Here is a 72,089-nt window from a genome sequence, read left to right as displayed (position 1 = left end):
ATTTTTAGATTACCAGACTTAATAAAAAGGGGCATATTCAATTTCAATAATTCAACCATAGAATGTAGTTTCACGTACTTGTGTCTATTTTGTAAATCATTTATAAAACCTGCATGTATTCTCATCCCAAAAATATTAGATTTTAAAAGTGGGACTATAACTCACTTTCACAGATTTTTACTTCGTCGGGAAGTAAGACTTGGCCACTGGTTGATTCACGAACCTATAACAATATATACATATATATCAAAGTATGTTCAAAATATATTTACAACACTTTTAATATATTTTGATGTTTTAAGTTTATTAAGTCAGCTGTCCTCGTTAGTAACCTACAACTAGTTGTCCACAGTTAGATGTACAGAAATAAATCGATAAATATTATCTTGAATCAATCCACGACCCAGTGTATACGTATCTCAGTATTGATCACAACTCAAACTATATATATTTTGGAATCAACCTCAACCCTGTATAGCTAACTCCAACATTCACATATAGAGTGTCTATGGTTGTTCCGAAATATATATAGATGTGTCGACATGATAGGTCGAAACATTGTATACGTGTCTATAGTATCTCAAGATTACATAATATACAATACAAGTTGATTAAGTTATGGTTGGAATAGATTTGTTACCAATTTTCACGTAGCTAAAATGAGAAAAATTATCCAATTTTGTTTTACCCATAACTTCTTCATTTTAAAACCATTTTGAGTGAATCAAATTGATATGGTTTCATATTGAACTCTATTTTATGAATCGAAACATAAAAAGTATAGGTTTATAGCCGGAAAAATAAGTTACAAGTCGTTTTTGTAAAGGTAGTCATTTCAGTCGAAAGAACGACGTCTAGATGACCATTTTAGAAGACATACTTTCACTTTGAGTTTAACCATAATTTTTGAATATAGTTTCATGTTCATAATAAAAATCATTTTCTCAGAATAACAACTTTTAAATCAAAGTTTATCATAGTTTTTAATTAACTAACCCAAAACAGCCCGCGGTGTTACTACGACGGCGTAAATCCGGTTTTACGGTGTTTTTCGTGTTTCCGGGTTTTAAATCATTAAGTTAGCATATCATATGGATATAGAACATGTGTTTAGTTGATTTTAAAAGTCAAGTTAGAAGGATTAACTTTTGTTTGCGAACAAGTTTAGAATTAACTAAATTATGTTCTAGTGATTACAAGTTTAAACCTTCGAATAAGATAGCTTTATATGTATGAATCAAATGATGTTATGAACATCATTACTACCTTAAGTTCCTTGGATAAACCTACTGGAAAAGAGAAAAATGGATCTAGCTTCAACGGATCCTTGGATGGCTCGAAGTTCTTGAAGCAGAATCATGACACGAAAACAAGTTCAAGTAAGATCATCACTTGAAATAAGATTGTTATAGTTATAGAAATTGAACCAAAGTTTGAATATGATTATTACCTTGTATTAGAATGATAACCTACTGTAAGAAAAAAAGATTTCTTGAGGTTGGATGATCACCTTACAAGATTGGAAATGAGCTAGCAAACTTGAAAGTATTCTTGATTTTATGTAACTAGAACTTGTAGAATATATGAAGAACACTTAGAACTTGAAGATATAAATTGAGAGAGATCAATTAGATGAAGAAAATTGAAGAATGAAAGTGTTTGTAGGTGTTTTTGGTCGTTGGTGTATGGATTAGATATAAAGGATATGTAATTTTGTTTTCATGTAAATAAGTCATGAATGATTACTCATATTTTTGTAATTTTATGAGATATTTCATGCTAGTTGTCAAATGATGGTTCCCACATGTGTTAGGTGACTCACATGGGCTGCTAAGAGCTGATCATTGGAGTGTATATACTAATAGTACATACATCTAAAAGCTGTGTATTGTACGAGTACGAATACGGGTGCATACGAGTAGAATTGTTGATGAAACTGAACGAGGATGTAATTGTAAGCATTTTTGTTAAGTAGAAGTATTTTGATAAGTGTATTGAAGTCTTTCAAAAGTGTATAAATACATATTAAAACACTACATGTATATACATTTTAACTGAGTCGTTAAGTCATCGTTAGTCGTTACATGTAAGTGTTGTTTTGAAACCTTTAGGTTAACGATCTTGTTAAATGTTGTTAACCCAATGTTTATAATATCAAATGAGATTTTAAATTATTATATTATCATGATATTATCATGTATGAATATCTCTTAATATGATATATATACATTAAATGTCTTTACAACGATAATCGTTACATATATGTCTCGTTTAAAAATCATTAAGTTAGTAGTCTTGTTTTTACATATGTAGTTCATTGTTAATATACTTAATAATATGTTTACTTATCATAGTATCATGTTAACTATATATATATATATATATATATATATATATATATATATATATATATATATATATATATATATATATATATATATATATATATATATATATATCCATATATATGTCATCATATAGTTTTTACAAGTTTTAACGTTCGTGAATCACCGGTCAACTTGGGTGGTCAATTGTCTATATGAAACATATTTCAATTAATCAAGTCTTAACAAGTTTGATTGCTTAACATGTTGGAAACATTTAATCATGTAAATATCAATCTCAATTAATATATATAAACATGGAAAAGTTCGGGTCACTACAGTACCTACCCGTTAAATAAATTTCGTCCCGAAATTTTAAGCTGTTGAAGGTGTTGACGAATCTTCTGGAAATAGATGCGGGTATTTCTTCTTCATCTGATCTTCACGCTCCCAGGTGAACTCGGGTCCTCTACGAGCATTCCATCGAACCTTAACAATTGGTATCTTGTTTTGCTTAAGTCTTTTAACCTCACGATCCATTATTTCGATGGGTTCTTCGATGAATTGAAGTTTTTCGTTGATTTGGATTTCATCTAACGGAATAGTGAGATCTTCTTTAGCAAAACATTTCTTCAAATTCGAGACGTGAAAAGTGTTATGTACAGCCGCGAGTTGTTGAGGTAACTCAAGTCGGTAAGGTACTGGTCCGACACGATCAATAATCTTGAATGGTCCAATATACCTTGGATTTAATTTCCCTCGTTTACCAAATCGAACAACGCCTTTCCAAGGTGCAACTTTAAGCATGACCATCTCTCCAATTTCAAATTCTATATCTTTTCTTTTAATGTCAGCGTAGCTCTTTTGTCGACTTTGGGCGGTTTTCAACCGTTGTTGAATTTGGATGATCTTCTCGGTAGTTTCTTGTATAATCTCCGCACCCGTAATCTGTCTATCCCCCACTTCACTCCAACAAATCAGAGACCTGCACTTTCTACCATAAAGTGCTTCAAACGGCGCCATCTCAATGCTTGAATGGTAGCTGTTGTTGTAGGAAAATTCTGCTAACGGTAGATGTCGATCCCAACTGTTTCCGAAATCAATAACACATGCTCGTAGCATGTCTTCAAGCGTTTGTATCGTCCTTTCGCTCTGCCCATCAGTTTGTGGATGATAGGCAGTACTCATGTCTAGACGAGTTCCTAATGCTTGCTGTAATGTCTGCCAGAATCTTGAAATAAATCTGCCATCCCTATCAGAGATAATAGAGATTGGTATTCCATGTCTGGAGACGACTTCCTTCAAATACAATCGTGCTAACTTCTCCATCTTGTCATCTTCTCTTATTGGCAGGAAGTGTGCTGATTTGGTGAGACGATCAACTATTACCCAAATAGTATCAAAACCACTTGCAGTCCTTGGCAATTTAGTGATGAAATCCATGGTAATGTTTTCCCATTTCCATTTCGGGATTTCGGGTTGTTGAAGTAGACCTGATCGTTTCTGATGCTCAGCTTTGACCTTAAAACACGTCAAACATTCTCCTACGTATTTAGCAACATCGGCTTTCATACCCGGCCACCAAAAATGTTTCTTGAGATCCTTGTACATCTTCCCCGTTCCAGGATGTATTGAGTATCTGGTTTTATGAGCTTCTCTAAGTACCATTTCTCTCATATCTCCAAATTTTGGTACCCAAATCCTTTCAGCCCTATACCGGGTTCCGTCTTCCCGAATATTAAGATGCTTCTCCGATCCTTTGGGTATTTCATCTTTTAAATTTCCCTTTTTTAAAACTCCTTGTTGCGCCTCCTTTATTTGAGTAGTAAGGTTATTATGAATCATTATATTCATAGATTTTACTCGAATGGGTTCTCTGTCCTTCCTGCTCAAGGCATCGGCTACCACATTTGCCTTCCCCGGGTGGTAACGAATCTCAAAGTCGTAATCATTCAATAATTCAATCCACCTACGCTGCCTCATATTCAGTTGTTTCTGATTAAATATGTGTTGAAGACTTTTGTGGTCAGTATATATAATACTTTTGACCCCATATAAGTAGTGCCTCCAAGTCTTTAATGCAAAAACAACCGCGCCTAATTCCAAATCATGCGTCGTATAATTTTGTTCGTGAATCTTCAATTGTCTAGACGCATAAGCAATCACCTTCGTTCGTTGCATTAATACACAACCGAGACCTTGTTTTGATGCGTCACAATAAATCACAAAATCATCATTCCCTTCAGGCAATGACAATATAGGTGCCGTAGTTAGCTTTTTCTTCAATAACTGAAACGCTTTCTCTTGTTCATCATTCCATTCAAATTTCTTCCCTTTATGCGTTAATGCAGTCAAGGGTTTTGCTATTCTGGAAAAGTCTTGGATGAACCTTCTGTAGTAACCAGCTAGTCCTAAAAACTGGCGTATGTGTTTCGGAGTTTTCGGGGTTTTCCACTTTTCAACAGTTTCTATCTTTGCCGGATCCACCTTAATACCTTCTTTGTTCACTATGTGACCGAGGAATTGAACTTCTTCCAACCAAAATGCACACTTTGAAAATTTAGCGTACAATTCTTCCTTTCTCAATACTTCTAACACCTTTCTCAAATGTTCACCGTGTTCTTGGTCATTCTTTGAGTAAATAAGTATGTCATCAATGAAAACAATGACAAACTTGTCAAGGTATGGTCCACACACTCGGTTCATAAGGTCCATGAACACAGCTGGTGCATTAGTTAAACTGTGATGACCCGGAGATTTCCAACCAAATTTAAACTTAAACTTTATATGATCTCGACATGATAAGCAAAGTCTATTAAATTGAGTCTCAAAACTTTGAACTGTTACATGTAACCTTTGACTATTCCCGACGATTCATGAACAATTGTGTGTAAGTAAATATATATATATATATATATATATATATATATATATATATATATATATATATATATATATATATATATATATATATATGACTTCTTTACATAATTAATGATCATATGTATATTGTAATGTATTAAAATATATAAATATTCAACATGCAATATATGATATTATGTATATATTATATAGTATTTAGATATTTCATAATTAAGATATCGTAATCTTAATATATGTAATTACAAGTTATAATATAATTATTATAATAAAAATGTTATTATTATTCTCATTATTAATATTTAATATTAATATAAGTGTTATTATTATTATTATATATTTTTTTATATAATACATAAATATAAAATTTGATATATTTAATTACTAATATTATTATTATTATCATTAACAAGGTCATAATTATTAGAGAAAATTATATTTCTAGATATTAACATGATATATACCAAAAACTATCCTTTTATTAAAATATATTAATATCATTAATCTCATTACATTTACTATAATTGATATTATTTTGATTTTTGTTATATATTATTACTAATTCAATTTTCATTATTATTAGTATTTTTATTATTATATAATTATCAGAATTAACCGTATTAGATAATAATAATACAGATTCAGTTAGTTATCAATATCTGAATCTTTTAATTGTCTGCTGGATTGATTTATGCCTATAGAAATTTGGTACGATTTATTTTGAAGTCATTATCTCCTTTCTATTATTTTATTTTATTCCTTTTATTTTCTACTGAATTGGATTCCTCATGTCGACATCTAAATTCTATAAAACAAATTGATTACACAATGTTACTATATGCTTTTGACCACCACATTCACATTATCTAATCAACAACAAAATCCAAAAATTTCTTGATGTAAAACCATCATCTATATTCTCTTTTCTTCTATCTTGCTCCTCCTTAATTTTTCTCTTCCTTCTGTGAACAACGGGGACACAAATCAGACTTGATTTCTACCTTCCTTTTTGAATTGTGACAGCAAAAATACTAGTGCCTTGTTATTCAAAATGTACCAAACTATCATCAAACCCACAATCACACATAATCATTCATGTTACTTCTTTTGTTCTGTATGACTCGAACCAATACCTCCATCTATTACTTGCTACTCAAACCGACTATCGTCTGCTACTTTACAGCCTTCAAACACAATTATCATCACCATACACCATACCCGACAACCTTCATCATAGAACCACCTTAAACCACCATCGATCACCTAAACCTCTGCTTTTGTTCGAGTGAAAGATCACATCACCACCGTTTTGTTTTAACTGCTAACTGCTCGATACCTGTCCACTATCTGTTCCTGTTTCAATCGAAAACCACCAACACAAACACCACCGTCAAACACCATCACCGTTTACTACTGCAATCTTACAGTTTTACTACCATAAGATCGTTATTGCTACTGCTACTCTGTTTGGTCTGCAACTATTCGACAACCACAGACAACCACCCATTCAAAACCCCTTATGTCATCATCGATTGTTGCATATACATTTATTCAAAAATCAACACAACAATACCAATACAAAACCTGAAACTATTATTATTATTAAGAGAAGATGATGTTGAACAATGATAATGAACCGATTACCTGTTAGTCATATTTTTCTGCTCTGATTAACAACAACAGCTACTAGATCAATTGATTGTGTTGATGCCGTAATCGATTTACTCCTGCTCCTATCCTGTCGACAAACATCATAAAAGATAGTTCCAAATTTTATTTTCTCTCAACTGCTACTATTCCGATCGATGATTTATTTGAGCGATTGATGAATCAGTGACCTGTTATTCGTGTATAATCGTGGCTTGACGGATCGATGAACCGATGAACTAATATATCGATGGGTTTTGTTGCTATACGTATTTCTGTTTTGAGAGAGAGAGAGCATCCAAAGCTAAGCCTAATCCCTACAAACCGTTGCTATTTCTATTTGTTTCTGATTACCAGTCGACGGATGAGATTTAAGGGATAGGGTTGTGATGGGCCTCAATATTGGATAATAGGATAGGTGTGAAGGAGAAGCCCATTTAATTTTTGGGTATGGACTTATGAATTTTTTTTTAAAAAAAGGGTGAAAGTATTGGATTTTGGTTGTCTCAAGGCCCATATTTAATCTAGTTTTGGTGCATACCAAAACGATTGAATACTGTACTCGACGAATGCTACTGCAGTTGGATTTCACTTTCGAACATTATTCTTCTCTCTCGTTCGATTTAATTCGAGGGTATAAAACTATAAACTTAAGTTTTAAATTTACATTTATACGATGATTATAAATGATGAATAATATGATATTAATACAATGTCAATTTTAGGTTTAAGTATGATTATTATCATAAAAAAAAAATTAAATTAACATTATTATTAAAATTATCATTAAAATTATCATGATCATTTTAATAATAAGACTGTTATTATTAATATTATAAGTATTATTATTGTTATTAATATCAACATTATAATCATTATTAGTAAAAGTATTATTATTATAGATATTATAATAATAATTATTATTATTTTTATTATTATTATTATTATTATTATTATTATTATTATTATTATTATTATTATTATTATTATTATTATTATTATTATTATTATTATTATTATTATTATTATCATTTTATAAATATTAGAACTCGTATGATTTACATAAGTATATTATTAGTATTAATATCATTTTAGAGTTATTGTTATTATTACCATTAGTAATTAGATTGTTATAATTACTATTATTAAGTATTAAGTATTAATATCAAAAATTATCATTTTCATTACGATTATTATTAAATTATTCATTTAATTAAAAACTATAGATATTATCATTATTATGTGATTTATTATTGAAAACTATCATTAATATTATTATTAATAGCATTATAATTAATAGCATCATTTTATTAATATTAGTATTATCACCATTATTATTACAAATATTATCTGAGTATTATTATTATACTGTTTTAACAAACAAATAATTTATACAAATATATTTATTACATATAACCAAAAAAAAAATTAATATCTTTAATTACTTAAAATATATAAAAAGAATACATATTAAAATATAAGTTATTGATATAAAAATTATACCATTAATAATAATATATATATTTATTCGATTACAAGAATATGTTTTAATATATATATGAATGATATAGGTTCATGAATCCGAGACCAACCTTACACTTGTTCAATGACGTCATATGTATTTTTACTGCAAAATACAGTATTGTGAGTTTTATTTGCCCTTTTTACTCTTTACGTTTTTGGGCTGAGAATACATGCAAATGTTTTATTAACTGTTTTACAATATTTATATGCGTGAGTTTCATTTGCCCTTTTTACTCTTTACATTTTTGGGCTGAGAATACATGCAAATGCTTTATTAACTGTTTTACAATATTTATATGCGTGAGTTTCATTTGCCCTTTTTACTCTTTACATTTTTGGGCTGAGAATACATGCAAATGCTTTATTAACTGTTTTACAATATTTATATGCGTGAGTTCCATTTGCCTTTTTACCCTTTATATTTTTGGGCTGAGAATACATGCGCAATTCTTATAAATGTTTTTACGAAATAGACACAAGTAATCAAAACTACATTATATGGTTGAATGATCGAAATCGAATATGCCCCTTTTTAATTAGTCTCGTAATCTAAGAATTAGGGAACAGACACCCTAATTGACGCGAACTCTAAAGATAGATCTATCGGGCCCAACAAGCCACATCCAAAGTACCGGATGCTTTAGTACTTCGAAATTTATATCATGTCCGAAGGAGGATCCCGGAATGATGGGGATATTCTTATATACATATTGTGAATGTCGGTTACCAGGTGTTCAATCCATATGAATGATATTTTTGTCTCTATGCATGGGACGTATGTTTATGAGAAATGGAAATATGAAATCTTGTGGTCTATTAGAATTACGAAATGATTATTTATGTTAAACTAATGAACTCACCAACCTTTTGGTTGACACTTGAAAGCATGTTTATTCTCAGGTATGAAAGAAACATTCCACTGTGCATTTGCTCATTTTAAAGACATGATTTAGAGTTGATCATCGCAATGGAACCAGATGTTGGTGACTTCATCCAGATGGATTAGGACGGGTCCTTTCAGTTGGTATCAGAGCGGTGGTCGTAGCGAACCAGGTCTTGCATTAGTGTGTCTAACTAGAAGTTGTTAGGATGCATTAGTGAGTCTGGACTTCGACTTAATAGTTGTTAAGTTACTTTAAGGAGTCTGGACTTCGACCGTGTCTGCATGTCAAAAGTTTTGCTTATCATTTGTGTCAAAAATTACCTACTTATCATTCTTAGAGAATCACTTGCTTAATATTCTTAGTCTAGACACATTTTACTGCATCGACTGCATAAATAGTGTATAGACGAAGTTCATATCTTATCGTATCTGCTAATTTATATATTAGCGTATCTGTTATTGTTACCTTTGCCTGACAGCTTCCGTAGATTCATCCGTAACTTATGGGATTTTAGTATTATATATGCATATGTAAATTATGTATTGCAGGGTACTAATCTACATCCTATAATCTAATTCTTATCGGGAAAAAAAATCCTTCATCTGATCGTACGAGATGAATCCCTCAACCAGTTCGAATTCCTCGGATTCCGACATCTATTCCGATATGGAGTTTCGCCTAAGCTCCGAAAGCAGTGTCATCAGAATGAATCAACCAATCATCCATCCCCAATTCATCTGATGGGTTCGTAGTCGACTAAGTCAATGGAGATGAGAATAAGGCGATCCTTTCCATCAACCGAATTCACCTCTTGGTGAAGAACCTGAAGCACTTACCGGCGAACTTATCCACAACATCATATTCACCCTCATTTCCAGGATACCACGCAGTGATTATATGATATCAAAAATTCTAAAACTTTATTCATTCGCTCGTTCCTACCGACAATCACCCCGGTGTGATAGAAGAAGTCAACGAGCTTCGCGCTCGGGTAGTGGCTTTGGAGAATATGGTGCAAAGGTTACAAACACCAGCAGCAGCACCTGCAGCATAACCATTACCACCACCAACAACAACCGCATCGCAAACCTTAACTTCACAATCTGTCACACGAACATCAACGTCATACACACCATAGATACCAAGGAGTACCAACGACAATGAACGATGAAGTATTAATTCATAACTTCATTGAAGAAATATTCTGTGAAGAATATGTAACCTCTAAAGTTTTAGAGATTATTTATTCTAGTTCCAACTAAAAAGTAAATGAGTTTAAATTCATATTAACTCATTAAATCCATGAATACATCTGAAACAAATATATATGTATATATGTTTTCATAAAGATTGTAATTAAAAATTCTCTTGTACAAACTGTTAATGATAAAAATATTTTAACGGGTAGGTAATACCCGAGGAATATTTAAATTTCACATTAATAAGTTACATTGTACGTTCTTCGAATCTGTTTCAACAGTCATATACTATCCTACTTACATCCACCGATATACGTATCTGTTCACCAAAGAATAACTATTTTCATTCAAATTCAAATTTCATATTTGGATTTTGACCTATCAGAATCCAACAAGTGGCATAATGAAGAAAACATTAGACAAAATAAAATTTGTTAGAAACAAATAAATTAACTATGAGAAATTTTGTTAAGAATCCACGCTAACAAAATCCTAGCTAACTGTTCCTAGCTAACTGATTACATTTTATTTATCGCAGTTTATTTATCGCAATTTAATTATCGCAATTTTATTTATCGTCATTTAATTTCTGTTATTTACTTTACGCATTTTAATTATCGTCATTTAATTTCTGTATTTATTTTACGCACCTTAAATATCGGGACACGTATACAAGGTTTTGACATATCATATCGACGCATCTATATATATTATTTGGAATCACCATAGACACTCTATATGTAGTAATGATCGAGTTCTCTATACAGGGTTGAGGTTGATTCTACAATAATATATATAGTTTGAGTTGTGATCGAGTCTGAGACGTATACGGGTCACGACATGTATTAATTAATCTGAATATTATATATTAAACTATATATGAATGATTGCACTGTCAATTGTGGACTATCGACTGTGAACTAATAACATTGGAAAATTAAAATGAATTAAAATATTGATTATAACATATGAAACTAAACAATTCTTCAAGTTACCACTTGATTTCATCTTAAACCTCATTTATATCTTGATGATTACAATCTGCGTTCAAACCTTTCATGATTCTTGAAAACACCTCAATCGATAGGATGAATCAACCACACTTCATCTACGGAAGGAAAGATTTGTGCATATAGTTATGCACCTGAGAAACTCTCGGCAACTGAGTAAAAGTTTAACACGTAGCCGTGTCAGATCCTTTTGGCATTTATTAGCAAAAATAACTTTGCGATCCCTTTTCAAGGTAGCAAATTTTGTCACAGCTTCAGCAAATCAACTTCGACTTTTCGTTCGAAACAACCTTATTATCACCTTGACTTATATGTATGTTCTTTTATTGTTACCGGGGAATCTTTTATATTCCACCATATTACCGTCAGCGTTTAATCATCTAAAAAAAATACAATTCTCTTGAAATCACCTCGGATTAATAACCAATGATTCGAATATGGTAGCATAAAATGTTGAGGAATCGGCAATCAGTACTTTGAAAACTCACAGCATATCTACATCAACAGTTATATGTATAGCATTTATCTTCTAGAATAATGACCTTCCATTCTGAAATTTTGAAAAGCACCCAGTCTATAAATCAATACTCTGAATATTGAAAAAGCTGAATGAAGCAGCAGAAATCGTAGACAACCGTAAACGATCTTAACAGCCAGAAGTTTGATAATAAAGAATAGTTTGTTGGAAAAACTCAGAAAAGTTGGAACTGGAAAACGGATTGAGCTAACTATAAAGGAAACCAAGGAGAAATACAAGTAACATACCCTAAATTCATAGAACCCAGGTAATTCTGGATCCGATGAAACCTTCAACGAACATCTTGCTCCGTACTCATGTTAAAATCTTGCGGAAAACCTTTCTTCATCAACCATCGAACTTAGAAATTCCAAAAATATCATCATCAATATCTTCGATATTTCTGAGGATATTTTCATAAATATTCTCGTTCGAAATTATATAACTCTTCGTGCTTCCTGTGTATCATTATATTGGAAACATTCAATAGAAAATTTAGTACCGAAAAGCAGACTATACGAAACTACGAAAGAAGCCGTGGACAAATCACAAAGAATAAGTTTGACTTCAAAGAATCTAAATGATTCTGTTTCTGATGAAATTTTTAATGAATACCTTGCTTCCGAATCTAAACCCTTACGGATAAATCTTCTTCATCATCCCTCGATATTAGAAATTCCAAGATATTATCGTATCTTTCATTATAAATATCCTCCATATTTCTGGAGATATTTTTATAACTATTCTTACCTGAAATCATTAATCTCTTCGTACTATCAGTGTTACATCATATAGAAACTGTTAGCTTCTATACTCTGTAAACTTTCGAGCTTAAAATATGAAAGTTATTAAAGTAATGTTGGGAACTGATGCATGAGTTAGTATGATATAATGACACTTGATCAACGTGATTATATTACAGTAAGTCATGCTGAGTTTCTGATGGGACGTGATGATTCACAGATCCTAACGTCATCATGTGTCATGTTACATAACTCTTTCATTCTGCTTAACTTCTGAACATATCAAGAAAATATATTCTTGATAGTTCTGTTCTCAGTAATTCTGGTAATTTGACAAATCAAATCGTGCTACTACCTTTCTTTTCTACCTTGTATATCATGCTAATTCGAAACTCCATATTTACGAATTCTGGATCATTACTCGCTTTACTAGAGGTTGGGAGGATAATAAAAGGCAAAGAGCTCCAAAATATAAAGGAAGATATAAAACCCAATAACAAGTAGAAATTACAAACCGTGTATATCAATGTTTATCGCAACATAAAGACACGGGAGAATTAAAAACACTATAAACCCAAGTGAGAAGTAGAAGAAAGCAGATTCCTCAGGTGGAAGTTGGAAAAAGGAAAAATGATTGTTGCAAAAGTAAGGATAAGGACAAGGATCAGAACTGGATTAAGCATTTTCACAATCTTTTGGATGTATGAACTAAGGAAGAAAGTATAGTAATGTTGAGAATAATGGCATGGAAGAGTTTAATTTATAATGGGAATATCAGACAGAGTAATCGAGGCAGATCACCGTATTTAAATATAGAGATCTTAATTTCCTTATTCGCCGAAGAATCAAATCTTTTAGATTTCGAAGATTTTCTTTAAATCCCTTGAATTCCGGAATTCAACCAAGATAACGTCAAAAGTTAAGACCCACCTTATTTTCTAAATTCAACCCTAACTCTGTCAAAAGTTAAGATGAATCTTTACTTTCCTATTTCAATCCTTTGTGATAGCTTCATTTGTACTCCTCGAATAATCGAATTATTTTTATCCATATTACTCAATGATGAAAAACTCTATTATCAACTCATATTCGTCATGAAAACATTTTTATAGTTAGCCATGACGACCTCGAACAAATTTCGGGACGAAATTTCTTTTAACGGGTAGGTACTGTGATGACCCGGAGATTTCCAACCAAATTTAAACTTAAACTTTATATGATCTCGACATGATAAGCAAAGTCTATTAAATTGAGTCTCAAAACTTTGAACTGTTACATGTAACCTTTGACTATTCCCGACGATTCATGAACGATTGTGTGTAAGTAAATATATATATATATATATATATATATATATATGTATATATATGACTTCTTTACATAATTAATGATCATATGTATATTGTAATGTATTAAAATATATAAATATTCAACATGCAATATATGATATTATGTATATATTATATAGTATTTAGATATTTCATAATTAAGATATCGTAATCTTAATATATGTAATTATAAGTTACAATATAATTATTATAATAAAAATGTTATTATTATTCTCATTATTAATATTTAATATTAATATAAGTGTTATTATTATTATTATATATTTTTTTATATAATACATAAATATAAAATTTGATATATTTAATTACTAATATTATTATTATCATTAACAAGGTCATAATTATTAGAGAAAATTATATTTCTAGATATTAACATGATATATACCAAAAACTATCCTTTTATTAAAATATATTAATATCATTAATCTCATTACATTTACTATAATTGATATTATTTTGATTTTTGTTATATATTATTACTAATTCAATTTTCATTATTATTAGTATTTTTATTATTATATAATTATCACAATTAACCGTATTAGATAATAATAATACAGATTCAGTTAGTTATCAATATCTGAATCTTTTAATTGTCTGCTGGATTGATTTATGCCTATAGAAATTTGGTACGATTTATTTTGAAGTCATTATCTCCTTTCTATTATTTTATTTTATTCCTTTTATTTTCTACTGAATTGGATTCCTCATGTCGACATCTAAATTCTATAAAACAAATTGATTACACAATGTTACTGTATGCTTTTGACCACCACATTCACATTATCCAATCAACAACAAAATCCCAAAATTTCTTGATGTAAAACCATCATCTATATTCTCTTTTCTTCTATCTTGCTCCTCCTTAATTTTTCTCTTCCTTCTGTGAACAACGGGGACACAAATCAGACTTGATTTCTACCATTCTTTTTGAATTGTGACAGCAAAAATACTAGTCCCTTGTTATTCAAAATGTACCAAACTATCATCAAACCCACAATCACACATAATCATTCATGTTACTTCTTTTGTTCTGTATGACTCGAACCAATACCTCCATCTATTACTTGCTACTCAAACCGACTATCGTCTGCTACTTTACAGCCTTCAAACACAATTATCATCACCATACACCATACCCGACAACCTTCATCATAGAACCACCTTAAACCACCATCGATCACCTAAACCTCTGCTTTTGTTCGAGTGAAAGATCACATCACCACAGTTTTGTTTTAACTGCTAACTGCTCGATACCTGTCCACTATCTGTTCCTGTTTCAATCGAAAACCACCAACACAAACACCACCGTCAAACACCATCACCGTTTACTACTGCAATCTTACAGTTTTACTACCATAAGATCGTTATTGCTACTGCTACTCTGTTTGGTCTGCAACTATTCGACAACCACCCATTCAAAACCCCTTATGTCATCATCGATTGTTGCATATACATTTATTCAAAAATCAACACAACAATACCAATACAAAACCTGAAACTATTATTATTATTAAGAGAAGATGATGTTGAACAATGATAATGAACCGATTACCTGTTAGTCATATTTTTCTGCTCCGATTAACAACAACAGCTACTAGATCAATTGATTGTGTTGATGCCGTAATCGATTTACTCCTGCTCCTATCCTGTCGACAAACATCATCAAAGATAGTTCCAAATTTTATTTTCTCTCAACTGCTACTATTCCGATCGATGATTTATTTGAGCGATTGATGAATCAGTGACCTGTTATTCGTGTATAATCGTGGCTTGACGGATCGATGAACCGATGAACTAATATATCGATGGGTTTTGTTGCTATACGTATTTCTGTTTTGAGAGAGAGAGAGAGCATCCAAAGCTAAGCCTAATCCCTACAAACCGTTGCTATTTCTATTTGTTTCTGATTACCAGTCGACGGATGAGATTTAAGGGATAGGGTTGTGATGGGCCTCAATATTGGATAATAGGATAGGTGTGAAGGAGAAGCCCATTTAATTTTTGGGTATGGACTTATGAATTTTTTTTTTTAAAAAAAGGGTGAAAGTATTGGATTTTGGTTGTCTCAAGGCCCATATTTAATCTAGTTTTGGTGCATACCAAAACGATTGAATACTGTACTCGACGAATGCTACTGCAGTTGGATTTCACGTTCGAACATTATTCTTCTCTCTCGTTCGATTTAATTCGAGGGTATAAAACTATAAACTTAAGTTTTAAATTTACATTTATACGATGATTATAAATGATGAATAATATGATATTAATACAATGTCAATTTTAGGTTTAAGTATGATTATTATCATAAAAAAAAAATAAATTAACATTATTATTAAAATTATCATTAAAATTATCATGATCATTTTAATAATAAGACTGTTATTATTAATATTATAAGTATTATTATTATTATTAATATCATCATTATAATCATTATTAGTAAAAGTATTATTATTATAGATATTATAATAATTATTATTATTATTTTTATTATTATTATTATTATTATTATTATTATTATTATTATTATTATTATTATTATTATTATTATTATTATTATTATTATTATCATTTTATAAATATTAGAACTCGTATGATTTACATAAGTATATTATTAGTATTAATATCATTTTAGAGTTATTGTTATTATTACCATTAGTAATTAGATTGTTATAATTACTATTATTAAGTATTAAGTATTAATATCAAAAATTATCATTTTCATTACGATTATTATTAAATTATTCATTTAATTAAAAACTATAGATATTATCATTATTATGTGATTTATTATTGAAAACTATCATTAATATTATTATTAATAGCATTATAATTAATAGTATCATTTTATTAATATTAGTATTATCACCATTATTATTACAAATATTATCTGAGTATTATTATTATACTGTTTTAACAAACAAATGATTTATACAAATATATTTATTACATATAACCAAACAAAAATTAATATCTTTAATTACTTAAAATATATAAAAAGAATACATATTAAAATATAAGTTATTGATATAAAAATTATACCATTAATAATAATATATATATTTATTCGATTACAAGAATATGTTTTAATATATATATGAATGATATAGGTTCATGAATCCGAGGCCAACCTTACGCTTGTTCAATGACGTCATATGTATTTTTACTGCAAAATACAGTATTGTGAGTTTTATTTGCCCTTTTTACTTTTTACGTTTTTGAGCTGAGAATACATGCAAATGTTTTATTAACTGTTTTACAATATTTATATGCGTGAGTTTCATTTGCCCTTTTTACTCTTTACATTTTTGGGCTGAGAATACATGCAAATGCTTTATTAACTGTTTTACAATATTTATATGCGTGAGTTTCATTTGCCCTTTTTACTCTTTACATTTTTGGGCTGAGAATACATGCAAATGCTTTATTAACTGTTTTACAATATTTATATGCGTGAGTTCCATTTGCCTTTTTACCCTTTATATTTTTGGGCTGAGAATACATGCGCAATTCTTATAAATGTTTTTACGAAGTAGACACAAGTAATCAAAACTACATTATATGGTTGAATGATCGAAATCGAATATGCCCCTTTTTATATAGTCTGGTAATCTAAGAATTAGGGAACAGACACCCTAATTGACGCGAACTCTAAAGATAGATCTATCGGGCCCAACAAGCCCCATCCAAAGTACCGGATGCTTTAGTACTTCGAAATTTATATCATGTCCTAAGGAGGATCCCGGAATGATGGGGATATTCTTATATACATATTGTGAATGTCGGTTACCAGGTGTTCAATCTATATGAATGATATTTTTGTCTCTATGCATGGGACGTATGTTTATGAGAAATGGAAATATGAAATCTTGTGGTCTATTAGAATTACGAAATGATTATTTATGTTAAACTAATGAACTCACCAACCTTTTGGTTGACACTTGAAAGCATGTTTATTCTCAGGTATGAAAGAAACATTCCGCTATGCATTTGCTCGTTTTAAAGACATGATTTAGAGTCGATCATCGCAATGGAACCAGATGTTGGTGACTTCTTCCAGATGGATTAGGACGGGTCCTTTCATAAACCAAACGGCATGACCATAAACTCGTAATGGCCTTAACGTGTTCTGAAAGCAGTCTTTGGAATATCATCGTCTTTCACCCGCATTTGATGATACCCGGAACGTAAGTAAATCTTTGAATAAACAGACGAGCCTTGTAGTTGATCAAATAAGTCGTCGATTCTCGGTAGTGGGTAGCGGTTCTTGATGGTAAGTTTGTTCAACTCTCGGTAGTCGATACACAACCTGAATGTACCATCTTTCTTCTTGACAAACAAAACAGGAGCTCCCCACGGTGATGTGCTTGGTTGAATGAAACCACGCTCTAAAAGTTCTTGTAATTGTCTTTGCAGTTCTTTCATCTCGCTGGGTGTGAGTCTGTAAGGAGCACGAGCTATTGGTTCAGCTCCTGGTACAAGATCTATTTGAAATTCAACGGATCGATGTGGGGGTAATCCCGGTAATTCTTTCGAAAATACATCGGGAAATTCTTTTGCAATGGGAACATCATTGATGCTCCTTTCTTCAGTTTGTACTTTCTCGACATGTGCTAGAACAGCATAGCAACCTTTTCTTATTAGTTTTTGTGCCTTCAAATTACTAATAAGATGTAGCTTCGTGTTGCCCTTTTCTCCGTACACCATTAAGGGTTTTCCTTTTTCTCGTATAATGCGAATTGCATTTTTGTAACAAACGATCTCTGCTTTCACTTCTTTCAACCAGTCCATACCGATTATCACATCAAAACTCCCTAACTCTACTGGTATCAAATCAATCTTAAATGTTTCGCTAACCAGTTTAATTTCTCGATTCCGACATATATTATCTGCTGAAATTAATTTACCATTTGCTAATTTGAGTAAAAATTTACTATCCAAAGGCGTCAATGGACAACTTAATTTAGCACAAAAATCTCTACTCATATAGCTTCTATCCGCACCCGAATCAAATAAAACGTAAGCAGATTTATTGTCAATAAGAAACGTACCCGTAACAAGCTCCGGGTCTTCCTGTGCCTCTGCCGCATTAATATTGAAAACTCTTCCGCGGCCTTGTCCATTCGTGTTCTCCTGGTTTGGGCAATTTCTAATAATGTGGCCCGGTTTTCCACATTTATAACAAACTACATTGGCATAACTTGCTCCGACACTACTTGCTCCGCCATTACTCGTTCCGACACCATTTGTTCCTTTCGTTCTATTAACCCCTGGTCCGTAGACCTCACACTTCGCCGCGCTATGACCATTTCTTTTACACTTGTTGCAAAATTTGGTGCAGAACCCCGAGTGATACTTTTCACACCTTTGGCATAGCTGCTTCTGATTGTTGTTGTTGTTGCGGTTATTGTTGTTGTTGGGATGATTGTTGTAGTTACTGTTGTTGTTGTTGTTGTTGGGCTGTTTGTTGTAGTTGCGATTGATGTTGCGATTGTTGGGATAATTGTTGCGATTATTATTGTAATTGTTGTTGTTATTGTATTGGTGATTCTTATCACCGTTTTCCTCCCACTTTCTTTTGACTTGCTTCACATTGGCCTCTTCAGCAGTCTGTTCTTTAATTCTTTCTTCAATCTGGTTCACTAGTTTGTGAGCCATTCTACATGCCTGTTGTATGGAGGCGGGCTCGTGTGAACTTATATCTTCTTGGATTCTTTTCGGTAATCCTTTCACAAACGCGTCGATATTCTCTTCCTCATCTTCGAATGCTCCCGGACACAATAGGCACAATTCTGTGAATCGTCTTTCGTACGTGGTAATATCAAATCCTTGGGTTAGTAACCCTCTAAGTTCTGTCTTGAGCTTATTGACCTCGGTTCTGGGACGGTACTTCTCGTTAATCAAGTGCTTGAATGCTGACCACGGTAGTGCGTACGCATCGTCTTGTCCCACTTGCTCTAGATAGGTATTCCACCATGTTAACGCAGAACCTATGAAGGTATGCGTAGCGTACTTCACTTTGTCCTCTTCAGTACACTTACTTATGGCAAACACCGATTCGACCTTCTCGGTCTACCGTTTCAATCCGATCGGTCCTTCGGTTCCATCAAATTCCATAGGTTTGCAGGCAGTGAATTCTTTGTAGGTGCATCCTGTAGTGACCCGAACTTTTCCATGTTTATATATATATTAATTGAGATTGATATTTACATGATTAAATGTTTCCAACATGTTAAGCAATCAAACTTGTTAAGACTTGATTAATTGAAATATGTTTCATATAGACAATTGACCACCCAAGTTGACCGGTGATTCACGAACGTTAAAACTTGTAAAAAAAAACTATATGATGACATATATATGGTTATATATATAGTTAACATGATATTATGATAAGTAAACATATCATTAAGTATATTAACAATGAACTACATATGTAAAAACAAGACTACTAACTTAATGATTTTGAAACGAGACATATATGTAACGATTATCGTTGTAACGACATTTAATGTACATATATCATATTAAGAGATATTCGTACATCATAATATCATGATAATATAATAATTTAAAATCTCTTTTGATATTATAAACATTGGGTTAACAACATTTAACAAGATCGTTAACCTAAAGGTTTCAAAACAACATTTACATGTAACGACTAACGATGACTTAACGACTCAGTTAAAATGTATATACATGTAGTGTTTTAATATGTATTCATACACTTTTGAAAGACTTCAAGACACTTATCAAAATACTTCTACTTAACAAAAATGCTTACAATTACATCCTCTTTCAGTTTCATCAACAATTCTACTCGTATGCACCCGTATTCGTACTCGTACAATACACAGCTTTTAGATGTATGTACTATTGGTATATACACTCCAATGATCAGCTCTTAGCAGCCCATGTGAGTCACCTAACACATGTGGGAACCATCATTTGGCAACTAGCATGAAATATCTCATAAAATTACAAAAATATGAGTAATCATTCATGACTTATTTACATGAAAACAAAATTACATATCCTTTATATCTAATCCATACACCAACGACCAAAAACACCTACAAACACTTTCATTCTTCAATTTTCTTCATCTAATTGATCTCTCTCAAGTTCTATCTTCAAGTTCTAAGTGTTCTTCATAAATTCCAAAAGTTCTAGTTTCATAAAATCAAGAATACTTTCAAGTTTGCTAGCTCACTTCCAATCTTGTAAGGTGATCATCCAACCTCAAGAAATCTTTGTTTCTTACAGTAGGTTATCATTCTAATACAAGGTAATAATCATATTCAAACTTTGGTTCAATTTCTATAACTATAACAATCTTATTTCAAGTGATGATCTTACTTGAACTTGTTTTCGTGTCATGATTTTGCTTCAAGAACTTCGAGCCATCCAAGGATCCATTGAAGCTAGTTCCATTTTTCTCTTTTCAAGTAGGTTTATCCAAGGAACTTAAGGTAGTAATGATGTTCATAACATCATTCGATTCATACATATAAAGCTATCTTATTCGAAGGTTTAAACTTGTAATCATTAGAACATAGTTTAGTTAATTCTAAACTTGTTCGCAAACAAAAGTTAATCCTTCTAACTTGACTTTTAAAATCAACTAAACACATGTTCTATACCTATATGATATGCTAACTTAATGATTTAAAACCTGGAAACACAAAAAACACCGTAAAACCGGATTTACGCCGTCGTAGTAACACCGCGGGCTGTTTTGGGTTAGTTAATTAAAAACTATGATAAACTTTGATTTAAAAGTTTTTATTCTGAGAAAATGATTTTTATTATGAACATGAAACTATATCCAAAAATTATGGTTAAACTCAAAGTGGAAGTATGTTTTCTAAAATGGTCATCTAGACGTCGTTCTTTCGACTGAAATGACTACCTTTACAAAAACGACTTGTAACTTATTTTTCCGACTATAAACCTATACTTTTCTGTTTAGATTCATAAAATAGAGTTCAATATGAAACCATAACAATTTGATTCACTCAAAACGGATTTAAAACGAAGAAGTTATGGGTAAAACAAGATTGGATAATTTTTCTCATTTTAGCTACATGAAAATTGGTAACAAATCTATTCCAACCATAACTTAATCAACTTGTATTGTATATTATGTAATCTTGAGATACCATAGACACGTATACAATGTTTCGACCTATCATGTCGACACATCTATATATATTTCGGAACAACCATAGACACTCTATATGTGAATGTTGGAGTTAGCTATACAGGGTTGAGGTTGATTCCAAAATATATATAGTTTGAGTTGTGATCAATACTGAGATACGTATACACTGGGTCGTGGATTGATTCAAGATAATATTTATCGATTTATTTATGTACATCTAACTGTGGACAACTAGTTGTAGGTTACTAACGAGGACAGCTGACTTAATAAACTTAAAACATCAAAATATATTAAAAGTGTTGTAAATATATTTTGAACATACATTGATATATATGTATATATTGTTATAGGTTCGTGAATCAACCAGTGGCCAAGTCTTACTTCCCGACGAAGTAAAAATCTGTGAAAGTGAGTTATAGTCCCACTTTTAAAATCTAATATTTTTGGGATGAGAATACATGCAGGTTTTATAAATGATTTACAAAATAGACACAAGTACGTGAAACTACATTCTATGGTTGAATTATCGAAATCGAATATGCCCCTTTTTATTAAGTCTGGTAATCTAAGAATTAGGGAACAGACACCCTAATTGACGCGAATCCTAAAGATAGATCTATCGGGCCCAACAAGCCCCATCCAAAGTACCGGATGCTTTAGTACTTAGAAATTTATATCATATCCGAAGGGTGTCTCGGAATGATGGGGATATTCTTATATATGCATCTTGTTAATGTCGGTTACCAGGTGTTCACCATATGAATGATTTTTATCTCTATGTATGGGATGTGTATTGAAATATGAAATCTTGTGGTCTATTATTATGATTTGATATATATAGGTTAAACCTATAACTCACCAACATTTTTGTTGACGTTTTAAGCATGTTTATTCTCAGGTGATTATTAAGAGCTTCCGCTATCGCATACTTAAATAAGGACGAGATTTGGAGTTCATGCTTGTATGATATTGTGTAAAAACTGCATTCAAGAAACTTATTTTGTTGTAACATATTTGTATTGTAAACCATTATGTAATGGTCGTGTGTAAACAAGATATTTTAGATTATCATTATTTGATAATCTACGTATAGCTTTTTAAACCTTTATTGATGAAATAAAGGTTATGGTTTGTTTTAAAATGAATGCAGTCTTTGAAAAACGTCTCATATAGAGGTCAAAACCTCGCAACGAAATCAATTAATATGGAACGTTTTTAATCAATAAGAACGGGACATTTCAGTTGGTATCCGAGCGTTGGTCTTAGAGAACCAGAATTTTGCATTAGTGTGTCTTATCGAGTTTGTTAGGATGCATTAGTGAGTCTGGACTTCGACCGTGTTACTTGAAAAATGATTGCTTAACAAATTTTGTTGGAAACTATATATTTTTAACATGTGAATATTATGTGATATATTAATCTCTTAACGCGTTTGATATTATGTGATAGATGTCTACCTCTAGAACAAGTCCCATTGACTCACCTAATAATAATGAAGAGTCAAATGTAAATTGGAATGATTCGTGGACTGATTCACAAGTTCCCGAAGAGGAACCGGAAGAAGAGTCGGAACCGGAAGAAGAATCGGAACCGGAAGAAGAATCGGAACCGGATGAAGAAATAGAACCGGTGGGGGAAATAATAAAACGATTAAGTAAAAGAAAATCCTCAACCAACCGACCAAGGTTAATTATGGTCAATGGTGTTTCCGCCAAGGAAGCAAAATATTGGGAGGATTACCAATTCTCCGATGAATCGGATTCCGACGAGAATTCCTATGATGTTATAGAAATTACCCCAACTGAATTTAAAAAGGTAAAAGAAAATAATAAGGGAAAGGGCATAAAAATATAGAAATCTAATTCCAACCCCGATGAACTTTATATGTATCGTCAACCCCCGAAGTCCTTAAGTTGTAACAATGACCCGGGAACCTCTAAACCACCAGGTTTTTCTAAACCAATGTGGACAACGACAGCTCGTATTAGGGGAACATCATATATCCCTAGAAACTTGGCAAAACGATCCAAAACCGAAGAAGAAGAAACAAGCGAGTCGGAATAAGATAGTTGTATTCGTGTGGTGTAATATATGTAATATAGTGTGCTTATGCTTTATGAGATATGTAAAAATTGCTTGTATTAATAAGTATTTTTTTTTATGAATCTAACTCTTGTCTATTTTACAGTATAAAAACACAAAATGGATAGACAACCCAATATTTTAAGAGACCTACCCGGAGACATGATTGATGAAATCTTGTCTAGAGTCGGCCAGAATTCCTCGGCACAACTATTTAAGGCGAGATCAGTTTGTAAGACATTCGAAGAACGTTCCAAGAATGTCTTGGTTTATAAGAGACTTTCGTTTGAAAGATGGGGGATATCACATTGGGAAACCCATAAGTTACGTTGTGTTTACTTTGACGCATATATTGCGGGGAACCCAAATGCTATTTTACGCAACGGGTTAAGAAATTATTTTGACTCAATATATCCGAATATTGGACTTCGTGATTTAGAAAAAGCGGCTAACATGCAACATAAAGAAGCATGTTATGCTTACGGATTAGTAATGCTCGCTTCTCACCAAAGTGAGAACAAGTACATCGGGCTACAACTATTAAACAAAAAGTTCCCACAAGTGACGGAGTCGGTAATTGGGGTAAGAAATGAGGTTTTTAGATTGTTACGGGACTGTTGGACATTACGTAACCCTCGTCCCTTTGACGACGTTACAACACGCTGTCTTATCAACGGCCATAATGGTTATGTTCCACAAGACCGAGGATGGGAAGTAATCCTAGTAAAACCAGAATGCATGACTTGTTTCTGGACGTATGAATTACGTGTCTTTATTGCCTTTGCTGAACGACTTGTGTACTAGCTAGAATTATCTTCACAACCATCTTGTATCAAATTTATTGTGTTCTATATTTCATGCTATATGTAAAATAAGCGGTATTGTAAGTTTGTAAAATATTGTGTAAAAGTTTGAACGCGAAATATTATTATAATCAGTTTTTCATATAGAATTGTAGTAGTTGAATTGTATATTAGCTACTAAGTATGACCTTAACGGGTAGGTACTACCCGAATTTAAACTTATAAAACGCTAATATGAAGAAAAAGCTTTTATAAATGAGTTCATATTATGCTACGAAATACTATTAACTACTCTTAATATTCTGTATGATTAACTTGTTCCATTTGACTATTTTGAAGGGAATGGCACCGACTACTCGACACACCGTGAATATGAATGAAGAGGAATTCCGTACTTTTCTAGCTTCAAACATAGCCGCAGTACAGGCTGCGCTACATACCAACAATAACCTTGGATCTAGCAGTACAGGAAATCGTGTAGGATGCACCTACAAAGAATTCACTGCCTGCAAACCTTTAGAATTTGATGGAACCGAAGGACCGATCGGATTGAAACGGTGGACCGAGAAGGTCGAATCGGTGTTTGCCATAAGTAAGTGTACTGAAGAGGACAAAGTGAAGTACGCTACGCATACCTTCATAGGTTCTGCGTTAACATGGTGGAATACCTATCTAGAGCAAGTGGGACAAGACGATGCGTACGCACTACCGTGGTCAGCATTCAAGCACTTGATGAATGAGAAGTACCGTCCCAGAACCGAGGTCAATAAGCTCAAGACAGAACTTAGAGGGTTACGAACCCAAGGATTTGATATTACCACGTACGAAAGACGATTCACAGAATTGTGCCTATTGTGTCCGGGTGCATTCGAAGATGAGGAAGAGAAGATCGACGCGTTTGTGAAAGGATTACCGGAAAGAATCCAAGAAGATATAAGTTCACACGAGCCCGCCTCCATACAACAGGCATGTAGAATGGCTCACAAACTAGTGAACTAGATTGAAGAAAGAATTAAAGAACATACTGCTGAAGAGGCCAATGTAAAGCAAGTCAAAAGAAAGTGGGAGGAAAACGGTGATAAGAATCACCAATACAACAACAACAGCAATTACAACAATAATCGTAATAATTATCCCAACAATCGCAACATCAATCGCAACTACAACAAACGGCCCAACAACAACAACAACAACAACAACAATGACAACAGCAACTACAACAATCATCCTAACAACAATAATAACCGCAACAACAACAACAATCAGAAGCAGCTATGTCAAAGGTGTGAAAAGTATCACTCGGGGTTCTGCACCAAATTTTGCAACAAGTGTAAAAGAAATGGTCATAGCGCAGCGAAGTGTGAGGTCTACGGACCAGGGGTTAATAGAACGAAAGGAACAAATGGTGTCGGAACGAGTAATGGCGGAGCAAGTAGTGTCGGAGCAAGTTATGCCAATGTAGTTTGTTATAAATGTGGAAAACCGGGCCACATTATTAGAAATTGTCCGAACCAGGAGAACACGAATGGACAAGGCCGCGGAAGATTTTTCAATATTAAAGCGGCAGAGGCACAGGAAGACCCGGAGCTTGTTACGGGTACGTTTCTTATTGACAATAAATTTGCTTACGTTTTATTTGATTCGGGTGCGGATAGAAGCTATATGAGTAGAGATTTTTGTGCTAAATTAAGTTGTCCATTGACGCCTTTGGATAGTAAATTTTTACTCGAATTAGCAAATGGTAAATTAATTTCAGCAGATAATATATGTCGGAATCGAGAAATTAAACTGGTTAGCGAAACATTTAAGATTGATTTGATACCAGTAGAGTTAGGGAGTTTTGATGTGATAATCGGTATGGACTGGTTGAAAGAAGTGAAAGCAGAGATCGTTTGTTACAAAAATGCAATTCGTATTATACGAGAAAAAGGAAAACCCTTAATGGTGTATGGAGAAAAGGGCAACATGAAGCTACATCTTATTAGTAATTTGAAGGCACAAAAACTAATAAGAAAAGGTTGCGATGCTGTTCTAGCACACGTCGAGAAAGTACAAACTGAAGAAAAGAGCATCAATGATGTTCCCATTGCAAAAGAATTTCCCGATGTATTTCCGAAAGAATTACCGGGATTACCCCCACATCGATCCGTTGAATTTCAAATAGATCTTGTACCAGGAGCTGCACCAATAGCTCGTGCTCCTTATAGACTCGCACCCAGCAAGATGAAAGAACTGCAAAGCCAATTACAAGAACTTTTAGAGCGTGGTTTCATTCGACCAAGCACATCACCGTGGGGAGCTCCTGTTTTGTTTGTCAAGAAGAAAGATGGTACATTCAGGTTGTGTATCGACTACCGAGAGTTGAACAAACTTACCATCAAGAACTGCTACCCACTACCGAGAATCGACGACTTATTTGATCAACTACAAGGCTCGTCTGTTTATTCAAAGATTGACTTACGTTCTGGGTATCATCAAATGCGGGTGAAAGAAGATGATATTCCAAAGACTGCTTTCAGAACACGTTACGGTCATTATGAGTTTATGGTCATGCCGTTTGGTTTAACTAATGCACCAGCTGTGTTCATGGACCTTATGAACCGAGTGTGTGGACCATACCTTGACAAGTTTGTCATTGTTTTCATTGATGACATACTTATTTACTCAAAGAATGACCAAGAACACGGTGAACATTTAAGAAAGGTGTTAGAAGTATTGAGGAAGGAAGAATTGTACGCTAAGTTTTCAAAGTGTGCATTTTGGTTGGAAGAAGTTCAATTCCTCGGTCACATAGTGAACAAAGAAGGTATTAAGGTGGATCCGGCAAAGATAGAAACTGTTGAAAAGTGGGAAACTCTGAAAACTCCGAAACACATACGCCAGTTTTTAGGACTAGCTGGTTACTACAGAAGGTTCATCCAAGACTTTTCCAGAATAGCAAAACCCTTGACTGCATTAACGCATAAAGGGAAGAAATTTGAATGGAATGATGAACAAGAGAAAGCGTTTCAGTTATTGAAGAAAAAGCTAACTACGGCACCTATATTGTTATTGCCTGAAGGGAATTATGATTTTGTGATTTATTGTGACGCATCAAAGCAAGGTTTTGGTTGTGTATTAATGCAACGAACGAAGGTGATTGCTTATGCGTCTAGACAATTGAAGATTCACGAACAAAATTATACGACGCATGATTTGGAATTAGGCGCGGTTGTTTTTGCATTAAAGACTTGGAGGCACTACTTATATGGGGTCAAAAGTATTATATATACCGACCACAAAAGTCTTCAACACATATTTAATCAGAAACAACTGAATATGAGGCAGCGTAGGTGGATTGAATTATTGAATGATTACGACTTTGAGATTCGTTACCACCCGGGGAAGGCAAATGTGGTAGCCGATGCCTTGAGCAGGAAGGACAGAGAACCCATTCGAGTAAAATCTATGAATATAATGATTCATAATAACCTTACTACTCAAATAAAGGAGGCGCAACAAGGAGTTTTAAAAGAGGGAAATTTAAAGGATGAAATACCCAAAGGATCGGAGAAGCATCTTAATATTCGGGAAGACGAAACCCGGTATAGGGCTGAAAGGATTTGGGTACCAAAATTTGGAGATATGAGAGAAATGGTACTTAGAGAAGCTCATAAAACCAGATACTCAATACATCCTGGAACGGGGAAGATGTACAAGGATCTCAAGAAACATTTTTGGTGGCCGGGTATGAAAGCCGATGTTGCTAAATACGTAGGAGAATGTTTGACGTGTTCTAAGGTCAAAGCTGAGCATCAGAAACCATCAGGTCTACTTCAACAACCCTAAATCCCGGAATGGAAATGGGAAAACATTACCATGGATTTCATCACTAAATTGCCAAGGACTGCAAGTGGTTTTGATACTATTTGGGTAATAGTTGATCGTCTCACCAAATCAGCACACTTCTTGCCAATAAGAGAAGATGACAAGATGGAGAAGTTAGCACGACTGTATTTGAAGGAAGTCATCTCCAGACATGGAATATCAATCTCTATTATCTCTGATAGAGATGGCAGATTTATTTCAAGATTCTGGCAGACATTACAGCAAGCATTAGGAACTCGTCTAGACATGAGTACTGCCTATCATCCACAAACTGATGGGCAGAGCGAAAGGACGATACAAACGCTTGAAGACATGCTACGAGCATGTGTTATTGATTTCGGAAACAGTTCGGATCGACATCTACCGTTAGCAGAATTTTCCTACAACAACAGCTACCATTCAAGCATTGAGATGGCGCCGTTTAAAGCACTTTATGGTAGAAAGTGCAGGTCTCCGATTTGTTGGAGTGAAGTGGGGGATAGACAGATTACGGGTCCGGAGATTATACAAGAAACTACCGAGAAGATCATCCAAATTCAACAACGGTTGAAAACCGCCCAAAGTCGACAAAAGAGCTACGCTGACATTAAAAGAAAAGATATAGAATTTGAAATTGGAGAGATGGTCATGCTTAAAGTTGCACCTTGGAAAGGCGTTGTTCGATTTGGTAAACGAGGGAAATTAAATCCAAGGTATATTGGACCATTCAAGATTATTGATCGTGTCGGACCAGTAGCTTACCGACTTGAGTTACCTCAACAACTCGCGGCTGTACATAACACTTTCCACGTCTCGAATTTGAAGAAATGTTTTGCTAAAGAAGATCTCACTATTCCGTTAGATGAAATCCAAATCAACGAAAAACTTCAATTCATCGAAGAACCCGTCGAAATAATGGATCGTGAGGTTAAAAGACTTAAGCAAAACAAGATACCAATTGTTAAGGTTCGATGGAATGCTCGTAGAGGACCCGAGTTCACCTGGGAGCGTGAAGATCAGATGAAGAAGAAATACCCGCATCTATTTCCAGAAGATTCGTCAACACCTTCAACAGCTTAAAATTTCGGGACGAAATTTATTTAACGGGTAGGTACTGTAGTGACCCGAACTTTTCCATGTTTATATATATATTAATTGAGATTGATATTTACATGATTAAATGTTTCCAACATGTTAAGCAATCAAACTTGTTAAGACTTGATTAATTGAAATATGTTTCATATAGACAATTGACCACCCAAGTTGACCGGTGATTCACGAACGTTAAAACTTGTAATAAAAAACTATATGATGACATATATATGGTTATATATATAGTTAACATGATATTATGATAAGTAAACATATCATTAAGTATATTAACAATGAACTACATATGTAAAAACAAGACTACTAACTTAATGATTTTGAAACGAGACATATATGTAACGATTATCGTTGTAACTACATTTAATGTACATATATCATATTAAGAGATATTCGTACATCATAATATCATGATAATATAATAATTTAAAATCTCCTTTGATATTATAAACATTGGGTTAACAACATTTAACAAGATCGTTAACCTAAAGGTTTCAAAACAACATTTACATGTAACGACTAACGATGACTTAACGACTCAGTTAAAATGTATATACATGTAGTGTTTTAATATGTATTCATACACTTTTGAAAGACTTCAAGACACTTATCAAAATACTTCTACTTAACAAAAATGCTTACAATTACATCCTCGTTCAGTTTCATCAACAATTCTACTCGTATGCACCCGTATTCGTACTCGTACAATACACAGCTTTTAGATGTATGTACTATTGGTATATACACTCCAATGATCAGCTCTTAGCAGCCCATGTGAGTCACCTAACACATGTGGGAACCATCATTTGGCAACTAGCATGAAATATCTCATAAAATTACAAAAATATGAGTAATCATTCATGACTTATTTACATGAAAACAAAATTACATATCCTTTATATCTAATCCATACACCAACGACCAAAAACACCTACAAACACTTTCATTCTTCAATTTTATTCATCTAATTGATCTCTCTCAAGTTCTATCTTCAAGTTCTAAGTGTTCTTCATAAATTCCAAAAGTTCTAGTTTCATAAAATCAAGAATACTTTCAAGTTTGCTAGCTCACTTCCAATCTTGTAAGGTGATCATCCAACCTCAAGAAATCTTTGTTTCTTACAGTAGGTTATCATTCTAATACAAGGTAATAATCATATTCAAACTTTGGTTCAATTTCTATAACTATAACAATCTTATTTTAAGTGATGATCTTACTTGAACTTGTTTTCGTGTCATGATTTTGCTTCAAGAACTTCGAGCCATCCAAGGATCCATTGAAGCTAGATCCATTTTTCTCTTTTCCAGTAGGTTTATCCAAGGAACTTAAGGTAGTAATGATGTTCATAACATCATTCGATTCATACATATAAAGCTATCTTATTCGAAGGTTTAAACTTGTAATCACTAGAACATAGTTTAGTTAATTCTAAACTTGTTCGCAAACAAAAGTTAATCCTTCTAACTTGACTTTTAAAATAAACTAAACACATGTTCTATACCTATATGATATGCTAACTTAATGATTTAAAACCTGGAAACACAAAAAACACCGTAAAACCGGATTTACGCCGTCGTAGTAACACCGCGGGCTGTTTTGGGTTAGTTAATTAAAAACTATGATAAACTTTGATTTAAAAGTTTTTATTCTGAGAAAATGATTTTTATTATGAACATGAAACTATATCCAAAAATTATGGTTAAACTCAAAGTGGAAGTATGTTTTCTAAAATGGTCATCTAGACGTCGTTCTTTCGACTGAAATGACTACCTTTACAAAAACGACTTGTAACTTATTTTTCCGACTATAAACCTATACTTTTCTGTTTAGATTCATAAAATAGAGTTCAATATGAAACCATAACAATTTGATTCACTCAAAACGGATTTAAAACGAAGAAGTTATGGGTAAAACAAGATTGGATAATTTTTCTCATTTTAGCTACGTGAAAATTGGTAACAAATCTATTCCAACCATAACTTAATCAACTTGTATTGTATATTATGTAATCTTGAGATACCATAGACACGTATACAATGTTTCGACCTATCATGTCGACACATCTATATATATTTCGGAACAACCATAGACACTCTATATGTGAATGTTGGAGTTAGCTATACAGGGTTGAGGTTGATTCCAAAATATATATAGTTTGAGTTGTGATCAATACTGAGATACGTATACACTGGGTCGTGGATTGATTCAAGATAATATTTATCGATTTATTTATGTACATCTAACTGTGGACAACTAGTTGTAGGTTACTAACGAGGACAGCTGACTTAATAAACTTAAAACATCAAAATATATTAAAAGTGTTGTAAATATATTTTGAACATACTTTGATATATATGTATATATTGTTATAGGTTCGTGAATCAACCAGTGGCCAAGTCTTACTTCCCGACGAAGTAAAAATCTGTGAAAGTGAGTTATAGTCCCACTTTTAAAATCTAATATTTTTGGGATGAGAATACATGCAGGTTTTATAAATGATTTACAAAATAGACACAAGTACGTGAAACTACATTCTATGGTTGAATTATCGAAATCGAATATGCCCCTTTTTATTAAGTCTGGTAATCTAAGAATTAGGGAACAGACACCCTAATTGACGCGAATCCTAAAGATAGATCTATCGGGCCCAACAAGCCCCATCCAAAGTACTGGATGCTTTAGTACTTCGAAATTTATATCATATCCGAAGGGTGTCCCGGAATGATGGGGATATTCTTATATATGCATCTTGTTAATGTCGGTTACCAGGTGTTCACCATATGAATGATTTTTATCTCTATGTATGGGATGTGTATTGAAATATGAAATCTTGTGGTCTATTATTATGATTTGATATATATAGGTTAAACCTATAACTCAGGTGATTATTAAGAGCTTCCGCTATCGCATACTTAAATAAGGACGAGATTTGGAGTTCATGCTTGTATGATATTGTGTAAAAACTGCATTCAAGAAACTTATTTTGTTGTAACATATTTGTATTGTAAACCATTATGTAATGGCCGTGTGTAAACAAGATATTTTAGATTATCATTATTTGATAATCTACGTATAGCTTTTTAAACCTTTATTGATGAAATAAAGGTTATGGTTTGTTTTAAAATGAATGCAGTCTTTGAAAAACGTCTCATATAGAGGTCAAAACCTCGCAACGAAATCAATTAATATGGAACGTTTTTAATCAATAAGAACGGGACATTTCACATCCTACACGATTTCCTGTACTGCTAGATCCAAGGTTATTGTTGGTATGTAGCGCAGCCTGTACTGCGGCTATGTTTGAAGCTAGAAAAGTACGGAATTCCTCTTCATTCATATTCACGGTGTGTCGAGTAGTCGGTGCCATTTCCTTCAAAATAGTCAAATGGAACAAGTTAATCATACAGAATATTAAGAGTAGTTAATAGTATTTCGTAGCATAATATGAACTCATTTATAAAAGCTTTTTCTTCATATTAGCGTTTTATAAGTTTAAATTCGGGTAGTACCTACCCGTTAAGTTCATACTTAGTAGCTAATATACAATTCAACTACTACAATTCTATATGAAAAACTGATTATAATAATATTTCGCGTTCAAACTTTTACACAATATTTTACAAACTTACAATACCGCTTATTTTACATATAGCATGAAATATAGCACACAATAAATTTGATACAAGATGGTTGTGAAGATAATTCTAGCTAGTACACGAGTCGTTCAGCAAAGGCCAGAAACAAGTCATGCATTCTGGTTTTACTAGGATTACTTCTCATCCTTGGTCTTGTGGAACATAACCGTTATGGCCGTTAATAAGACAGCGTGTTGTAACGTCGTGAAAGGGACGAGGGTTACGTAATGTCCAACAGTCCTGTAACAATCTAAAAACCTCATTTCTTACCCCAATTACCGACTCCGTCACTTGTGGAAACGTTTTGTTTAATAGTTGTAGCCCGATGTTCTTGTTCTCACTTTGGTGAGAAGTGAACATTACTAATCCGTACGCATAACATGCTTCTTTATGTTGCATGTTAGCTGCTTTTTCTAAATCAAGAAGTCCAATATTCGGATATATTGAGTCAAAATAATTTCTTAACCCATTGCGTAAAATAGCATTTGGGTTCCCCGCAATATATGCGTCAAAGTAAACACATTGTAACTTATGGATTTCCCAAGGTGATATCCCCCATCTTTCGAACGAAAGCCTTTTATAAACCAAGGCATTCTTGGAACGTTCTTCGAATGTCTTACAAACTGATCTCGCCTTAAATAGTTGTGCCGAAGAATTCTTACCGACTCTAGACAAGATTTCATCAATCATGTCTCCGGGTAGGTCTCTTAAAATATTGGGTTGTCTATCCATTTTGTGTTTTTATACTGTAAAATAGACAAGAGTTAGATTCATAAAAAAAATACTTATTAATACAAGCAATTTTTACATATATCATAAAGCATAAGCACACTATATTACATATATTTCACCACACGAATACAACTATCTTATTCCGACTCGCTTGTTTCTTCTTCTTCAGTTTTGGTTCGTTTTGCCAAGTTTCTAGGGATATATGATGTTCCCCTAATATGAGCCGTCGTTTTCCACATCGGTTTAGAAAAACCTGGTGGTTTAGAGGTTCCCGGGTCATTGTTACAACTTAAGGACTTCGGGGGTTGACGATACATATAAAGTTCATCGGGGTTGGAATTAGATTTCTCTATTTTTATGCCCTTTCCCTTATTATTTTCTTTTTCCTTTTTAAATTCAGTTGGGGTAATTTCTATAACATCATCGGAATTCTCGTCGGAATCCGATTCATCGGAGAATTGGTAATCCTCCCAATATTTTGTTTCCTTGGCGGAAACACCATTGACCATAATTAACCTTGGTCGGTTGGTTGAGGATTTTCTTTTACTTAACCGTTTTATTATTTCCCCCACCAGTTCTATTTCTTCATCCGGTTCTGATTCTTCTTCCGGTTCCGATTCTTCTTCTGGTTCCGACTCTTCTTCCAGTTCCTCTTCGAGAACTTGTTAATCAGTCCATGAATCATTCCAATTTACATTTGACTCTTCATTATTATTAGGTGAGTCAATGGGACTTGTTCTAGAGGTAGACATCTATCACATAATATCAAACGCGTTAAGAGATTAATATATCACATAATATTCACATGTTAAAAATATATAGTTTCCAACAAAATTTGTTAAGCAATCATTTTTCAAGTAAACAAGGTCAAAGTCCAGACTCACTAATGCATCCTAACAAACTCGATAAGACACACTAATGCAAAATTCTGGTTCTCTAAGACCAACGCTCGGATACCAACTGAAATGTCCCGTTCTTATTGATTAAAAACGTTCCATATTAATTGATTTTGTTGCGAGGTTTTGACCTCTATATGAGACGTTTTTCAAAGACTGCATTCATTTTAAAACAAACTATAACCTTTATTTCATCAATAAAGGTTTAAAAAGCTTTACGTAGATTATCAAATAATGATAATCTAAAATATCCTGTTTACACACGACCATTACATAATGGTTTACAATACAAATATGTTTCAACAAAATAAGTTTCTTGAATGCAGTTTTTACACAATATCTTACAAGCATGGACTCCAAATCTTGTCCTTATTTAAGTATGCGACAGCGGAAGCTCTTAATAATCACCTGAGAATAAACATGCTTAAAACGTCAACAAAAATGTTGGTGAGTTATAGGTTTAACCTATATATATCAAATCATAATAATAGACCACAAGATTTCATATTTCAATACACATCCCATACATAGAGATAAAAATCATTCATATGGTGAACACCTGGTAACCGACATTAACAAGATGCATATATAAGAGTATCCCCATCATTCCGGGACACCCTTCGGATATGATATAAATTTCGAAGTACTAAAGCATCCGGTACTTTGGATGGGGTTTGTTAGGCCCAATAGATCTATCTTTAGGATTCGCGTCAATTAGGGTGTCTGTTCCCTAATTCTTAGATTACCAGACTTAATAAAAAGGGGCATATTCGATTTCGATAATTCAACCATAGAATGTAGTTTCACGTACTTGTGTCTATTTTGTAAATCATTTATAAAACCTGCATGTATTCTCATCCCAAAAATATTAGATTTTAAAAGTGGGACTATAACTCACTTTCACAGATTTTTACTTCGTCGGGAAGTAAGACTTGGCCACTGGTTGATTCACGAACCTATAACAATATATACATATATATCAAAGTATGTTCAAAATATATTTACAACACTTTTAATATATTTTGATGTTTTAAGTTTATTAAGTCAGCTGTCCTCGTTAGTAACCTACAACTAGTTGTCCACAGTTAGATGTACAGAAATAAATCGATAAATATTATCTTGAATTAATCCACGACCCAGTGTATACGTATCTCATTATTGATCACAACTCAAACTATATATATTTTGGAATCAACATCAACCCTGTATAGCTAACTCCAACATTCACATATAGAGTGTCTATGGTTGTTCCGAAATATATATAGATGTGTCGACATGATAGGTTGAAACATTGTATACGTGTCTATAGTATCTCAAGATTACTTAATATACAATACAAGTTGATTAAGTTATGGTTGGAATAGATTTGTTACCAATTTTCACGTAGCTAAAATGAGAAAAATTATTCAATCTTGTTTTACCCATAACTTCTTCATTTTAAATCCGTTTTGAGTGAATCAAATTGCTATGGTTTCATATTGAACTCTATTTTATGAATCTAAACAGAAAAAGTACAGGTTTATAGCCGGAATAATAAGTTAGAAGTCGTTTTTGTAAAGGTAGTCATTTCAGTCGAAAGAACGACGTCTAGATGACCATTTTAGAAAACATACTTCCACTTTGAGTTTAACCATAATTTTTGGATATAGTTTTATGTTCATAATAAAAATCATTTTCTCATAATAACAACTTTTAAATCAAAGTTTATCATAGTTTTTAATTAACTAACCCAAAACAGCCCGCGGTGTTACTACGACGGCGTAAATCCAGTTTTACGGTATTTTTCGTGTTTCCAGGTTTTAAATCATTAAGTTAGCATATCATATAGATATAGAACATGTGTTTAGTTGATTTTAAAAGTCAAGTTAGAAGGATTAACTTTTGTTTGCGAACAAGTTTAGAATTAACTAAACTATGTTCTAGTGATTACAAGTTTAAACCTTCGAATAAGATAGCTTTATATGTATGAACCGAATGATGTTATGAACATCATTACTACCTTAAGTTCCTTGGATAAACCTACTGGAAAAGAGAAAAATGGATCTAGCATCAACGGATCCTTGGATGGCTCGAAGTTCTTGAAGCAGAATCATGACATGAAAACAAGTTCAAGTAAGATCATCACTTGAAATAAGATTGTTATAGTTATAGAAATTGAACCAAAGTTTGAATATGATTATTACCTTGTATTAGAATAATAACCTACTGTAAGAAACAAAGATTTCTTGAGGTTGGGTGATCACCTTACAAGATTGGAAGTGAGCTAGCAAACTTGAAAGTATTCTTGATTTTATGTAACTAGAACTTGTAGAATATATGAAGAACACTTAGAACTTGAAGATAGAACTTGAGAGAGATCAATTAGATGAAGAAAATTGAAGAATGAAAGTGTTTGTAGGTGTTTTTGGTCATTGGTGTATGGATTAGATATAAAGGATATGTAATTTTGTTTTCATGTAAATAAGTCATGAATGATTACTCATATTTTTGTAATTTTATGAGATATTTCATGCTAGTTGCCAAATGATGGTTCCTACATGTGTTAGGTGACTCACATGGTCTGCTAAGAGCTGATCATTGGAGTGTATATACCAATAGTACATACATCTAAAAGCTGTGTATTGTACGAGTACGAATACGGGTGCATACGAGTAGAATTGATGATGAAACTGAACGAGGATGTAATTGTAAGCATTTTTGTTAAGTAGAAGTATTTTGATAAGTGTATTGAAGTCTTTCAAAAGTGTATAAATACATATTAAAACACTACATGTATATACATTTTAACTGAGTCGTTAAGTCATCGTTAGTCGTTACATGTAAGTGTTGTTTTGAAACCTTTAGGTTAACGATCTTGTTAAATGTTGTTAACCCAATGTTTATAATATCAAATGAGATTTTAAATTATTATATTATCATGATATTATCATGTATGAATATCTCTTAATATGATATATATACATTAAATGTCTTTACAACGATAATCGTTACATATATGTCTCGTTCAAAAATCATTAAGTTAGTAGTCTTGTTTTTACATATGTAGTTCATTGTTAATATACTTAATGATATGTTTAATTATCATAGTATCATGTTAACTATATATATATATCCATATATATATGTCATCATATAGTTTTTACAAGTTTTAACGTTCGTGAATCACCGGTCAACTTGGGTGGTCAATTGTCTATATGAAACATATTTCAATTAATCAAGTCTTAACAAGTTTGATTGCTTAACATGTTGGAAACATTTAATCATGTAAATATCAATCTCAATTAATATATATAAACATGGAAAAGTTCGGGTCACTACAATTACTCTGTCTGATATTTCCTTTATAAATTAAACTTTTTCCGTTCCATTATTTTCACTATTCCTATACTTTCCTTCTTAGTTCATACATCCAAAAGATTGTGAAAATGCTTAATCTAGTTCTAATCCTTGATGTTTTCCTAATTATCATTTCTGTCATCCTTCTTTTCAATCTTTCACTAGAAAAATCTGTTTACTTCTATTACTACCTTGGGGTGATACTATTCTTAATTATACCATGTCTTTATATTGCTATTCGTATTAATATCCACGGTTTGTAATTTCTGTGTTGTTATTGGGTTTTATATCTTCCCTTATGCTTCAAAGTCCTTGCCTCTGTCTTCTATAATCATTGTCATCCACAGTTAATACTCCCTCCTTTTTGCTGCAATTTATACTCCAATTTCTATTTTGGAGCTTTGTCCTTTCGTTTCTTCTTCTTGCGATTAAGCATCGCTTGTAGTGGTCCAGAGTTCGCAGATATAAATTTCAGAATAAACATTGTTAATGTTCTAAGAAGGAAATGATAATGGCACGGTCTTGATTTGTTAAATTACCAGAATACCCTGAAAAAGACTGAATTATCAAGAAATATTTTCTTGATATTTTAGAGGTTAAATAGAATACAAGAGTCGTGTAACATGGCACATGATGATGTTATGATCTGTGAATCATCATATTCCATTTAGAAACTCAGCATGACTTACTGTAATATAATCACGTTGATCAAGTGTCATTATATTATACTAACTCATGCTTCAATTTCCAACACTACTTCAAAATCATTCATAATTTAAATTCGAAGATTTACAGAATATAGAAACTAAACAGTTTCCTTTTATGATATAACACAGATAGCGCAGAGAGATAATTAATATCGGACGTGAATATTTATGAAGATATCTTCAGAAATATTAAAGATATTTATAATGCAAGATACGATAATATCTTAGAATTTTAGAATCAAATTGTAATGAAGAAATTCATTCACGATGATTTAGAGCGATTACGGAGCAAGGTATTCGCTAAAGATTTCATCAGAAACAGAATCATTAGGATTCTTTATGTATAAGTTTAGTCCTTGTGATTTGTTCAGAGTCTCCTTCATGGTTTGCTAAATCCATTTTTCAGCACCAAATTTTCTTTTGAGCTTTTCCAACGTATCTTTCTTTATCATCAAACTTTTGACTGTTAAAGTAATCTACAGTTTTTGCTGCTTCATTCATCTTTTTCGTAATTCAGAGAATTGTTTTGCAGACTGGGCGCTTCTTCAGATTTGAAGTACATAATTCCAGAAGATAAACGTTATATGTTTTTGTATAACTGTTGATGTAGAAATGCTGCGAAACTCGAAATTAATGTTTGATGATTCCCGAAATTTGGTATGGTATTTATTGTTACAAGATGTAGATAAGTACACGATAGAGTTTTCAATGAATATGTAATGAATTGTCGGAGAGACTTACGCCAGAGAATACTGAAGTTGCTGGTACGTTTACTACTAATATGGTGGAACATAAAAGGTTCTCCAGTAACAATAAAAGAGCACGCATATATGTCAAGGTTATAATAAGGTTGTTTCGAACGAAAAGTCGAAGTTGACTTGCTGAAGCTGTGACAAAATTGGATAATTTGGAAAGAGATTGAAAAGTTATTTTCGGTAATAATAACGCTAAAGGAGTTAGCACAGCTACGTGTTAAACGCTTACTAAGTTTCCGAGAGTTTTCAGGAATCATGAAAGGTTTGAACGCAGATTGTAATTGTCAAGATACAAATGAGGTTTAAGATGAAATCAAGTGGCAAACTTGAAGAAATATTTAGTTTCATATGTTAAAATATTTTTTTAAAGTTTTAATTTTACTTTCCTAGATATTGATTCAATGCTTTTAACAAGAATATTTTTTTTAAAGTTTTAATTTTACTTTCCTAGATATTAAATCTTGCGTAAAAGTACTCATATTAGTGTGTGAAATAAATAGACTTTTCATGAATTTTTCGGTCAAAATACTCTTATTTGTTTTCTAAATTTTCTCAATGAACCGGTCTAGATGAAATTATTTGGTTGAAGCGGTTTGACTGTGAATGTGTTTTTGTATAAAATGGTATGTGAAACCTAGTAAAAACGCGTAGAATTGGCTCAATACTAATCTTTAAATGGATGTCAGAATGGTTTCACGAATTATTTCATGTGTTATTTCTATAATTATTTCATTGATTTTTCGAATTGATTCAATGCTTTCAACAAGAATATTTTTTTTAAAATTTTAATTTTACTTTTCTAGATATTAAATCTCGCGTAAAAGTACTCTTTCTAGTGTGTGAAATAAATAGACTTTTCATGAATTTTTCTGTCAAAATACTCTTATTTTTTTTCTAAATTTTCTCAATGAACCGGTCTAGATGAAATTGTTTGGTTGAAGCGGTTTGACTGTGAATGTGTTTTTGTATAAAATGGTATGTGAAATCTAGTAAGAACAAGTAGAATTGGCTCAATACTAATATTTAAATAGATTTTAGAATGGTTTTGCGAATTATTTCATGTATTATTTCTATAATTATTTCATTGGTTTTTCGAATTGATTCAATGCTTTTAACAAGAATATTTTTTTTTAAAGTTTTAATTTTACTTTCCTAGATATTAAATCTTGCATAAAAGTACTCATTTTAGTGTGTGAAATAAATAGACTTTTCATGAATTTTTCTGTCAAAATACTCTTATTTATTTTCTAAATTTTCTCAATGAACCAGTCTAGATGAAATTGTTTGGTTGAAGCGGTTTGACTGTGAATGTGTTTCTGTATCAAATGGTATGTGAAACCTAGTAAGAACGCGTAGAATTGGCTCAATACTAATCTTTAAATGGATGTCAGAATGGTTTCGTGAATTATTTCATGTATTATTTCTATAATTATTTCATTGGTTTTTCGAATTGATTCAATGCTTTCAACAAGAATATTTTTTTATAAATTTTAATTTTACTTTTCTAGATATTAAATCTCGCGTAAAAGTACTCATTCTAGTGTGTGAAATAAATAGACTTTTCATGAATTTTTCTGTCAAAATACTCTTATTTTTTTCAAAATTTTCTCAATGAACCGGTCTAGATGAAATTGTTTTGGTTGAAGCGGTTTGACTGTGAATGTGTTTTGTATAAAATGGTATGTGAAACCTAGTAAGAACGAGTAGAATTGGCTCAATACTAATATTTAAATGGATGTCAGAATGGTTTCATTAATTATTTCATGTATTATTTTTATAATTATTTCATTGGTTTTTCGAATTGATTCAATGCTTTCAACAAAAATATTTTTTTACAGTTTTAATTTTACTTTCCTAGATATTAAATCTCGTGTAAAAGTACTCATTTTAGTGTGTGAAATAAATATACTTTTCATAAATTGTTCTGTTAAAATACTCTTATTCTTTCTAAATTTTCTCACTGAACCGGTCTAGATGAAATTGTTTGGTTGAAGCGGTTTGACTGTGAATGTGTTTTTGTATAAAATGGTATGTGAAACCTAGTAAGAACGAGTAGAATGGCTCAATACTTGTGACGACCCGGAAATTTCTGACCAAATTTAAACTTAATCTTATTTGATTTCGACACGATAAGCAAAGTCTGTAATGTTGTATCTCAAAAACTTTGAACTATGTTCATGTATACATTTGACCTTTGACTAATCCCGACGATTCACGAATAATTGTTGTCAATAAATATGTATATAATTAAATATAAACAAAAGTGTATATAATAATTTGGAATAAGAAAATACAATTTACTCATTAGAATTATAGGTGTAAAAATGATATACAGAATGATTAGGTTATTCCTTATATGAATCCATGTATAGATATATATGATTTATATTAATAATTATTTGTAATATATATAAAATATATAAATATTAAATAAATGTTATCATATGTTATAATATTATATAATTGTAATATTAATGCATTGAATGTAATTACAAGATTTATTATAGTCGTTATATTGTTATATTCATTAATATTAAAATAAATATCAATATTAATAAAATTATGATACAAATATGAAAATTTTTATGTACAAACTATTATAGTATTATTACTAACACTATTTTAAATATATATAATCTGTAGACATTAATTTTATATATAAATTGTTATAGTATTGTTATTACTAATATGATTATTATCGTCAGTATTATTATAATTGGTATTAGTATTATTATATCAGTGTAATTAAAATTATCAACTTAAATTTTTATCTGAAAAACATAATTTATTATATTTAGGATTATAAGTAATCATGTTATCATTATTATCTTATCATTACTATTATTATTATTATTAATATTAGTATTCTTATAAATGTTAATAATACAATAATCATTAATACCTTGATAATTAGTAATATTAATTAGATTTAAATTATTTATAACTACAGATATATATATATATATATATATATATATATATATATATATATATATATATATATATATATATATATATATATATATATATATATATATATATGTATAAATACATATACATATATATAAAAAGCAGATTTATATATAATCACCTATATAAACATAGATACATATACATATATACGGTTATACACATCAATGAGTATAAATAGATACGTATTCTGTTGCACATATCGATCAAACTGTAGTTGATTATTGTTTCTGTCTCTAATCTAGATTGCAAATCAAATTGAATCACAGTAGCACGACAAATTCTGTTAGCAGTCTTCATCGACCTTTTTATTTTCTATTCTTTTCTTCCGTCCTTATGATTCTTGCTGTCGACCACGATTGGCAATAAATCACATGAATTATACAATGTAGTTGATCAAGCCCTTCCTTTTACTCATCACCTTTAAATGAGAGACACCTTGAACCATCGTCATAGCTCCATGACACCACTCTACTACACCTCACCATTCCTAACCATATACCATTACAACCGCCACCTTCTACTTCTGGTTTCTTTCTGTTTCCCTAATCACATCGAACACCATGCAACCTATTCTCTCCCCACTCTCTCTCTCTCTCTCTACAATTCTAATTTTAACCATGGACACACCATCACCTTATACCACCAAACAGCTGCAGCTCCACGTTTGTTTAAATCATCATTCGAACACCTCACACCTGCTTTGATTGATTACCGCTGCTATTGTGTTTACATTCCATTGCAAACCGAAATATATTGATAGGTACGTAATGTTTGGTGATAATGGGTCGGTAGGTTAGAATTTTGTCAAATTAAGAGGTATTGGATATTACAATCCCTCACCTTATTTAAACCTCCATGATAAATCGATGCAAGTGGGACTAATGAATACTTTATGGCCGACATTCATCAATTCAATAACCCCACATAAAATCTAAACAATTCATCCTTTTGACCTTCATGATTTGTATTAAATCGAACAAATTTTGGACAGCTAAGCGTTTTTTTTATAGAAGCAAGTGGATGGTAGGGTTGTGGAAATTACCTTTAGATGTTAGACTGTTTTGAGGAGATCCAATGTACACCTTGCTACTTATCTGTTTCTATTTCAAAAATCAAACGCAATTAGACACCTCATAACCCACTAAGATTTCTCGCCTACTGTTCTGTTTACAAACTGAAATCATTTATGTTACATAGTGGGCCGTGACAAAACCCAACCCAATTGATAAACCATCCGATAGTCATTTCACCTTTCTGTCTATATAAACAAATTCATGATAACAAGATAATGTTGTTATGATAATGATTCTTAGATGGTGATGGGTGATGATATTCAACGATGATGATTATGATTTTATGATATAGAGATGATGATGAGAAAACGTTTATGATATTAGATAATTAAGATTAAGATGATGATAAGATAAAATAGGTAATGATGGTACTTCTATATGGTTGCTGTTTCGAATTAGCTAAAAGGAAAAAGATTGGAACCCATTTTGCTGCGTAACCTTTTTCTTAGACTACCATGACGATATTCAAAACCAAAACATCGAAATTTAGTTGATGTAATGCCGCTGAATGTTCCTATTTCTATTTCTGTGATGGTTAGCGATAGTATGATGAGGAAGTTGTGAAAGATGATTCATTGATGATAAACTTTAGATGATATTGCTTTATTTGAGTGGTTATAAAATAAATCGAAAACCCCGTTGTTTAACTCCTGGTCATCTAATCAACTAACGAAGCTGGGTCGATTTAATGAATGAAGAAGAAGAAGGAGACCAGTGTAAACGGGTTATAAACTTTTAGTCTGGGTTTTAAAACATAAATGTAAGGACGGATGGATGGTTAAGGCATGTGTCGGGTATTCGAGAGGTCTTAGGTTCGATCCCTGCTGGTGGCATTCTTTTCCTTTTTTTTAAAGCCTACTTATATGAGGTAGTTTTTCTTTAATAATAATAATAATAATAATAATAATAATAATAATAATAATAATAATAATAATAATAATAATAATAATATTATTATTATTATTATTATTATTATTATTATTATTATTATTATTATTATTATTATTATTATTATTATTATTATTATTATATGATTAAGATTATGGCTATTATTATTTATCATTATTATTATTATTATTATTATTATTATTATTATTATTATTATTATTATTATTATTAATAACATTAAAAATTATCATTTTTATTAAAAAGATCATTTCTACTAAAACTAACATTATTATTAAGATTATTATGAAAAGTGTCTTTTATTATAAAAATTAGTATTATTATTAATATTATCATTTTTATTAAATTATTATTATTATTATTATTATCAATATTATTATTACTATTATTATTATTATCATTATTATTATTACTTCCATATTAACAATATTATTATAATAAATAAATATTTTCTATATAAGAATATATTTATTACAAATACATATAACTATATACTAAATAACTACATATAAGATATTATTGATTTTTAATATAATACTAATCACATAGATATATAAAACCATATAAATATTAATTATTTTAAATATTTATACAAATTAAATATACAAGATATATAATTTAAGATATAATACATATAAATTTATTCGACTACGATTACATGTATTAATAAATATACAATTGATATAGGTTCGTGAATCTGAGGCCAACCCTACACTTGTTTAATGTCGTCATATGTATTTTTACTACAATATACAGTATGGTGAGTTTCATTTGCCTTTTTACCCTTTATATTTTTGGGCTGAGAATACATGCGCAATTTTTATAAATGTTTTACGAAATAGACACAAGTAATCGAAACTACATTATATGGTTGAATGATCGAAGCCGAATATGCCCCTTTTTGCTTGGTAACCTATGAATTAGTAAACCGATCTACTAATTGACGCGAATCCTAAAGATAGATCTATTGGGCTTAACGAACCCCATCCAAAGTACCGGATGCTTTAGTACTTCGATGTTGTTTTATCATGTCCGAAGGATTTTCCGGAATGATAGGGGATATTCTTATATGCATCTTGTTAATGTCAGTTACCAGGTGTTCAATCCATATGAATGATTTTTGTTTCTATGCATGGGACGTATATTTATGAGAAATGGAAATGAAAATCTTGCGGTCTATTAAGATGATGGAAATGATTATTTATGTTAAACTAATGAACTCACCAACCTTTTGGTTGACACTTGAAAGCATGTTTACTCTCAGGTATGAAAGAAATATTCAAATGTGCATTTGCACATTTAGAGATACTACTTGGAGTCATTCATGACATATTTCAAAAGATGTTGCATTCGAGTCGTTGAGTTCATCAAGATTATTACTAAGTCAATTATAGTTGGATATATTATGAAATGGTATGCATGCCGTCAACTTTCGATGAAATGAAAGTTTGTCTTTTAAAAACGAATGCAATGTTTGTAAAATGTATCATATAGAGGTCAAGTACCTCGCGATGTAATCAACTATTGTGAATCGTTTATAATGTATATGAATGGGTCCTTTCAGTTGGTATCAGAGCAGTGGTCTTAGCGAACCTGGTCTTTCATTAGTGTGTCTAATTGATAGTTGTTTAGATGCATTAGTGAGTCTGGACTTCGACCGTGTCTGCATGTCAAAAGTTTTGCTTATCATTTATAGTCGGAAATCATCTGCTTATCATCCTTAGAAAATTACCTACTTATCATTTTTTAGTCTAGACACGTCTTACTGCAGTTAGTGCATCGATAGTGTATAGACAAAATTCATATCTTAGCGTATCTGTTACTATAGACTTTACCTAACAGCTTCCGTAGATTCATCCGTAACTTATGGGATTTTAGTATTATATATGCATATGTAAATTATGTATTACAGGGTACTAATCTACATCCTATAATCTATTTCTTATCGAAAATCCTTCATCTGATCATACGAGATGAATCCCTTAACCAGTTCGAATTCCTTGGATTCCGACAGCTATTCCGATATGGAGTTTCACCTAAGCTCCGAAAGCAGTGTCACCAGAATGAATCAACCAATCATCCATCGCCAATTCATCTGATGGGTTCGTAGTCGACTTAATCAATGGAGATGCACAGAAGGCGATTCCTTCCATTAACCAAATTCACCTCTTGATGAAGAACCTGAAGCACTTACTGGCGAACCTGTTCGTAACACCATTCTCACTCTCATTTCCCGAATATCTCGCCACGACTATATCATAACTCAGATTCTAAACCTTATTCATTCACCCGTTCTTACCGACAATCATCCCGGAGTAATAAGTCAACGAACTAAGCGCCTGAGTTGTAGCCTTGAAAAATATGGTGCAAAACATACCAGCTTCAGCAACATCACCGACACCAACAGTACCACCAAAAACCCAAGTTTCGACATCACATGCCTCCTCATCTCATTCTGTACCTCGAGTATAATCATTGTTCTACGTGACGTTCTACATTATTTATCTTCATTCGACATGATGATTATGTAATCTCTAATGTTTTAAAGGTTATTCATTCTAATTCCAACCGAAAACCAAATGAGTTAATATCATATAAACTCATTAAATCCATGATTTTATCTGAAGAAAATATATATAGGTATGTATATTTTCATAAAGATTGTAATTAAAAATTCTTTTGTACAAACTGTTAATGGTGAAAATATTTTAACGGGTAGGTAATACCCGAGGAATATTTAGATTTTACATTAATAAATTACACCGTACATTCTTTGAATCTGATTCAATGTTCATTTACTATCCTACTTACATCCACATATATACGAGCCCGTTCACCACAGAATAACCATTTTCATTCAATTTCATATTTGGATCTTGACTTATCAGAATCCAACAAGTGGCATAATGAAGAAAACCTTAGATAAAATAAAATTTGTTAGAAATAAACAAATTAACTATGAGAAATTTTGTTAAGAATCCACGCTAACTGTTTTCAGCTAACTGTTCATAGTTAACTGATTACATTTTATCTATCGCAATTTATTTTTATCGCAATTTAATTCTCGCAATTTTATTTATCATCATTTAATTTCTGTTATTTATTTTAAGCACTTTATTTATCGTCATTTAAATACTGTTATTTACGCATTTTAAATATCAGGACACGTATATAAAGTTTTGACATATCATATCGACGCATCTATATATATTATTTAGAATAATCATAGACACTCTATACGCAGTAATGATCGAGTTAGCTATACAGGGTTGAGGTTGATTCTACAATAATATATATATACTTTGAGTTGTGATCAAGTCTGAGACATGTATACGGGTCACGATATGTATTAATTAATTCGAATATTATATATCAAACTGTATATGAATTATTGGACTGTTAACTGTGGACTATCGACTGTGGACTAATAACATTGGACAATTAAAGTGAATTAAAATATTGATAATAACATATGAAACTAAACATTTCTTCAAGTTTGCCACTAGATTTCATCTTAAACTTCACTTGTATCTTGACGATTACAATCTGCGTTCAAACTTTCATGATTCTTGAAAACACCTTAATCGAGAGGATGAACCAACCGCATTTCATCTACGGAAGAAAAGATTGATGCATATAGTTATGCACCCTAAAACTCTCAGAAATTAAGTAAACGTTTAACACATATCTGTGCTAGCTCTTTAGGCATTCTTATTTAAGAAAATAACATTGTAAATCTTTTTCAAATTAGCCAATTTTGTCACAGCTCCAGCAAATCAACTTCGACTTTTCGTTCGAGACAACCTTATTATAACCTTAATATATATGCATGCTCTTTTATTGTTACCGGGGAACCTTTTGTATTCCACCATATTACCATCAGCGTTTAATCATCTAAAAATATAATTCTCTTAAACCTACCTCGGATTGATAACCAATGATTCAGATATGGTAGCATTAAATGTAGTGGAAACAGCAAAATTGTAGATGGTCTAAACGGCCAAAAGTTTGATAACAAAAAATGGAAAGTTGGGAACGCTCGATAGAAAATTTAGTACTGAAAAACCGGATTGAGCTAACCCTGAAGGAGACCAAGGACAAATACAAGAACCAAACTCTATATTCAAAGAATCCAGGTAATTCTAGATCCGATGAAATCTTTAGAGAATATCTTGCTCCGAAGTCATGTTAAAAATCTTGCGGAAAATTTGTCTTCATCAACCTTCGAACTTAGAAGTTCCAAAATATCATCATAAATATCTTCTATATTTCTGAGGATATTTTCATAAATATTCTTGTCCGGAATTATCTACCTCTTCGTGTTTTCTATATTCCATTATATTGGAAACTTCTGTAAAATCTAAGTATAAATTATAAATGAATTGTAGAGAAGTGTTGGGAATTGAAGCATGGGTTAGTATAATATAATGACGCCCGACCAACGTGATTATATTACAGTAAGCCATGCTGAGTTTCTAATGGAACGTAATAAAGGATCACAGATCATACCTTTATCATGAACCATGTTACATAACTCTTTCATTCTACTTAACCTCTGAACATATCAAGAAAATATATTCTTGATATTTCCATCCTCAGGGATTCTGGTAATTTGACAAATCAAATAGTGCTAATATATATTACTTTCCGCTTAGAATACTATAATCATTCGAAACTCCATACTTACAAATTCTGGATCATTACTCGCTTTACTTGAGGTCGAGAAAAGAATAAAAAGGCAAAGAGCTCCGAAACATAAGAGAAGATATAAAACTCGACAACAACACTGAAATCATAAACCGTGTACATTAATACGAATAACAATATAAAGACACGGGAGTATGATAAACAAAATTACCCCAAGAGCGAAGTAGAAGTAAACAGATTCCTCTGGTGGGAGTTGAAAAAGAAAAATGATTATTGCGATAGTCAGAATGAGGTTAAGAACCAGAGTTGGGTTAAGCATATTCACAATCAATGAAAGTATGGATAGAGAAAGAAAGTATTGGAGTGGTAAAAATAATGGAACGGAAGAAGTTCATTTAAAGTGAAAATACCAGATAAAGCAACCGAGATAGATAATCGCATTTAATCATAGATATCTTAATTTCCATAAATCCCGAAGAATCAGATCTTATAGATTACCAAGATTTTCTTTTAAATCCCTTCAATTCTGGAATTCAACCAAGACAATGTCAAAAGTCAAGATGCACCTTATTTTTCTAAATTCAATCATGACTAGTCAAAAGTTATTATGAAATTTGTATTTCTCATTTCACTATTTAGTGATAGCTTCATTCGTACTCTTCGAGTAGTCGAATTATCTTATCCATATTACTCAACAGTAATAAAATTCTATTTATCGACTCATATTCGTCATGAAAACATTTTTATCGTTAGCCATGATGACCTCGATCAAATTTCGGGACGAAATTTCTTTAACGGGTAGGTACTGTGACTACCCGAAATTTCTGACCAAATTTAAACTTAATCTTATTTGATTTCGACACGATAAGCAAAGTCTGTAATGTTGAATCTGAAAAACTTTGAACTATGTTCATGTATACATTTGACCTTTGACTAATCCCGACAATTCACGAATAATTGTTGTTAATAAATATGTATATAATAAAATATAAATAAAAGTATATATAATAATTTGGAATAATAAAATACAATTTACTCATTAGAATTATAGATGTAAAAATGATATACAGAATGATTAGGTTATTCCTTATATGAATCCATGTATAGATATATATGATTTATATTAATAATTATTTGTAATATATATAAAATATATAAATATTAAATAAATGTTATCATATGTTATAATATTATATAATTGTAATATTAATGCATTGAATGTAATTACAAGATTTATTATAGTCGTTATATTGTTATATTCATTAATATTAAAATAAATATCAATATTAATAAAATTATGATACAAATATGAAATTTTTATGTACAAACTATTATAGTATTATTACTAACACTATTTTAAATATATATAATATGTAGATATTAATTTTATATATAAATTGTTATAGTATTGTTATTACTAATATGATTATTATCGTCAGTATTATTATAATTGGTATTATTATTATTATATCAGCGTAATTAAAATTATCAATTAAAATTTTTATTCGAAAAACATAATTTATTATATTTAGGATTAATAGTAATCATGTTATCATTATTATCTTATCATTACTATTATTATTATTAATATTAGTATTGTTATAAATGTTAATAATATAATAATCATTAATACCTTGATAATTAGTAATATTAATTAGATTTAAATTATTTATAACTACAGATATATATATATATATATATATATATATATATATATATATATATATATATATATATATATATATATATATATATATATATATATATATATATATATATATATATATGTTGTGATGACCCGAAAATTTCCGATCAAATTTAAACTTTTAATCTTTATATGTTCCGACATGATAAGCAAAGTCTGTAAAGTTGAGTTTCAAAATTTTTTTGGATCTGTGTACATGAAAACATTTGACCTTTGACTGTTCCCGACGATTCACGAACAATTATGTATATGTATATATATATATATATAATAACTGGAAATATTGATATAGGATTTAATTGTTAAAACTAAAAATGTAAAATAAAATATGATATAATTAAATTCCTATGAAAATGAATCTATTAGTATATTTGTTATATATTAAATATAATTATTAAATAATTTAGTTGTTAGAATTTACCATGTAAAATAAAATTTAAAATATGATATTATTATAAATACATATATATATATATATATATATATATATATATATATATATATATATATATATATATATATATATATATATATATATATATATATATATATATATATATATATATAAAGTAATTTAAGTATATATTTTGTGAATTCGAATCTATTTAGTAAACGACTGTAACACTCAATCGTCATTCGATTGATATTAAGCAAGTTAAAATTCAAACTTATATGATTTAAAAATAAACGGTGATTCGAAAATGAGTTCTATAAACTTTAAGCTTACTAAAAATGTATTTAGGACCTAGTTATTAAATTTTAAAACTTTTTATATTTTACTTGGAGTTGGGAGTGAATAATTAATGTAATTTTTATTTCATAGTTAATGATCGAATTTTATACCATAATGACCAAAATAAATAAAGATAATTTATGTAAAAGTTTGGGAGTTTTCCGAATACTCTTATTCGCCACTATGTAACAACGAAAGACGAAATATGTATGTCTATTACTTTAGTGAATGCAACAGGTAACAAACCTACTTTATTAAAACACACCCGTAAATTAGATTGATTAATGTAAATTCGATGTAGAAGATTGATTAAGTGATTCCTTTCTTTCCTTATCACTTTCCTTAACTCTTTTATTAAATATATATATATATATATATATATATATATATATATATATATATATATATATATATATATATATATATATATATATATATATATATATATATATATATATATATATATATATATATAACATGTTATGATATATATAAGTATATACATATACATGGAGAGTTTTGAGATGGAGAACCCATCGATCACTAAACCATCATACAACCGCCACCCTCACCACCCTATATCACCTCCACCACTCTCATCACCACCATCTCTCTCTAGTCTTACCTCTTTCTCCTCTCTCTTTTAACCGTGTTCAAGGAACCCATCGCTATCACCACCCCTATCATCACTCTACAACCACTACAGTCGCCACACATCACCACCATCACCACAACCGCCACCACCGTGAGCTTTAACCACCAAACCCACCACCTTTTACAACCTTGCATCACCCATATTACCACCATTAACCACCAGTTAATCCGCCACTATCATAAACGCATAACCACCATCGTGAACCCAAGGTCATGCACCATTGAAACCCATTTAAAAACCACCTTCGCATTTTTTTTCTTTCCTTCTTTCTCGACAACCACAAACAATCACCACACCTCACTACCGTTATATTTTCTCCCATTTGTTGCTGCACAATGGACACCTTACAGCTGCAAATTGATACTCAAGTCCTACTCGTTTATTGTTGCTACTCGTCACCTCGGATTATAGCTCAAACCCCTGCAAACCGTTATCAACTATTATGAACTTTTGGTCTCCTATTTTGCAAACAACTTTCATCATGGAAATTTTAGCTGTAAAGTTTTGTTACAACTTTCCAAGTGGACCACAAGAATAGAATTGTAAATGCAAGTGGTGGCATTAGCTTCCTGTTACAAATTTTCGAATTCAAATAACAAAGTTGGGCCGAGATAGAATTAATTAGTGGGGCGTGTTTAATTGCTAAGCGGGCTGCATTTTTCTTACTGCTATTAGGCCAGCATTGGGCCAGCAGAAAGCCATCAATGATCATACTGGCTAGTCGATGTAGGAATCTACCACTATGTTATTTTTTTTATAGATGATAACGTAAACATGATGATGGTGAGGTTGATATAGATGATGATGGTGACTAGTGAAAATGATGATTAATGGTACGGTAACGATGGTTTCAATGATATCGAGTGTTGATGATGGATGTAGATAGATCATGATTTTATGTGGTGATAAGGTATGATGATGATATTAGTTAGGGCCGATGACGTTGATAATGATTAAAAATGGAAACGATGATATGTTGAAACAATGATTTGATGATGATGATGATGGATTGTTAATGGTGACGAGGTAAGGAAGATAGTCATGATGTCGTTGTTGATGTTTTGATAATGACCGAATGATATCGAAAATGATGATCATGAACACGAGAACGTTGGAGAATGATGGTGAAATTAGGTTGTATATCGTGAATGATGATGTTGTTATGATCATGAAATGGGTTGGGTTTAGAGGAAGAAGAAGGAAAACACAATGGGTTATAGGGATTAAAGTTAGGGATAATATCAGACAAACACGAGTAGAGCAGTAGATTAGGCGTTTAGTCGTTGAGCGAGAGGTCTCGGGTTCGAGCCTGGGCGGTGGCGTTTTTTTTTTTTTTTAAAGGCTCATTTCTTCAAAGGTTGTACACTTTTATTTATTATTATTTTATTATGATTATTATTATTATTATTATTATTATTATTATTATTATTATTATTATTATTATTATTATTATTATTATTATTATTATTATTATTATTATTATCAGTATTATTATTATTATTATTAGTATGATTAAAACTAATATTGTCATGATTATTATCATTATTATTATAAATATCATTATTTCTAAAACTATCATTATTAGCATTATTAAGAAAAGAATCATTTTAGTAAAAGTATTATTTTTATCAAAATTAGTATTATCAATATTATTAAAAAAAATAACATTTTTAATAAAATTATCATTTTTATTATTATTAGGATTATTATTATTATCATTATTATTATTAGTATTATTTTTAGAGGTATTATTATTACTTTTATCACTATTATTATTACAATAAAATTTGTTATTAAAATACTTATAAAACATATATAAAAATATATAGATATAAAAAATATAACCAATTGAAATAATACATATATTAATATATAACTTGTTCGATTACTAGTATATGAGTTAATGTATATATAAATGATATAGGTTCGTGAATCCGATGCCAACTCTGCATTGTTCAATATCGTCATATGTATTTTTACTACAAAATACAGAATTGTGAGTTTCATTGATCCCCTTTTACTCTTTACGTTTTTGGGCTGAGAATACATGCAAATGCTTTATTAACTGTTTTTTTACAATATTTATATGCGTGAGTTTCATTTGCCTTTTTACCCTTTATATTTTTGGGCTGAGAATACATGCGCAATTTTTATAAATGTTTTACGAAATAGACACAAGTAATTGAAACTACATTATATGGTTGAATTATCGAAATCGAATATGCCCTTTTTATTAAGTCTGGTAATCTAAGAATTAGGGAACAGACACCCTAATTGACGCGAACTCTAAAGATAGATCTATCGGGCCCAACAAGCCCCATCCAAAGTACCGGATGCTTTAGTACTTCGAAATTTATATCATGTCCGAAGGAGGATCCCGGAATGATGGGGATATTCTTATATATATATTGTGAATGTCGGTTACCAGGTGTTCAATCCATATGAATGATATTTTATCTCTATGTATGGGACGTATGTTTATGAGAAATGAAAATCTTGTGGTCTATTAAAATGATGGAAATGATTATTTATGTTAAACTAATGAACTCACCAACCTTTTGGTTGACACTTTAAAGCATGTTTATTCTCAGGTATGAAAGAAATCTTCCGCTGTGCATTTGTTCACTTTAAAGATATTACTTGGAGTCATTCATGACATATGTCAAAAGACGTTGCATTCGAGTCGTCGAGTTCATCAAGATTATTATTAAGATAATTATAATTAGATATATTATGAAATGGTATGCATATCGTCAATTTTCGATGTAAGGAAGTTTGTGTTTTCAAAACGAATGCAATGTTTGTAAAATGTATCATATAGAGGTCAAGTACCTCGCGATGTAATCAACTATTGTGAATCGTTTGTAATCGATGTGGACTTTGTCCGGATGGATTAGGATGGGTCGTTTCAGTTGGTATCAGAGCGGTGGTCTTAGCGAACCGGGTCTTGCATTAGTGTGTCTAACCGATAGTCGTTAGGATGCATTAGTGAGTCTGGACTTCGACCGTGTCTGCATGTCAAAAGTTTTGCTTATCATTTCGTGTCGAAAATTACATGCTTATCATTCTTAGAGAATCACTTGCTTATCATTCTTAGTCTAGACACGTTTTACTGCATTGACTGCATAAATAGTGTATAGACAAAATTCATATCTTAGCGTATCTGCTACTTCATATCTTAGCGTATCTGTTACTGTAACTTTGCCTGACATATTCCGTAGATTCCTCCGTAACTTATGGAATTTTAGTATTATATATGCATATGTAAATTATGTATTGCAGGGTACTAATCTACATCCTATAACCTATTTCTTATCGAAAATCCTTCATCTGATAGTACGAGATGAATCCTGCAACCAGTTCGAGTCCCTCAGATTCCGATAGCTATTCCGATAGTTATTCCGACAGCTATTCCGACATGGATATTCACCTAAGCGCCGAAAGCAGTGTAACCGGAATGAATCAACCAATTAGCCATCATCTATTCTGGATGAATTGGAGATGGGTTCGTAGTCGATTTAATCAATGGAGATGCGAAGAAGGCGATCCTTTCCATCCACCACATTCACCTCTTGACGAAAAACCAGAAGCACTTACCGGCGAACGTGTTCGAGACACTATTTTCTCTCTCATTTCCAGAGTAACTCGACACAATTATATTCTATCCACAATTCAAAACCTTATTCACTCACTCGTTCCTACTGACAATCATCCCGGAGTAATCGAAGAAGTCAACGAACTTCGCGCTCGAGTAATTAATTTAGAAAACGTGGTGCAAAACCTACCAGCTTCAGCAACAGCACTGGCAACACCAGTACCACCAACAACCCAAGTTTCAACATCACACGCCTCAACATCTCATTCTGTACCTCGAGCACAATCATCGTTCTACGAATCGTTCTACATCATTTATCTTCGTTCGACATGGCAATTATGTAATCTCTAATGTTTTAGAGATTATATATACTCTTGTTCTAATGGTAAATCAAATGAGTTTAATATCATATTAACTCATTAGATCCATGATTACCTCTGAAGGAAGTATATATCTATATATGTATTCATAAAGATTGTAATTAAAAATTCTTTTGTACAAACTGTTAATGGTGAAAATATTTTAACGGGTAGGTAATACCCGAGGAATATTTAAATTTCATATTAATAAGTTACACTGTACATTCTTCGAATCTGATTCAATAGTCATTTACTATCCTACTTACATCCACTGATATACGTATCCGTTCACCACAGAATAACCATTTTCATTCAATTTCATATTTGGATTTTGACCTATCAGAATCCAACAAATGGCATAATGAAGAAAACATTGGACAATTAAAATGAATTAAAATATTGTTTATAATCTATGAAACTAAACAATTCTTCAAGTTTGCCACTTGATTTCATCTTAAACTTCAATCGTATTTTTTTACGATTACAAATCTGCGTTCAAATCTTTCACGAATCTTGGAAACACCTAAATCGAGAGGATGAACCAACCACATTTCATCTACGGAAAGAAAGATTATGCATATAGTTATGCACATGAAAAACTCTCAGAGACTGAGTAAACGTTTAACACATAGTTGTGCTAATTCCTTTAGTGTTATTATTACCCAAAGTAACTTGGTAATTCCTTTCAAAGTAGCAAATGTTGTCACAGCTCCAACAAGTCAACTTTGACTTTTCGTTCGAAACAACCTTATTATAACCTTGATATATATATGTGCGCTCTTTTATTGTTACCGGGGAACCTTTTATAATCCACCATAGTACCATCAGCGTTTAATCATCTAAAAATACAATTATCCTGAAACCACCTCGGATTAATAACCGATGATTCAATTATCGTAGCACTAAATGCAGAGGAAACAGAAAAATGGTAGATGGTCTAAATGGCCAAAAGTTTGATAATAAAGAAGGGAATGTTAGGAACGCTCGATAGAAAATTTGGTACTGAAAAACAGATCGAGCAAACTATGAAGGAGACCAAGTCCAAATACAAAGACCATACCCTATATTCAAAGAATCCAGATAATTCTGGATCCGTTGAAATCTTTAGAGAATATCTTGCTCCGAAGTCATGTTAAAATCTTGCGGAAAATCTTTCTCCATCAACCATTGAACTTAGAAATTCCAAAATATCATCATCAATATCTTCGATATTTCTGAGGATATTTCCATAAATATTCTCGTCCGAAATTATATACCTCTTCGTGCTTCCTGTGTATCATTATATTGGAAACATTTAATAGAAAATTCAGTACCGAAAAGCAGATTATGCGAAACTATGAAGAAAGCCGTGGAAAAATCACAAAGAATAAGTTGAATTCAAATAAATCCAAATAATTCAATGTCTGCTAAAGTCTTTAGTGAACATCTTTCTCCTTACTCTAAACCCTTGCAGACAATAGTTTCTATCATCCTCTGATCTTAGATATTCCGAGATATTATCGTATCTTTCATTATAAATATCCTCCATATTTCTGGAGATATTTTTATAACTATTCTTATCTGAAATCATTAATCTCTTCGTGCTATCAGTATTACATCATATAGAAAATGTCAGTTTCTATATTCTGTAAACTTTCGAGCTTAAAATATGAATGTTATTGAAGTAATGTTGGGAACTGATGCACGAGTTAGTATAATATAATGACACTTGATCAACGTGATTATATTACAGTAAGTCATGCTGAGTTTTTAAATGAAACATGATGACTCACAGATCATAACGTCATCATGTGTCATGTTACATAACTCTTTCATTCTACATAACCTCCGAACATATCAAGAAGAATATATTCTTGATAGTTCTATCTTCTGTAATTTTGATAAATTTGAAAATCAAATAGTGCTACCACGTTCCACCCTGCTTAGAACATTATAATCATTCGAAACTCTATACCTATGAATTCTGGACCATTATTCGCTTGATTTAAAGTCGGGAAGAGAAAACAAGAGTATGAAGCTCCGATATATAAGGGAAAATATAAAGCCAACAACAACACCGAAATTACAAACTGTGGATATCAGTGCGTATAGCAATATAAAGACACGGGAGGATTATAAATACAATAATCCCAAGAGCATAGTAAAAATAAACAGATTCTTCCAGTGGGAGTTGGAAAAGAAGAATGATCATTGCGATAGTCAGGATAAGAACAAGGATTAGAACCAGATTAAGCATTATTATAATCTTTTGGATATATGAACTGAGAAAGAAGGTATAGAAGTGGTGGAAACTAATGGAACGGAAAATGTAAATTTATAATGAAAGTATCAGACAGAGTAATCGAGGCAGATCACCGTATTTAATTATAGAGATCTTAATTCCCTTATTTGCCGAAGAATCAAATCTTTTAGATTTCGAAAATTTTCTTAAAATCCCTTGAATTCCGGAATTCAACCCTAACTCTGTCAAAAGTTATGATGAATCTTTACTTTCCTATTTCACTCTTTGGTAATACCTTCATTCGTACTCTTCGAATAATCGAATTATTTTATCCATATTACTCAATGATAACAAAAACTCTAATTACCAACTCAAAATCGTCATGAAAACATTTTTATTGTTAGCCATGATGACCTCACTCAAATTTCGGGACGAAATTTCTTTAACGGGTAGGTACTGTGATGACCCGAAAATTTTCGATCAAATTTAAACTTTTAATCTTTATATGTTCCGACATGATAAGCAAAGTCTGTAAAGTTGAGTTTCAAAATTTTGTTGGATCTGTGTACATGAAAACATTTGACCTTTGACTGTTCCCGACGATTCACGAACAATTATGTATATGTATATATATATATATATATATATATATATATATATATATATATATATATATATATATATATATATATATATATATATATATAATAACTAGAAATATTGATATAGGATTTAATCGTTAAAACAAAAAATGTAAAATAAAATATGATATAATTAAATTCCTATGAAAATGAATCTATAAGTATATTTGTTATATATTAAATATAATTATTAAATAATTTAGTTGTTAGAATTTACCATGTAAAATAAAATTTAAAATATGATATTATTATAAATACATATATATATATATATATATATATATATATATATATATATATATATATATATATATATATATATATATATATATATATATATATATATATATATATATATATATATATATATATATATATATATATATATAAAGTAATTTAAGTATATATTTTGTGAATTCGAATCTATTTAGTAAACGACTGTAACACTCAATCGTCATTCGATTAATATTAAGCAAGTTAAAATTCAAACTTATATGATTTAAAAATAAACGGTGATTCGAAAATGAGTTCTATAAACTTTAAGCTTACTAAAAATGTATTTAGGACCTAGTTATTAAATTTTAAAACTTTTTATATTTTACTTGGAGTTGGGAGTGAATAATTAATGTAATTTTTATTTCATAGTTAATGATCGAATTTTATACCATAATGACCAAAATAAATAAAGATAATTTATGTAAAAGTTTGGGATTTTTCCGAATACTCTTATTCGCCACTATGTAACAACGGAAGACGAAATATAGTCCGTAAATGGTGACGGCTAACAATTTGACATGTTTTTTTATCCTAGATTATATTATAATAAATATGTATGTCTATTACTTTAGTGAATGCAACAGGTAACAAACCTACTTTATTAAAACACACCCGTGAATTAGATTGATTAATGTAAATTCGCTGTAGAAGATTGATTAAGTGATTCCTTTCTTTCCTTATTACTTTCCTTAACTCTTTTATTAAATATATATATATATATATATATATATATATATATATATATATATATATATATATATATATATATATATATATATATATATATATATATATATATATATATATATATATATATATATATATATATATATATATATAACATGTTATGATATATATAAGTATATACATATACATGGAGAGTTTTGAGATGGAGAACCCATCGATCACTAAACCATCATACAACCGCCACCCTCACCACCCTATATCACCTCCACCACTCTCATCACCACCATCTCTATCTAGTCTTACCTCTTTCTCCTCTCTCTTTTAACCGTGTTCAAGGAACCCATCGCTATCACCACCCCTATCATCACCCTACAACCACTACAGTCGCCACACATCACCACCATCACCACAACCGCCACCACCGTGAGCTTTAACCACCAAACCCACCACCTTTTACAACCTTGCATCACCCATATTACCACCATTAACCACCGGTTAATCCGCCACTATCATAAACGCATAACCACCATCGTGAACCCAAGGTCATGCTGAAATGTCCCGTTCTTATTGATTAAAAACGTTCCATATTAATTGATTTCGTTGCGAGGTTTTGACCTCTATATGAGACGTTTTTCAAAGACTGCATTCATTTTAAAACAAACCATAACCTTTATTTCATCAATAAAGGTTTAAAAAGCTTTACGTAGATTATCAAATAATGATAATCTAAAATATCCTGTTTATACACGACCATTACATAATGGTTTACAATACAAATATGTTACAACAAAATAAGTTTCTTGAATGCAGTTTTTACGCAATATCATACAAGCATGGACTCCAAATCTCGTCCTTATTTAAGTATGCGACAGCGGAAGCTCTTAATAATCACCTGAGAATAAACATGCTTAAAACGTCAACAAAAATGTTGGTGAGTTATAGGTTTAACCTATATATATCAAATCATAATAATAGACCACTAGATTTCATATTTCAATACACATCCCATACATAGAGATAAAAATCATTCATATGGTGAACACCTGGTAACCGACATTAACAAGATGCATATATAAGAATATCCCCATCATTCCGGGACACCCTTCGGATATGATATAAATTTCGAAGTACTAAAGCATCTGGTACTTTGGATGAGGTTTGTTAGGCACAATAGATCTATCTTTAGGATTCGCGTCAATTAGGGTGTCTGTTCCCTAATTCTTAGATTACCAGACTTAATAAAAAGGGGCATATTCGATTTCGATAATTCAACCATAGAATGTAGTTTCACGTACTTGTGTCTATTTTGTAAATCATTTATAAAACCTGCATGTATTCTCATCCCAAAAATATTAGATTTTAAAAGTGGGACTATAACTCACTTTCACAGATTTTTACTTCGTCGGGAAGTAAGACTTGGCCACTGGTTGATTCACGAACCTATAACAATATATACATATATATCAAAGTATGTTCAAAATATATTTACAACACTTTTAATATATTTTGATGTTTTAAGTTTATTAAGTCAGCTGTCCTCGTTAGTAACCTACAACTAGTTGTCCACAGTTAGATGTACAGAAATAAATTGATAAATATTATCTTGAATCAATCCACGACCCAGTGTATACGTATCTCAGTATTGATCACAACTCAAACTATATATATTTTGGAATCAACCTCAACCCTGTATAGCTAACTCCAACATTCACATACAGAGTGTCTATGGTTGTTCCGAAATATATATAGATGTGTCGACATGATAGGTCGAAACATTGTATACGTGTCTATGGTATCTCAAGATTACATAATATACAATACAAGTTGATTAAGTTATGGTTGGAATAGATTTGTTACCAATTTTCACGTAGCTAAAATGAGAAAAATTATCCAATCTTGTTTTACCCATAACTTCTTCATTTTAAATCCGTTTTGAGTGAATCAAATTGCTATGGTTTCATATTTAACTATATTTTATGAATATAAACAGAAAGGTATAGGTTTATAGTCGAAAAAATAAGTTACAAGTCGTTTTTGTAAAGGTAGTCATTTCAGTCGAAAGAACGACGTCTAGATGACCATTTTAGAAAACATACTTCCACTTTGAGTTTAACCATAATTTTTGGATATAGTTTCATGTTCATAATAAAAATCATTTTCTCAGAATAACAACTTTTAACTCAAAGTTTATCATAGTTTTTAATTAACTAACCCAAAATAGCCCGCGGTGTTACTACGACGGCGTAAATCCGGTTTTACGGTGTTTTTCGTGTTTCCAGGATTTTAAATCATTAAGTTAGCATATCATATAGATATAGAACATGTGTTTAGTTGATTTTAAAAGTCAAGTTAGAAGGATTAACTTTTGTTTGCGAACAAGTTTAGAATTAACTAATCTATGTTCTAGTGATTACAAGTTTAAACCTTCGAATAAGATAGCTTTATATGTATGAATCGAATGATGTTATGAACATCATTACTACCTTAAGTTCCTTGGATAAACCTACTGGAAAAGAGAAAAATGGATCTAGCTTCAACGGATCCTTGGATGGCTCGAAGTTCTTGAAGCAGAATCATGACACGAAAACAAGTTCAAGTAAGATCATCACTTGAAATAAGATTGTTATAGTTATAGAAATTGAACCAAAGTTTGAATATGATTATTACCTTGTATTAGAATGATAACCTACTGTAAGAAACAAAGATTTCTTGAGGTTGGATGATCACCTTACAAGATTAGAAGTGAGCTAGCAAACTTGAAAGTATTCTTGATTTTATGTAACTAGAACTTGTAAAATATATGAAGAACACTTAGAACTTGAAGATAGAACTTGATAGAGATCAATTAGATGAAGAAAATTGAAGAATGAAAGTGTTTGTAGGTGTTTTTGGTCGTTGGTGTATGGATTAGTGATAATGCTAAAAACGAACATATATTTCATAGCATTATTCCTCAAGAAAGACAAGCTTTTAGTTGCAATTGTTCTATTTACAAGTGATATTCGTTTAAATAATAAAAGGTGAAGACAAAAGACAGATTCGACGAATTGAAGACGCAAACGACCAAAAAGCTCAAAAGAACAAAAGACAATCAAAGAGGTTCCAATTATTGATAAGAAACGTCTCGAAATTACAAGAGTACAAGATTCAAAACGTAAAGTACAAGATATTAAATTGTACGCAAGGACGTTCGAAAATTCGGAACCGGGACCAGAGTCAACTCTCTACGCTCGACGCAACGGACTAAAAATTACAAGTTAACTAGGTATATAAATATAATATAATATATAATTAATTATATTAATTATATATATATTATATTTATAAATAAAAACCGTCGGCAGAGAAAGACTCCAAGGACTGAGCTGTAAATTCATTCTCCGCGACTCGCGGAGTTTGAAGAGGTTTTCACCGCGAGTCGCGGAGCCCCAAATTTCGACTTTTCCTATAAAAGCAACCGAATTCTGATCACAATTAACAATCTTTTTCTTCTCTTATCATACGTAAACGATATATATATATATATATATATATATATATATATATATATATATATATATATATATATATATATATATATATAATTTATATTTTAATTTTAATTCTAATAATAAGGGTATGTTAGCGAATGTTGTAAGGGTGTAAGTCGAAATTCTGTCCGTGTAACGCTACGCTATTTTTAATCATTGTAAGTTATGTTCAACCTTTTTATATTAATGTCTCGTAGCTAAGTTATTATTATGCTTATTTAAAACGAAGTAATCATGATGTTGGGCTAATTACTAAAATTGGGTAATTGGGCTTTGTACCATAATTGGGGTTTGGACAAAAGAACGACACTTGTGGAAATTAGACTATGGGCTATTAATGGGCTTTATATTTGTTTAACTAAATGATACTTTGTTAATGTTAATATAAAGATTTACAATTAGGCGTCCCTATAAATTACCATATACACTCAATCGGACACGATGGGAGGGGTATTTATATGTACGAATAATCGTTCATTTAACCGGACACGGGAATGGATTAATAGCCACTAGAATAATTAAAACAGGGGTGAAATTACATTCAAGGGTAATTGGTGTAATTGTTAACAAAGTAGTAAAACCTTGGTTTACACGCAGTCGATAACCTGGTGTATTCATTAAACAAAGTATTAAAATCTTGTTACAATTCGAATCCCCAATTAGTTGGAATATTTAACTTCGGGTATAAGAATAATTTGATGAGGACACTCGCACTTTATATTTATGACTGATGGACTGTTATGGACAAAAACCAGACGGACATATTAAATAATCCAGGACAAAGGACAATTAACCCATGGGCATAAAACTAAAATCAACACGTCAAACATCATGATTACGGAAGTTTAAATAAGCATAATTCTTTTCTTTCATATTTAATTTCCTTTATTTTATATTTAATTGCACTTCTAATTATCGCATTTTTTATTGTTATTATATTTAATTGCATTTTTAATTATCGTACTTTTTAATTATCGCAAGTTTATTTTATCGCACTTTTATTATTCGCAATTTCATTATCGTTATTTACTTTACACTTTAAATTAAGTCTTTTATTTATTTAATATTTTACATTAGGTTTTAACTGCGACTAAAGTTTTAAAATCGACAAACCGGTCATTAAACGGTAAAAACCCCCCCTTTATAATAATAATATTACTTATATATATGTTTGTATTTTTATAAAAGTAAACTAATATAGCGTTACGCTTTGTTTAAAGATTTCCCTGTGGAACGAAACGGACTTACTAAAAACTACACTACTGTACGATTAGGTACACTGCCTATAAGTGTTGTAGCAAGGTTTAAGTATATCCATTCTATAAATAAATAAATATCTTGTGTAAAATTGTATCGTATTTAATAGTTTTTCCTAGTAAAATATAAACTATTTCGTATACCTTAGCTTTAACATCAAGTATTTTTGGCGCCGCTGCCGGGGAGATTTCTAAACGCCGGAAGCGCAACGCTAATAATAAAAATAAAAAATAAAAAGATTTTTAGCTTACTTCTATTAAAAATTCGTTTTGTAAAAATACGTGTTAATTATTCAAAAATATAAAAAGAAAAACAAAAATATAAGTATTTTTTTTTAAAATATTTAAGTTTTATAAGTTTCTTTATTTTTATTTTAATTTATAAAAATATAAGTTTTATTAAATATCTTTTATATATAGAAAAAAAACAGAAAACAGAAAATAAAAAAAATAAATAAATAAAGAAAAAACGCGTCGATTCAAACTGTGCCAGAATTGAATTTCTGAACCCCGCAACTCGCGGGGTTTTCTTCATTAATTACCGCGACTCGCGGAGACTTTCTGACACGCCGACAGAAGCCCTAATTCAGCATTTATTACGGATTATTATTAATTATTATTAATATAAACCCTAATTATGTATTATTATTATAATTAAGTTTTATTTTAAAATTTCTTTTTATTTAATTTGTTTTATTTTGTTTAAATTAGTTTTATTAAATTGTAAAATTAGTAGTTTTATAAAAAAAAATAATATAAAAATAATATTTTTATAAAAATTGTACTTTTTACAACTTTTTATATATTTTTATATTTTGTCCCTTTTTAATCATTGTAGCGTAATATTTGTATTTTTAGCTCATAATTAATTTTAAACTTAGTTTTTGCTATAGTTATTTTTACTCCTAGATTTTTAGGCTTTGCCGTAGAATTCCTTAAGTGCTTTTTCTTTAGACTAAGATTTAGGTGCTTTAGAATTTTGCGACGCCTTTTTAAGTTTTAGTTTCTTTTTAATTTATTTCCATTTGGTATTTAGTTTTTCCTGTAAGCTTTAATATTTTTTTTAGACACCTTTTACTATGTATCAATTATCATTTTAATTAGTAATTTCAATTTGCGATTATAATTTTAAGTTAGTTGTAGTAATAAGGTTAGGTTAGTCAACTATTTTTAAGTTTTTATAAGTTTCTTTTATTTTTCCGTCACCTTTTATTTTTCAACCATTTTTTTTCTTTTTCGACCTTTTTCGACGAACTCTTTTTCTCTCTTATTTCTCGCTATTCTAGTTTTAGGACATAGATTTTTATTCTACTTCTTATCTAAATTTCTTAAAATTACGAAAATTTATTTTGAGTGGTTAAATTGATAGACATCAAAATTTTCTGGTTCGTAGTAATAGTTGGATTTGTACGTGGACCGGGTTATTGGAGCCAAACAGTCCTCAATTATATTGAGACCAAACGAATCCTGCCCCTCTGCTGCATCTTTTGGCTATTCGAAACGTGGGCAAAATCAGAAAAGTCTATTGGTTGGATAACTTATTATAATTTTTCTTTCCTTTTAAAAACTAATAGGATATTCAGTGAATGCACCGAGCAAGACGTTCATCACCTTTTGTACGTTCACCACCTGTAACTAGATCAAGACATTTAGCAAATATAACCGCCGTTGATTTTTCTTTAGAATCGTCATCCAGTCGACCAAGTACTTCAGTTCAAATTTCTAATAATCCATTTTTTGAACCCAACATCACAATTGAGAATCCGGAGAATATTCAGGAACGGTTCGTAGATCCTGAACCATTAAACTTTCCTCCGGAGCCACCAATCATTCAAACAGAGATTGTTGAGGAACGAACCATTAAATCAGAATCATCTAGTGATACCGATTCAACAAATTCAATTATGGAGAATCTGGAACCTTTAAGTATGGAAGACCGAATGAGAGCTAAACGCACTGGCCAAGGTCACGCAATTACTCATCCAGACATTAATGCGCCAGATTATGAAATCAAAGGACAAATTCTACACATGGTGACTAATCAATGCCAATTTAGTGGTGCGCCGAAGGAAGATCCAAATGAACATCTACGTACCTTTAATAGGATCTGCACACTATTTAAAATCCGAGAAGTGGAGGATGAACAGATATATCTCATGTTATTTCCCTGGACTTTAAAGGGAGAAGCCAAAGATTGGTTGGAATCGTTACCTGAAGGGGCGATCGATACATGGGACGTTTTAGTTGACAAATTTCTTAAACAATTCTTTCCTGCATCTAAAGCCGTAAGACTTCAAGCAGAAATTGTTACGTTCACACAGAAACCAAATGAAACTCTATATGAGGCGTGGACAAGATATGGAAAGTTATTAAGAGGATGTCCGCAACATGGTTTAGACACCTGTCAAATAGTACAAATATTCTACCAAGGATGCGACATCACTACAAGGAAAGACATAGATATAGCAGCTGGTGGTTCTATTATGAAGAAAACCGAAACTGATGCTTACAAAATTATTGATAACACTGCTTCCCACTCACATGAGTGGCACCAAGAAAAAGATATCGTTAGATCATCTAAAGCAGCTAGAGCCGATTCTAGCCATGACTTAGATTCCATTTCCGCAAAGATAGATGCTGTGGAGAGACGAATGGAAAAGATGACTAAAGATATTCACTCAATACGAATTAATTGTGAGCAGTGTGGAGGACCACATTTGACAAAAGCTTGTCTCAGTATTGAATTAACAATGGAACAAAGAGAGAATATTTCATACATAAACCAAAGGCCTGGAAATAATTATCAGAATAATTATCAACCGCCAAGACCGATTTACAATCAAAACCAGAATTATAACCGAAATATTCCATACAACAACCAACAAGGTCCTAGCAATCAACAAGTATCCAATAATACTTATAATCAGCAAAGACCGAATTTTCAAAACAAACCACCACAACAAACCGATGATAAAAAACCAAATTTAGAAGATATGATGACGAAGCTAGTTGAAACTCAAACGCAGTTTTTCACATCTCAGAAACAAACCAATGAACAAAATGCTCAAGCATTTAGAAATCAACAAGCTTCTATTCAAAATCTGGAACAAGAAGTGAGTAACCTAGCAAGGTTAATAGGTGAAAGAAAACCAGGAAGTCTACCTAGTGATACAAATGCTAACCCCAGGAATGAAACAGCTAAAGCTATTACCACAAGAAGTGGTACAACACTTAAACCACCTGAAATACCTGTAACTTCTGATGAAACTATTCCTACTCCACAAGAACCACAACCTGATCAAGATAAGGAAAAAGAACCGGTAGTTGAAAAGGTTAATGAAAATAACACAGTTAAGGATAAACCTTATGTTAAACCATACCAACCACCACTTCCTTACCCGAGTAAAATGAAGAAAGAGAAACTTGAAGCCGAGCAATCCAAATTCTTGGATATATTTAAACAGATAAATGTAAATCTTCCTTTCATTGATGTGATTTCAGGAATGCCAAGATATGCTAAATTCTTGAAAGATCTAATCTCAAATAGAAAGAAAATGGAAGAACTCTCGGCTGTTACTATGAATGCTAATTGTTCAGCAGTGCTGTTGAATAAGATACCAGAAAAACTATCTGATCCAGGAAGTTTCACAATTCCATATTTTCTGGGTAGTCTTAGTTCAATAGAAGCATTGGCAGACTTAGGTGCTAGTATAAATCTAATGCCATATTCACTATACGCTAAACTAGACCTTGGAGAATTGAAACCAACCAGAATAAGCATACAACTAGCCGATAGATCAATAAAATATCCTAGAGGGATAATGGAGAACATGCTAGTTAAAGTTGGTACTTTAGTATTTCCAGTAGATTTTGTTGTTTTGGACATGGAAGAAGATTCTCAAGTTCCTCTCATATTAGGAAGACCATTCTTAAACACGGCTAAAGCAATGATAGACGTGTTCGGTAAGAAATTGACCCTAAGTATAGAGGATGAGAGTGTTACCTTTTCAGTTGATAGAGCAATGCAACAACCACAATCTGCAGATGATACATGTTATTATATTCAAACTATAGATGCACATGCAGAATTATTAGAAGAATTTCCAGAATTACAAGGAACAGGAGAATGTTCTTTAGGAGAAGGTAATGAACCAATTGATGAAGCTGAAATGTTAGCTACACTTATAGCTAATGGATATGAACCAACAACAGAAGAAATTCAAATGCTAAAAGAAGAAGACAGATATCGATATAAATCATCGATAGAAGAACCTCCGAAATTAGAGTTAAAGCCACTTCCAAACCATTTGGAATACGCTTATTTACATGGTGAATCTGAATTACCTGTAATAATATCGTCTTCTCTTACTGAAAATGAAAAATCACAACTCATTTCTGTGTTAAAAGCTCATAAACCAGCCATTGCATGGAAGATTCATGATATTAAAGGAATAAGTCCTTCGTATTGCACACATAAAATCCTTATGGAAGAAGGTCATAAAACGTATGTGCAACGCCAACGAAGACTAAATCCTAATATGCAAGATGTAGTTAAGAAAGAGATTATTAAACTGCTAGATGCAGGTTTGATATATCCAATTTCTGATAGCCCATGGGTAAGCCCAGTTCAATGCGTGCCTAAGAAGGGTGGCATGACTGTCATTACAAATGAAAAAAATGAGCTTATTCCTACTAGGACTATAACAGGATGGCGTGTATGTATTGATTATAGAAAATTAAATGACGCCACCAGAAAAGATCACTTTCCCTTACCTTTCATAGATCAAATGTTGGAAAGATTAGCCGGAAATAGTTACTATTGTTTTCTAGATGGATTTTCCGGATATTTTCAAATTCCATTAGCACCCGAAGATCAAGAGAAAACCACATTCACGTGCCCTTATGGTACTTTTGCTTACAAACGCATGCCATTTGGACTTTGTAACGCCCCTGCAACCTTTCAAAGGTGTATGATGGCGATTTTTCACGACATGATAGAAGAATGCATGGAAGTATTCATGGATGACTTTTCAGTCTTCGGTGATACATTTAAATCATGTCTAGTTAATCTGGAACGAATGCTAATTAGATGCGAACAATCAAATCTAGTACTTAATTGGGAGAAATGCCATTTCATGGTTAAAGAAGGCATCGTCCTTGGACATAAAATTTCAAAAGAAGGAATTGAAGTGGATAGAGCTAAAGTAGATGTAATTGCTAAACTTCCACATCCCACCAATGTTAGAGGAGTTAGGAGTTTTCTAGGGCATGCCGGTTTTTACCGACGTTTCATAAAAGATTTTTCTAAAATTGCCACTCCTATGAATAAACTCCTAGAAAAGGATGCTCCATTCATCTTTTCAGATGAGTGTATCAAATCTTTTAATATTCTTAAAGAAAAACTCACTAATGCGCCGATCATGATAACACCAAATTGGAATCTACCATTTGAACTAATGTGCGATGCAAGTGATTTTGCAATGGGAGCCGTTTTAGGACAAAGGATTGAAAAACGATTTCAACCTATATATTATGCTAGTAAGACATTACAAGGAGCACAAACGAACTATACAACTACTGAAAAAGAACTCCTTGCTATTGTCTTTGCTTTTGACAAATTTCGATCATATCTCGTTCTAGCAAAAACGGTGGTCTATACCGACCATTCTGCTCTTAGATACCTATTTTCAAAACAAGATGCTAAACCAAGATTAATCCGTTGGATCTTACTCTTACAAGAGTTTGATATTGAAATCCGAGATAAAAGAGGAGCAGAAAATCTCGCCGCTGATCATCTTTCTCGTCTTGAAAATCCCGAATTAGAAGTTCTAAATGAATCAGCCATACAAGACAACTTTCCTGATGAATATCTATTGAAGATAGATTATAATGAAATCTCATGGTTTGCAGACTATGCAAACTACTTAGTTTGTGGATTCCTTGAAAAAGGATTATCGTACCAAAGACGAAAGAAATTCTTCAGTGATATAAAACACTATTTCTGGGAAGATCCACATCTGTTTAAAAGTTGTCCCGATGGAATAATACGCCGATGTGTATTTGGAGATGAAGCTAGTAAAATTTTAAACCATTGTCACACAGGACCAACAGGAGGGCATTATGGGCCTCAACTAACAGCAAGAAAAGTTTATGAAGCTGGATTCTATTGGCCTACAATTTACAAAGACGCACACCTTCTTTGCAAATCCTGTGATGCATGTCAAAGGGCCGGAAAAATAAGTCAACGTGATGAAATGCCACAAAATATCATCCAAGTATGTGAAGTATTTGACATTTGGGGTATTGACTTTATGGGTCCATTTCCAAAATCTCATAATAATCTATATATACTCGTAGCCATTGATTATGTATCTAAATGGGCGGAAGCACAAGCTCTCCCAACTAACGATGCACGAGTTGTAGTCAACTTTTTAAAACGTCTTTTTGCAAGGTTTGGAACACCGAAAGCTTTAATAAGTGATCGGGGTACTCATTTCTGTAATAATCAACTTGAGAAAGTTCTTAAAAGATATGGAGTAACTCATAAAATCTCCACCGCATATCATCCACAAACAAGTGGACAAGTTGAAAATACCAACCGAGCTTTAAAACGTATTCTAGAGAAAACCGTAGGATCAAATCCGAAGGAATGGTCCATTAAATTGGAGGATGCACTCTGGGCTTTT

The sequence above is a fragment of the Rutidosis leptorrhynchoides genome, chromosome 4 (assembly GCF_046630445.1).
Source record: "Rutidosis leptorrhynchoides isolate AG116_Rl617_1_P2 chromosome 4, CSIRO_AGI_Rlap_v1, whole genome shotgun sequence".
Classification (NCBI taxonomy): Eukaryota; Viridiplantae; Streptophyta; class Magnoliopsida; order Asterales; family Asteraceae; genus Rutidosis; species Rutidosis leptorrhynchoides.
The sequence above is the reverse complement of the archived record's forward strand: the minus strand, read 5'-3'. Positions refer to the sequence as shown.